This window comes from Dermacentor albipictus, chromosome 2 (assembly GCF_038994185.2).
Source record: "Dermacentor albipictus isolate Rhodes 1998 colony chromosome 2, USDA_Dalb.pri_finalv2, whole genome shotgun sequence".
Classification (NCBI taxonomy): Eukaryota; Metazoa; Arthropoda; class Arachnida; order Ixodida; family Ixodidae; genus Dermacentor; species Dermacentor albipictus.
This window is the reverse complement of record NC_091822.1, coordinates 90,309,364-90,381,452: the sequence shown is the minus strand read 5'-3', so window position 1 is coordinate 90,381,452 and position 72,089 is coordinate 90,309,364. Positions and strand designations below refer to the sequence as shown.

General features: G+C 46.9%; 1 protein-coding gene across 1 annotated transcript; it reads left to right on the top strand.

Annotated features, from left to right (window-relative positions):
• The first annotated feature begins 17,906 nt into the window (after window positions 1–17,906).
• Window positions 17,907–40,835, top strand: LOC135900985 (monocarboxylate transporter 12-like). The gene is made up of 4 exons (XM_065430610.1): window positions 17,907–18,131; window positions 18,382–18,574; window positions 21,108–21,932; window positions 40,693–40,835. The coding sequence occupies exons 1-4, from the start codon at window positions 17,907–17,909 to the stop codon at window positions 40,833–40,835; spliced, it is 1,386 nt and encodes a 461-aa protein (XP_065286682.1).
• Window positions 40,836–72,089: the final 31,254 nt, after the last annotated feature.

The window sequence follows — 72,089 nt, the reverse complement described above, 5'->3', positions numbered from 1 at the left end:
TCGCTTGGGGGGCTGTACACGTTTAGGATGTTGAGTGGGCATTCGGTTAGGCTGTTTGGAAGGACCTGCATGAAAGTGTGTGGGACTTCGGAGTAGTCAAGATCGAGTTGATTGGCTGTGAGGTTGCGGTGTACAAGGATGGCGGTGCTCTCGTGGAGATCCGGGACACCGATTGGTTGTAAGCGGTATAGCTGGTGAGTTTGGTGTCGGTGTATGTTTCCTGGAGCGCTATAATGTGGGGTGTAAATGGCTGGGCCTGCACGGTATACTCCAAGGCTCTCCGCTTTGCCTTGAAGCCCCTGCAGTTCCACTGCCATACTGTAATGGGCGCGCTAGCCATCGCGTTTCCTGTAGGGTTCGGGATGCTGCGGACACGCTACGTCGGTTTTGATAATACCGCCAGCAGACGCGCGCGCGGCTGTACTCTCGGTAGAGGGAGGCGCATCAGGCGACTGAGTGGGCTTTGGTGTAGTGAGGGCGTCAGTTGGCGCAGGGCCCGTGAGGCGGTCGAGGCGTGTGGTTAGGGTGTGAATATTGGCTGCCCTTTTGGTGCAGCCTTCAATGAGCTGGTCGATAATGGAGGTCAGCCGTTTTAGGACATCCTCTATTTTAGATAAGCGGGCGTCAAAGGTTTGGAATTTTGCATTAATGTCAGAGGTAGAGGAGGGGGGAGGTGCCTTGCGCTTACTGCACTTCGGCTGGTGGGTATCCATGTTGGGGTCATTGTTGGGGTCGGACGTGGGAGCGCGAGCCACCTGCTGCGGCCGCGGTTGTGGGTGCGCCTGTGCAGACTCAAGGCTATGAATTTTAGCATTTGCCTGTGCTAGCTGTAGCTGTAGTTGTTTAACCATGTCTGCCAGTTCCCTTACCTGGGGGTTGGGCAGTTGGGTTGTGGCTGGTGGAGGGGTCTTCCACGCGACCTGTTTGGTGGACTTGGTATCCGGCCCATCCTGGGAGGTTGCCCGGGAGTCCCGAGAGCGCGATGGGGAGCGGCTAGGGCTGTTGTGACTGGAGCCGCTGCTTCGCAGTGGTGGGACAGCATCATCTCCTGGGGGTCGTTGTTGGCGGCCGCGGCTCCGAGAGCGAGACTGACGGCCACGTGACAAGGTGCTGGGGTCAGTTTCAGTGTCCGTGGAGGATTTGGAAGATTTAGGTCGGTTGAAAGGCATGAAACGGTATTTACAGATTATACTGCAATTGCGATGTGGGCCTTTGCATACGACGCACGTGGCTTGACAAGTGGGTGGTTGGCCGACTGGTTGAGGTTCGTGGACCTCACCGCCGCGGCGGTAAGTGGGTTGGCGCGGTTGTGGGCACACATCTGTTCTGTGACCTAGCTTGCGACTTCTGTGCCCGTGGGCAAGAGAGAGCAGTCGGGCTACCGACCCGAGCTCTACACCGAGCTGCCAGGCCAGAACGCCGCCGCCGTCTGCTCGTGCCGCCAAGCCGCCTGCTTTACCTCTCCAAGCCAGAGCTGGCGCGCTCCGGTCACTCGGTCAGTCAACTTACACCACGACCTTTGGTGAGACCGGCGCAACTCCTTGCGCCAACTTGTCGCCGCGTCTCCGCATCCAGACTATTAGGCGTTCCTGCCGTCGAGGCAAGGCCGGACTTGCACGCTAGTTAGCTTCAAACTAGCCCCAAATGTGTCTTACCGCCATGATGTCTATTTGAGTGTTTATTTTATTCTTTCTATTTCTTTCTATCATTTATTTTAAGCCTTTTTAGTTCCATAAAAATTTGTGTGCGTGTTCGAAACCAACGGCTTTGTCCTCAATTGGATTCTCGGAGGCTCCGCCTAAGAGAACCGTTAAAACCTTTGAGTACACGAACCATTGTCCCCATATTTGGGCATCACAAGGTAGCATAAGAGGGTTTATTTGCCACGTGCCTGCTCTGCTACGATCCCGTGCTCCGTGACGCTATCAGACATAAAAAGCGTTTTACACATCTGCTCACATTGGCTCTGACTGGCGCTTGCTGACACCCCAAGGGCTACCCAAGTTGGTGGACGTATTGATAGCCGTCAGCGTAGCATAATTGGTAGTGTAACGCACGCGTAAGGCAGAGGTGTTCCGCTTCCACCAATGATAATCTTTCCATGAACTTTATTTCCCGTTTACTCATAATGTTAACGCGACAGCGTTAAGGAGCTCGTGTCGCAGAAAAGCCGGTGTCGTCCGTGGCGTTGGCCGTGAGCAAAAATGGTGAAAGGCAATTCATAAATGAAAACTTGCAAGATGAACTGGGTGGGTATCGAACCAGGGTCTGCGGAGTGTCAGACGGAGGCGCCACCACTCAGCCATGAGTTTGATGGTTGAAAGCGGGACAAAAGCGCTTCTAGTGAATGTGGTGTTGCCTTAGAAACGTGCCGTAGAAAGTTATACTGCGGTGTATATCGGTAATTATGAGCATGTAAATTACAGAAGTCGCAGATAAACGAGTAGCGAAGTACGTTTCCGCTACATTTCCTCTGCGCTTGGCGCACACGCAGAGCCATCTTGCGGCAAACACAAAAGACCCCCTCCTCGCAATGTACGGAGCTTCCCCGACAGGTGGCGCGCCACTCGCCCCCTTCTCCCCTTCGTTTCGTTTGAGCGGATTGGGACCTTGCGGTGACCGGTGCGAGGATGCCCCAATACCCATGCGTTTAACACATTTTCGCGCTCTCTCCCCTTCCAACTTCCAGCATGCGTCACTCGAACCCTCCTGTTTAGGCGACGCGGCTCCTCTTTCCGCTCGCAGCGCGATTCCGAGATGCAGCGTCCGATGCAGGACGCCTCTGAAGTGATCGCTGCGCCGAAGCGCGTCTGGTGGGAAAGCGTCCTGTGCAATGTGTGCCGTGCTGCTGGTGAGGAGTCGTGCGTCTGCGTGGTGCTTCCAAGCGAAATAGAGGACGATCCCATGGAGGCGTCAGCCGCATGACCGCGTCCACCTCCATGGCGCGTCGCGGCCCGGCTGTCCGTGCTGGTCACGACGTTTGGCCCGCGTAGATCACTGCTCCCTCCGAGACACCGAGTTCTTTGCTTCGTTCCGCTTGCTCAGGCGCATGTTTCATTGCCGCGCCGAACGCTGCGTTGCTCGGCGCTCACCGCGTGATTGGTGGGTGCAAGTCCGATGTGGGGCGCCTCGTAATTAGTGCTGTAGACTTAGAAGTATATCTTTGTGTGACTCAAGAGCATGCCGAGAGAATGAGTAGGTGGTGCGAACGGGGTGCGATGACGCTATAGCGTTCCATTCTTGAAGGCGAAGCTTAATCGTCCGTAAATTTGTTTCATACATCTCCATTTAAACTACAGTTAATTTCCCCAATGACGTGCTCGTCTACAATGTCTGTTGTCTATATATATATATATATATATATGCTACCTGACACGTGGCAGGATTTCAACATTTGGTATACACGTTTTCCCCCTTGGCGTTCCTAATGCCAACGCACACAAATATTACAGGAGCCGCTCGCTAATAACTCGCGGTGCGGTTTGCGCAATCACTATACTTTTAACAAGCCAGCGCGTCAATGGGTGCCGCAAACCGAAGCGCTACTAACCACGCCAACACGGAAAGCGGCGATGCGGCGAGAATGGGCTGGTGCAGCGGGGCCTGCAATCCTCGAACGCCCACTTCGCTGCAATAATTGTGCGCGGTGGCCTAATGCCACATGTTTTGTGGGCATCTGGGAACAAAGCCGCCGAATGACAAGGGACGCGGCGCATGAATTATAAAGTGTCCATGCAATGATAGACCGACGCTGCTACAGCTGCAGGTAACCCACGCGTAACCGTTGCTTTGCAAACACACTGCGGCAATTTCAGCCGAGTCCTGAAGCACACAACGCTAAGCAACGTATATTTTAGGTGTTCCTGGTAGTTAGGTAAATCTATTAACCACGGAGCAAGAATTATTCAGGAGGCGAAACACTGCTCTCACTCGGGCGTCGTTGTATTGCCACGGCGTAGGGCGCTGCGCCGACGCACCCTCTGTCGAGATTCGGCTGGCAGAGAAGGCAAAATGCGCGCGACGCGCTGTTTGAAGAGGCGATATATGAGACGATATCGCCATTTCTGTGCATCGGGTCCATAGAAGGATGTGTAAACGCAGTTTTTGCAGCACCACAACAGATAGCGCGCCTGTCGTGTTGCCATCATTTCCTCCTCGCCCAATCGTGATATTATTGGGCTGCCGCCGGCGCTGTCGCGGCCCTAGCAGATTCCTCTTCTAAAATACTTCTTTCTCCGTGCTGTTGGCATAGATGACATAATACGACATAAATACAACAAGCCAATCGTTGTAATGGTTGCAAACTTGCAGCTAGATTTAAGCAGGGGCTCTACCGCGGTTGCCAACTCTATTCGGAGTGCAGTTAGCATTCGTGCGCTTAACGCAGCACACCCTGGCTTGTGGCGCCAACATGATGAAAGCTTTTACAACGTGAAATTTCCTCGTTTTCAGCTTACTGTGCATACCGTAACGCTTTTCCTTTTCCTTCAGGGGCCACGCCAGTATACAACAGGCGCAATCTTCGAACCAACAGCTTCGCAGTATTATTTATTTCCTTACACTGGTCAAATTTGCGGAAAAGGATAGCTTAAGGAGGTCCTGGAGCACTCCTCGGGGTTAGTGAAAATAAAACGCAGTCCGCGTAAATCATACGCTGTTTTTAACATCTCAGCTAAATTTTGCAGAATTAAGCACTTTTTTTTAAATGTTCAACTAGCCTCGAAACATGCGGAACCTAAGGTCACACCACAAGCACGATTATCAGCGCGCGCTTACTCCTGGCCGCTACTGGCTAGATGGGTTGGCAGACGTCGCTTCGTACTGTGTTATTGACAGCGCTTCAAAATGCGCATGCCGGATGTGGCTACTATCCGCCAGTCAAGCTGGTGCCGGACAGAGGCGGCCCGCCCCACGTAGCATTGCCGGACAAGAGCATATCAGAGTGAGCACGCCCTCTGGCCCCGTCATCTCGTGCACGAGGAAGACGTTGCACATACGGACTATAGTTGCCTGCACGGGGGGTATTCTGTAAGTGTCCACTTAGTGGACTTGTGTCCATTTCGTCTGCTGCTGAGGTGCTGATTGACTCAAGGCAGTTGTCTCCTTCTGACGCTTAATCCAGTCCAGCCAATCAGAACTTCAGCAGCTGCCCAAATCGACATGTCCACTAGGTGGACGTTCACAGAATACCACCCCAGCTGGGGCTTGCTATGTGGCGTAGATATCGCTGTCGCCGTGCGATGCCCCGACGAGTCCGCTCACTGAGCACACTGCGGCTCGCTGGGGATACTCACGCTTCGCCTGTTCTGGTCACCGAAATCCTCAATAGTGGCGTGAGATTGAAAAAAATCAAATTTGAACTGCACGCCTGCGTCGACGAAGTTCAGCTCTTCTCGCCACATATATGAGGTGATGGTAAACCGCAAACCAACCTCCACAACTTGCGTCGCTCCAAATGCCACAAGAAGCCCATTTTATCATCTGCATTGCCCCACTGAGTGCAAACAGCGTTTGAGTGCCATTAGTAGCTAATTCTTCAGTAGGCATCACATGACAGGTACTTTCTCTGCTATATGATCACTCAAGATTACAGCAGGCTCAGTTGCACATGGTGCAACTTGAGTACCAAGTTTGTTCCGGAAGCTGCTAAGAGTTTCCCATCTTGTGTATCGCGCTTTCTTGCCTGGCGCCTTCTCTGAGCAATGTTATCTCGCAAGACCGCATCAACCAGTGCTCTGAGTGTAATACCCTCGTCACACAAGCAAACTGAAGAGCACTTTGAGCAAGTGTGCTTGAGCGAACTGAGTGCCATTATGACGGCGCGCTGCTGCACGAGAAAGAGAGGTGTTCTTTAGAATTGGTGGCGCAGGCGATTGGGAGTAAGAAAGCAGAACATATGCTTTTAAACAGCTCGATAGCGAGACTAATCTTTGCTGTTTTCGTTTCAGTGTGACATATTTTAATACCTTGTAACGTTAGCGATATAACAAATTACTCCGGCCTCTGCTTTCAATGTTACTTTACCGATTTTTACTCATTGGCTAACGAGACTACAGACATGGACGAATTTCTCTTGCGTCGTGGAAATCGTAGGGACCTACACACATATTCATGTTCATTGCACACCAAGAATGTGCGTTGTGCCAAGTGGTGCTCTTTCGTAGCGACGGAGCACCTCGCGTAACAACTTTTGCGCCGTTTGCAGGTCCTGCGGCTCAAGCGAATTCTCTCGCTGTGTTACCTGGATCAACGTAGACCACGACCCATGTATATTTTCATTAGTTTCAAAAAATTATCAACTTATTGTGGTTAAGCCTACTAGTTGCTTACGCTTCCTGGCCTAAATTCTGAATCATTTGATGAGCCATTTGAAGCGCAAACTGATCTTCGAAAGTATTAACATCTCGGGCCACCGCACAAAACGCGTAATAGCTGCACAATATTGATGCAAAGTGCTGTCAGGTCTCATCTGACATCGGTGTTGCAGACCGAAACAGTATCACAATATCACCCGGCCTCAGCCCCAACTCGGGCGGAATGCTTTGATTATTTCGTTGTAGCTGTTCAATTTGCCAGTCCATAGCTTATAAAATATGGGCTGAATCAAGCCCGCGATAAGGGACAGTGCTGTGTGCTTTTTTATGTTCTCGGCTGCGGCATACAATCGCAAGACACCCTCAAAGCCCCGCAGCCGCACCGGAAGTTTAAGGTGTATTAGGGGTTAAGTGACTAACGAGCACTTCGGATAAAATGGATTTTGACATGCTTGCGGGGTTCGAGCCGACAGTTCTGCGCTTGATCCTCTGTGCTTTTTCGCTTTTCGAGTTGTAACGTTCGCTCGTGCTCAATTTGCAACTGAATTTTGAAACGTCCGAATTCCATACCGGTCAATTGCGTGTCATGTTGAAATTCGATTTGTTGCGGTAGTTCGCAGCTGCTTAAAAGCACCTCCTCGCTCACCCCGTAGTTTCCTCCTTGCTACTTACCCTTTCCGAAGTACCTACTAGTCCCACAATAGCTGCATCTAGTGGTCCCTGTGAACCGCGCGGAGAAAGTGGCCACCTCGTTTCCACTCCCTAGAGGCGACGAAACCAGTTGCTCTCCCCCGGTCATCACAACCATGCAGTTTTGGACAGTCCTCATCCAATGCATCAGAGGATGAGGCACTGCAGCAACTATTTCATCTGTAGGCGGCACTGCCTGAGGTGCGCTCACAAGTGCATGAATGGGCGCTCTTCGTTCGTTGGTCTGTCACTGCAAATCCGCTGGACTCGATCGGTTGGTCCCTTAGCGATAATTGTCTTCAGGTGAGCGGCCCTGAACTTTCCACGCCTTCACGTGACCAAGCACACTGGTGAAGCCGTCACAGTCCTTTCATGGAGCCTCCATGAGTTCTGATCAGGCACTGTCGGTCTCGGCTGTTGACGTCAAGCGAGGATCACCGAGAGCAGATGTCTTGCGGGGCTGCGCCACTCGTGTTATATTAGTTGGTTGTCGTCGCCTGCTGTTTTTGAGACGCTGCACTGTCCTCGTACTCCGGTGTCAGAAACTGCATGGTATTCGATTAAATAACAAAACAGAATTTATTAGTTAACAAGGACGCCATTTGGTACACTGCGAGGAAATGAAAAAAAAAGAAGCGAATGCGCAAATTACCGTGGCTTCGAAGAGGCACCGGCGCAGTTCGTCGCCCCACCTGACCACAGGAGAGACCGTTCTTTTTCTCTCAAGTCTCAGACAGCTGTGCCTGCTCAGCCGAGCAGTGTTAGAACCGCTGTGCTGACACCCGTTATTGCAGTCGCACCGCTGGCACGAGTTGTTGCAAATGGGTCGCAAGCCCCAAGGGTAGCGCTGGCCTGGGCAAAACTGGAAGCATCCGAAGGTCCTGGCAAAGTATGAGTCGACTCCTAACAGAACAACTTGTTTATTCTAGCATCGCAAAAGAGCGGCCGGTCAGGTCGACCGAAGTGGAGAGACGGGAGAGCACGCTTCTCGGCGGAAGCGTGCTCTCCGTCGTGGAGAGACGTGGAAGCACGCTTCCCGGGGGCAGCTGTTCTTATACTCTCGGAGTTGAGGGCAAGAGGGAACGTCATGGGACGAGGTCACGTGACAGCGAGGCACGGACAAGCTGAGAGACATGTTGAGACGAGTGTAGTGACGCATCAGCCGGGCCGGCGCCGGTCAGACCTCCTCGCTTCACACTTGGGGAGCTCCTCTCCCAGGCTGCCGCGCTTTGACAAGCGTGGACACTCACACACACACGCACACACAAGAGACACGTTGCACTGAACATACCGGGACGTGCTTGGCGGGGATGCGTTGCAGCCGCTCCGAACGGGCCAAAATGTGCGCCGCTTTGAACGAAGCCCCGGGGTCCGTTGCATCCGCGCCGGCTATACCGCGCGTCGTAGGCGAAACGTAACAGACCGCCCCGCCGGGGGAAGGAGATCCCGATGGTCAGGGGACTGCATCCACTGTCCGGAGGGATGTCGCTCGATGATCCACATAACCGAAGTCGGTGGTCCCTCGGCGTTTCTTGAGCGCAGAGCACCGAGAAGGCCTCGTTCTCACGTTCAGGTTCACACAGGACACAGCAAAATGACTTCGGGAGAGTTGCCATTTTTGTTCTCGTTCCCAGCAAGCGTTAGAACAGCGCCGAAACTCAGCCGCTCAGTCAGCAAGCGCGGCACAACCCTCACTAAACCATGCCAGGCTCTTTCCCCTTTTATACTACTGCCCAGTTCCTTACAGTAGTCTAGCAGCACTCAGAACGCGAACACAAATTGGAAGATTGCACTAGAAAGCACATCATGACATTGAAACACTAAACAAAAGCAATATGTTAAAAATCCTGCCTCAGGAAGAAAAGCATCAGTAACAAACAATTTTGAGGCCGATTCCCACGTTAGGGGCTTCGACTTAAGCCCTCGGCGTTACCGTTGAGACTCCCCTTTTTGTAACGCACCTCAAAGGAATATTGTTGCAAAGTGAGGCTCCAGCGCAGGAGGCGGCCATTTGTGAAAGAGGTGGTCTGCAGCCATTGGAGAGGGCAGTGATCCGTCTCAATGCATGCGAAGCGGAGATCGCAGCGAGAGACGGTACACTAGCTCAGCTGGCGAAAACCCCGTAGCCGCATGCGGCGCGGTCCTCAATGCAAACATCACCCGCGGCAGAAACAGCTCCCAGTCAGTTTGTTGTTCAAACCATAATGCTCTCAACACGCGCTTCATGACGGAGTGGAGCTTCTCAAGGGAATTCTACTGTGGGTGGTACACTGAGCTGTGCAACAGCTTTACCCCGCACCTTTCGAGAAAGGCTGTCGTCAAAGCGCTAGTAAACAGTGTGCCCTGATCTGATTGGATTTCCGCAGGAAAACCAACTCGCGCAAATATGGACAGTAGTGAATTGACTATCTCAACTGAGCTGAGTTCTTTAAGCAGCACTGCTTCAGGGAAATTTTATCGCTGGGCAGATCACAGTCAAAATGTGTCTGTACCCCGTCGCTGTTACCGGCAGAGGTCCCACTGTATCAATAACGAGCCGTCTAAAAGGCTCCGTAATGATAGGTACAACTTCAACTGCGCCCTCGATTTTTCCCCTGGTTTGCCCACCCGCTGATAGGTGTCACATGTCCTCACAAAGTGGTCTGCGTCCCGAAAACACCCTGGCCAATAGTACTCTTGCAAGAGACGGTCCTTAGTTTTCTTAACTCCTAGGTGTCCGGACCACGAACCCCTATGCGACAAGCGCAACAGATCCCGACGATAGCATTGAGACACGATCAGCCGATCGAACTCCACTCCCCTGCGGTCTAGATACTTCCGGTACAGGACCCCACCTCTTTCCACAAAGCGAGCATTTTTCTTGGCGATACCTTCCTTGACAATGCAGCGTATGTTTTCTAGGCTGCCATCAATCTTTTGCTCGGCTAAAAAAGCCGACCGGCTGACTTTTAGCAACCTATTAAGTACGTGTGACGTAGGCGCGATGAGCAAATCTTCAGATAGCTCTTCTAACTTTCCCGTGTCGGGCATTTCCTCACCAGTATCTGGTGCCTTCAACGCTACAGGCTCAATTTTATTCAGTTCGGGCGTGCTCTGAATATCAGCTTGCTGCGCCTCTGACCCTTTCTCATTGTTCGACAACATCGGCCCCGCAACTACCGCCTTTGCAGCGAGCTCCCGAACCTTCGATCTGGTTAAGGCCTGAACGCTAGCCTCACCAAACAAAAGCCCCTTCTCGCGCAGGAGGTGATCGGACCTGTTCGAAAATAGGTACGGGTACTGGGCAGGCAGCATAGATGACACTGCAGCCTCCGTCTCAAGTGCTCCGAAAGGTCTTTCAATAAGCACTTTTGCTACGGGCAGACACACGCTGTGAGCTTCCACGGCTTGCTTGATCCATGCGCACTCGCCCGTGAACATATCGGGTTCTACGTAAGAGGGGTGAACTACATCCATCGTAGCTGCGGAATCGCGAAGCACTCGGCACTCTTTCCCGTTCACGAGGAGGTCTCGCATGTAAGGCTCGAGAAGCTTCATGTTCTCGTCAGCGCTGCATAATGACAAAAACACGACTTTTGTTTTTGTTTCTGGACACTGCGCCGAAAAGTGACCCGGCTTCTGACACGTATAACACACGCGCACTTGCCTCGTCTCGAACCGCTTTCTGCGTTCGGCTTCGGCTGCCGCCGTCTCCTTACGTTCGGTCGGACTGCTTTCACTCGCATCCGCACTACGTGTGTCCCCCTTTGCTCTCATGGGCGGGAACTTCGGCCTCTCAAACTTGGAGCCAAATTCCTACTTTTGACCGTCCTTAGCTCCACGAGCCCGACGCGTCACAAACTCTTCGGCTAGCTCAGCGGCTCTAGCCACCGTACTAACGTCTGGCCTATCCAAGACCCAGTACTGCACGTTCTCAGGTAACCGACTATAAAACTGTTGCAGCCCGAAACATTGCAGAACTTTCTCGTGGTCACCAAACGCTTTCTCTTCTTTGAGCCACTCCTGCATGTTTGACATAAGCCTGTAGGCCAACTCTGTATATGACTCACTTTTACCTTTCTCATTTTCACGAAACTTCCGACGGAACGCCTCCGCTGACAGCCTGTACTTTTTTAGCAGACTCGATTTCACTTTGTCGAAATCCTCTGCCTCCTCTCGCTCCAAGCGAGCGACTACGTCGGCCGCCTCGCCGGGTAACAACGTGAGCAAGCGCTGTGGCCACGTTTCCCGAGAGAACCCTTGCTTCTCGCACGTTCGCTCAAAGTTAACCAGGAACAAACCAATGTCCTCTCCAAGCTTAAACGGCCGCATTAAGTCAGCCATTTTGAACAATACTCGTGCTCCTGCACCGGGTGCCTGACTTCCATCACGAGCGCGTTCCATCTCTACCTCGAGACGCGTCATTCCAAAGCGTGTTGACGGTCACGCTCTTCTTTTTTCTCTTGTTGCTTTCGCTCTTTTTCTTTCTCTTGTTGGTCTCGTTCTATCTGTTCTTTACGTTCACGCTCATCTTTATCTTTTCGTTCTTTAAGTTCGCGCTCCTGTCTTTTTGCCCTCTCCTCAATGGCCTCAATGCATTCCGACAGCTCGTCATCCTCAGCTTCTAACTCAAGAATAGCCCTCAGCAGTTCTGGTTTTCTGAGTTTTGTCTGAGACCCAACTTTCTTGCAAGCTCCAGCAATTTCGGTTTGCGCAACGACTTCAAATCCATGGCTGCTCTGAATGCTGCTTTCTCTACTGCCTACTATTTTCTTGCCGCAAACTAACCCGGCAGCAACGACAACCACAATTACCAGCTCTGTTTCTGACACTAATAAAAGCCTGGCTAAACTCAGAAGAAGAAAGTCCTGCACTCACCAAACCTCGCAGCCAAGAATTCAGCGCAGTCGTTCCGCTGCAGGCAACCAGTCATCACACAGGGCTCGTTGCACTGCTCCCGGATGGTCGTTGTGCTGCTCAGCATAGAGTCAACCGCATATCTTCGCTGCTGGCCTCCGTTGTCGCGATCTCAACGCTGGCAACCAGCTGTTGGAACCGCAGTGCTGACACCCGTTATTGCAGTCGCACCGCTGGCACGAGTTGTTGCAAATGGGTCGCAAGCCCCAAGAGTAGCGTTGGCATGGCGGCCTGGGGCACAACTGGAAGCATCCGAAGGTCCTGGCAAAGCATGAGTCGACTGCTAACAGAACAACTTGTTTATTCTAGCATCGCAAAAGAGCGGCCTGTCAGGTCGACCGAAGTGGAGAGACGGGAGAGCACGCTTCTCGACGGAAGCGTGCTCTCCGTCGTGGAGAGACGTGGAAGCACGCTTCCCGGGGGCAGCTGTTCTTATACTCTCGGAGTTGAGGGCAAGAGGGAATGTCATGGGACGAGGTCACGTGACAGCGAGGCACGGACAAGCTGAGAGACATGTTGAGACGAGTGTAGTGACGCATCAGCCGGGCCGGCGCCGGTCAGACCTCCTCGCTTCACACTTCGGGAGCTCCTCTCCCAGGCTGCCGCGCTTTGACAAGCGTGGGCACACACACATACACGCACACACAAAGACACGTGGCCCTGAACATGCCGGGACGCGCTTGGCGGGGATGCGTTGCGGCCGCTCCGAACGGGCCAAAATGTCCGCCGCTTTGAACGAAGCCGCGGCGTCCGTTGCATCCGCGCCGGCTATAACGCGCGTCGTAGGCGAAACGTAACAGCACATTCGCACGCATCGCAATGGGACCAGACTTGTACGCGCTAGAGAAAGAAGTAACCGATTTAATTTGCAGTTTCTTCGTAGAAAAATGATTCTGATGACAGTTAACCATTGGTGCACCACAAAAATAATTAGGTGGCTGCTCAAAAATGTGAATTCTATGTGAATTTAATTCAAAGTTTTGTTACAATTGCTTAGATGCACCAAACAAAGCGAGCTGGCCTCCCACTTTCAGTCATCTTCCCCCGCTTTTCTTGTATGGACATCAGCAGCAGCATTGAAAGTTTTCTCGATGTGTCCGCTGGGGTGTTGTCGCGGTAGGGCGGTGCTTTAAGGTACGGAAATCTTGCGCACAGGGTTTTCACTGCTAAGCACTTCGGCCCTCTCTGAAGCGAAGTGCTTAATTTTTGCTGGGGCTCGGACTTCGAGTAGACGCCTCCGGTTGGGCCACTGAAATGCTGAGAAAGAAATAGTCCAAAGGGGGTCGTATGAAATTAATGTTCTAAGAGGCCGTAGTTTTGACACATACCTGCAGCAGTTCAATTTGTCGCCCAACATCTCCTAGTGCCGTTAAGGCGAGGAAACAAATACCGAGATCACGTGTTTGCTCGCCACATGCGCATCAGCAAGGCTCCTGCCTAGCACCAGTTTTCTGCTGTAGTTGCTGCCAAAATTGCGATATTGTAAGCTGCATCACCTGCTGCAGCTACTCTAGTCAATGAAGTAGCAGGTTACCGGTAACTCGTTACCTAAATAAGTAATTGTTTTACAGTGAGCGTTACACAGTATACAATGTAATGGTTAAATTATTACCCTCCCAAGACTTTAATTTACTACAAGTACTTATATAAATGTAATTCGTTACGTACAGGTCTGATTGGCACCAATCAGTCCTGACCTCATAACATGCACCGCACTTCGCCTTGCCTCGGACCTAAACATGCACCCCTCGTCTAGACTTACGTTCGCGGAGGTTGCGCCGAAGGAACAGTGCGAGACTGCGCTTTTCTTCTACAGATGCCTCTTCACCGTCACACGATTCATCACTGCTCCCCCAAAGCACATTTCGCAGGCGCTCCCGGTAAACATTTCAAATGCGAGCACGCGAATGCCCTCAAAAGACAACATTCTTAGAAGTACGAAAAGGCACGAGAGAACACCTAAATTAAAGTAGTCATGAAATTAAAAGGGGGCGCGCATTTCAAATGAAGAGAAAGAACGCATAGATGGCCTCAGTCAAGACGAAACCTCACGAAGACCTTACAGTAGCGTGCTCCTATTACGCTAAGGTATACTTTAAGACATTTGTTAAATTTATGCGGTACACTCTGTAGATTTGGTGGTACATTTCGCTATACACAATCAGCCCCGAATGAAACAATCTTTTCGCGTCTTAAATGGCTATACGAACTAACGCAAACTTGTGCTCACATCATATGTTATGAAGAAGAAAAATTGTGCCCCATGTTTTTGGTTTTTTTTGCAGGCGTCCTGTCTGGTCCTCTCAGCCAAGTTTTCACCACAGTTCCCGTACTGGTAGGGGGATCTGTGCTAGCGGCGGCCGGAATGATAGCATCTTCATTTGCCCCGGATATTACATGGCTCACGGTCACCATGGGAGCTGTGCACGGTACTTTAATACTCGAATCCGTTCTGCTGAAGTATTTATTGCATCCCTCTATGTCAAGGAGAAAGGGGCTAAGTAAATTTTGTGACCTAAGGTCTCTCTGTAAGAAAACAAAGCGATCAGAGGTTTTCGAAAGCTTCAATCATGAACAGAGGACCGAGTTAAACAGAGAAGTCCTTGCTGACTACACCAATATGATTTGGCTTTGGTTGCGCCAGAGGCAAGCTGTGCGCAACCAGGTAGATTTCAAATAATTGTGACAAGCACACAGTGTCAACATTATTTTACATCTACCTGGTCCTTTCTAAATTTCAATTACCACGACAGGTACTTTCTCCTACACGTTTCTTGGCTTCGGTTGCGCCAAAAAAAAATTGAATACTCACATTGCACTGCTCGTTATTGCGTTTACAAAAAGCCACGTGGAAACATCGGGAACATTGGGGCTAAATGCTCGATGCTCTTCGTAACGTGAGTCAATATTTTGGCTTTCTCTGCTGCATGGCTCTACCTGCAGGTAATCTTGTAGACAAACCATTGTAAGAGAGCGGGAAACATTGAAGGGCAAAGAGTGTAGGTCCACTCACGAAGCGAACACGCATCTGCTGATAACATCGATAAAGATGATGAAACACTTTTGCTTTGTCGAGCAAAAGGGGCCATTGGATGTATTAGGAAGAAATATATTTATGGGAAAGTACCATACAGATTTTATTACATAGACGGGCTCTAATTTATAGCCAGGTAGTAAATGGGTATACCATTCGAAGATGTAACGTGCTCAACGTCGTGCATGCAGCTCTCGTTGTTGTTTCAGTGCGGCAACGTATTAATACACATGAGATGACAAAGAAGCTACAAAGACGCTAGAAGCACTTTCCGCCGCCGCGGATCTGGTGAATGCATACAGGGGCCGTATAACGTAAAACTATTCCAATATGTTTCTATTCCAATCTTCTGACGTCAAATTTGCGTAACCACCAATGCAAGCACCAGGCGGTCACCCGCAGGGTTGTCTGAACAGACCAATCAAACGCTCTGTTCGTTCATAGGAGGTCACTTTTGTTTGCTTGAAAAACGAATAACATTGCCTACACTGAGCGGCTTGTCGTATCTAATTGGCTGACAAGAGGTGAGGAGAACGCTCAAGTGGAGAGGGATTCGATGGGGCCGAGCCACTGCACTGAAAGTCGATAACCGGATGATGAGGGTAGTGCCGGCGTCTACGATTGGTCGGCTTTCCCTTACTTAGCTTGCGGTGGCTGGTCGAAAATCGTGGCGGCATGCAACGGAAGCTCAAGAATGACGCTAAAACGGACCCTCAGCAAAGAAGAGTTGGCAGAATGAGGGGGTAAACGTGCCGAAAGTGCTCGAAAACGTTACACGGCCACGCAAGAAGTTTTATTATACGCAAATACACCCATGCTCTCCGGCAGGTGCAAGTAGCCAGCGTCAGAGTGATCGGCGGCAGCCATCTTCTATTCCTTTCGAAACGGGGCAGCCTGCGGCTATTCCGAAGAAAATTCAGTTTTGTTCGGCATATTAATGCATCTTTATCGCATACACGTCACTTTGACGTGGTGAGTTTTCGCGGTTTTGTGACGTCGCCTGACAGGCAGGTGAGGTGGGTGCAGCACGAAAACTTTTTACCAATTACCGAAGGCTAATGGCGAAAAGGGGTCGAATCAGAAATAACTGTTTTTCTTTTTTCTGTCAAATCATGCATAATCAGTGTGTACGCAACATATCAGATGGGGAGGTATCGCTGTTTTCGCGACGTCGCGTGACAGACAGGTGAAGTGGGAGTGGTCGAAAAAAGTTTTTGACCAATGGTGGAGGGCTGATAGCAGAATTGGAATAGAAAAGTTTGGAATAGTTTTACGTTATAGCGCCCCAGGTTGCAGTTAACCTTCTAAACATTATCAAATCGAAATGCTCGCTCAAGAGTGCAGTTATTCATATATAGTCACGCTCACTTGAGAGGCGCTAGTGCAGGTGAAATGTGTGATACGAAGTCGTTGGTGGTAGGAATGGGCTTTTGTAGCACTGTACGTCAATGCGATCGTGATTTATTATAGCTCAGTGTTTGCGGAAGTGGGTGTGAGCACCGCTGATCGTTGATGAGTGGAATGGACATTAGTTTGAGCACCAGTGAGGGCTAAACCATAAAATCACGATTGGTGGCGCCCACGCTTATGTAGGCAGCGGTGTAAAGCGAAGCTGTCTGTAATGTTTTTGCAAACGTTAAAGTAAACATTACGAAAACTTGAGGCTAATGGCAGATACATTTGCAGAAAACAATGTTAAGGAACGTTATTTTCACGGATAGGAATTGTAAATGATGTGATAGCGATGCAATCTTAACCAAGTCTTACGTGGCCAGCCAAGTGTGACGCAATGACCGGCAAACATTCAGATGCAGGCACGGCCTCTCTGTAAGGACGGCAGAAATGCACATGGAATACACACACCCTCTACAAAAAGCGCTAATGTTGCCAATTTCTTATGTGCCTTTGAGTGAGGCTTACAGAGTGAGCGAAGAGAGATTGGCGAAGACAACTGAACAAATATAATTTCATGAAGCGACGTTGCAAGGCGGCGAAAAAATGCGTCAATAAGACTGCAATGTGAAACTCATAGCAATTTTAGGGCACAAAACATCCGCGCATGCGACAGTTCAGTTGATGCTTTCGGCGTATGACAGAACCAGGGAACAAACATTCTACAGCGAAGCTGTTAGCGTCTCGGTGGTCGGTGGTCTGAGGCATCTTGGCGCTGGACATCGCCAAGGCCTTCGACACGGTCAAGCACAAGCACGTCCTTGACACTGTGACGAGATTGAACCTCGGCGAATGCTTTCACGCGTACGTGAGCTCTTTCCTAAGGGATCACAAGGCCACGATCAAATTGGGCCAGATGAAGTCGGACGGATACGCGCTTGCAGCCTGCGGCACGCCGCAGGGTGCGGTGTTATCTCCACTGCTCTTCAACATCTCCATGAGAGACCTGTCAGTCCGACTCGACCGAATCGGGGCCGTCAATCTCAATCACGCTATCTACGCGGACGACATCACCGTCTGCTGCGGCGGTGGGTCGGACGCAGCGGTGGAGTGGGCCCTGCAAGAGGCCTTGCAAGTCACGGAAGAATTCCTTGAGGGCACGGGACTGGTACTCTCGCCGACTAAGTCGGCACTCTTGTTGTATCGACCCGACAGAAAAGGCCGCAGGTTCGACACGACGCTGGACCAAGTACCGATCGAACTCAGAACGAAGACGGGTCAGCGCATCCAGAGGGTGGATTCCCTCAGAGTGCTCGGACTGGTCCTCAATGCATAGGGCAGCAACGCGCAAACGATCGCGCGCCTGAGTGCGAAGACGGAGAACATCCTCAGACTTGTTTCGCGAGTGACGAGCAGGAGGGGGGGGGGGGAATTAGCGAAGCCAACCTCATAAGGATCTACCACGCCTTCCTTATGAGCCATATTACCTACGTGGCTTCTGCGCTAAACTGGTCACGTTCGGAGGAGAACAAGATCAATGCACTCAAAGGAAGAGTATTAAACGAGTCATCGGCATCCCCATGACGACCAGGACGAAGAAGTTGATGCAACTCGGGGTCCACAACACCCTGAGCGAAGTCGTCGAAGCACAGAAAACGGCACAGATCGTTCACCTCTCTACCACCAAGGCCGGCCGCCGAATACTCGAGATGGCGGGTCTGGCAGCCATGGCCGAAGAGTCGTGCGCCGTCTCGCTTTGCCAGAGTGAAAGGGAAACCTTTCGAGTCTCCCCCTTCCCGAGGAATGTGCATCCACAACACAACGAGGCCCGGCGCGCAGCCAGAGCCCGAGCACTCATCAAGACTGCCCTGCAAACCCCCAGAGCTCGCGTCCTTTGTCGACGCGGCGCGGTATCCCGGAACAAACTCGTACGTGGCCACGGTGGTTGACCCCCAGGGCAAGATCCTGAATGCGGCGTCTATACAACACTCGACGGCGTCCGTCGCAGAGCAAGTCGCAGTGGCGCTGGCTCTGTGCGAACCTGACCGCACGCAGATCTTCACGGACGCCAGGTCGGCGGCGATGACCTTTCTCGCCGGCTCGGTCTCGGTCGAGGCTGCGGCGGTGCTGAGAACCCGCAAGACTGGCACGGCCCGTCATGTCATCACTTGGTTCGCGGCTCACATGGGCCGGAACTTTTCACCCGGCTCGATCAACCCTAATGAGCTGGCCCACGACCAGGCGCGAGGTCTCATCAATCGCGCCAGTCCGAGGGGCCCGGCTTCTCAGGGGATCGACCGAACCACGGACCCGCTGCTTACTTTCCACGAGATCACTACTCATTACCAGCTGGGACGCAGACAGTATCTGGTTCCTCACCCGAAGCTGGGCAGACCCCAGGCCTCGGTGCTGAGAATGCTGCAGAAGGTCTCCTTTCCGTCTCGCTCGAGGCTGAGCCACTACACTCCGGGTGTGGATCCCCGCTGTCCAGACTGCGGCGAGGAACGGTCGACCTTGAACCACATGCTGTGGCAATGTTCTGCGTTGCGCCACTCGCCTTTAAACCGGCAAGAAGACTGGGATGAAGACGTCAAGAGCAACGACCTTCAAGTCCAGCTTTGGGCTGTCAAAAGGGCCTGCGACAGGGCCGAAGATCACGGTCTTCCGACCCCGGCTCATATGCGGCCCTCGACTACGACAACGTAGTCCCTTAGGACCAACTAAAGTTTCTTGTCTGTCTGTCCGGGAGCCAAAATATAATCATAACCAATGGCACATACCCCTCCCTCCTAACCAAGAAAAAGGTGCCATGGCTCGTGCCCTTTTAATGTTGCAGGCACTAAGGGGAGGGTAGGTGAAGTGCGTATATTCCTCGCATACACCGTACATCATGCATACAACGTACAGAACTGCGTACGTTTCAATAAATAAATGGTTGAAACAAGCATCGCTCCTCATCATAAATGACCTCATAGCTCCGTAAGCAAGCAAAGATGCAATGGCTCATACCCCCGTACGGCAGAGGCTGCAAGCGCTGAACAAAGTGAATCAGACATTACATACATTTGTTCAAAACACTCACACAACATACAGAATAACCTGTGTATTCATAAAGAACAATCCGAAATCAAGCATCTGAACCATCAATAAAGCATTGCGTAGCCCCTTCATAAGTTGTTGTCATGGTATGGCAACAGTTTCGCGGGACAACCACTTTTGCAAGGCCAGGATGACGAGTCACGTTTGTTCATTGTCGAACAAAAGGCCTATGTTAGTTTGAGTGGTGAAGCAGCTGAAAGCCTGTGCTTCACATATCGTGTGCGAAATATGCACAATGAACTGTATCCGTCAGCGCACGCACTTAAGGGACTCTTCGAAAAACTTGGCCAGCTAAAAGACTCTAACACACAAACACACAAACTTAACACACCAAATTGCGCATGGAGCTACGGACACGATAGAATTTGAGTTTCACGGTCTTTACAAACTCTATAGCGAGTACAGCTATCACTGCTCAACTATCAGGCTGGCCCAAACTCTGCCCATAAAATCGGCTTAATCATCTACCACATCGAACGTTACGTGTATCTAACAGAAACTTCCAGGTAGTTGGAATGTCGCGCCGACGCTAGGAGCAATGGCCATTAAACTAGGCGAATTCAACTCCCGTCTCTGAACCGAGCAAGGCCTGCTCATCTGCTCCCATTATTAAAGAGGACGCGTTCAGGACGGCACTCAAAGATGCGCTCCAGAATGGTTCCTATTGGAACGCTTGCGTGATGCCAGATATATCGCCACATATAGTTTGCAGCTTACCTACTCCGCTCAAATCGCTGACTAACTTCTGCTGAGCTTTGGATGGCCAGAAAAGAAGCGCGGGATATTATTTCATGTCTCAGCTGTGGCACAGCAATACCCGAAAGAACTTTTCCCAAACGCGCAACCGCTGACTCAACCGAATACGCCAACATACTTGCTTGAGAAAAGTTGCAGATGCATTCAAAATCATTTGACAGCCAGCGAGGACCCAGCTGCGTGTGGTAGATACAGAGACGTGCGCTACGTCTTTCTTTTTTCCTTCGTTCTACGGAAGGCGTGACTGTAATCCGACTTGATAATGAAGCAAATCTATCTCATCTTAGTAAGACAAGAAAGGAAATGTCTTACAGCGTAATGAAGAGCTTGGTACTGGCCAACATTGGTATCTATAGCAGAGAATAAAATCGCATGGATTATTATTAATAAACAATAAGCATGTCAGGAAACCACAGTTGAAAAGGACGATTACCATTAATAAACATTAAACGTGTCAGGAAACCACAGTTGACAAGCGAATACTTCAAACACTTCTTTTATTCGTCGACCATGCACAAATAAACTAGTTTTCCTGCTCAACTTGCGAATACTCAATATATCAATTTATTCTCAACCCATGTTCCCAACGCTGCGCAAAAAGAACAAAAACATGTGAATTGTTTTATTGTATTAGTGATATTTGTGTTGTGTGCAAACGCTCGTTATTGTGTTGCACGATATCGCCATTTTGCATTCTGTTACTGTACTCAATTGGTGATTAATTATTTTTGTTGTTGTAATATGTCCCAAAGTGCAACTCTGTAGGTGTAATAATTAAATCATTTACTACTTATGTTCACCACTTCAATGTCTAATGTTGCACTGATTGCCTGTCCAGATAAAAAGAACAAATACGCCCTTTCAACGCACATTAAAATTCGCTTTCCTTTGGCTTCGTGACGTCGTATTGTATGCGCTACGTGCAGGTGTGGGCGTTGGCATCGTGATATGCATGCTGCAAGTCCTCATCAGCATGTACTTCGAGCGGTACCGGGGCGCGGCCAACGGCATCATGTACACCGGCTCCACCGCCTCTGCTCTGATCTTCCCTCGTTTGCTGCTTTATTTTAGCGACACCTTCGGCTTCCGAGGACGCCTAATGCTTTTTGGTGCTATCTTAATGAACATGATAGCCGTGAGTCTCGCCTTTCGGGAACCGCCGTGGATCCGGATTGACAGAATCAAGAGGAGAAAGGTCATGGAGGCCCCACGGCGGCCGTCAACCGTCCCAGCGAACTCAAAGAACGGGTCATCAAAGGCTTCCATCATCAAGGCCGTGCTGCTAAACCTTCGCGGAGTGCTTAAGTGCATCATAACGTACGTGCTTGTCGTCACGTGGATAGTGTTCTGCTACAACTACGACATTTTCTTCTCCACGATTGTGGACTTCGCTATGGACAAGGGGGTGTCCCTCAAGGACGCCGTGTCTTTCATCACGTACACCTCTGTCACGGATGTTGTGGGGAGGGTTTTCGTCCCAATTTTGGCCGACCGCGGGATGCTGCAGCGGTCGACGTTAATGACTGCAAATTATTTTCTCCTGGGCGTGTGCATTGTGTCATTGCCATTCTGCGAGTCCTATTGGGCTCTGCTCACGGGGTGCCTGGGCGTCGCCCTATTCCTCGGCTGTGCCATTACCATGCAGAGTGTTCTGATGGCGCAGTATTTGGGAATCGAAAAACTTGCCCTGGGCTTTAGCGTCGTCGGCGCTATTTGCGGACCAGCACTCTTAGGAAAGGCCCCGTTGATAGGTGAGTGATATATTTAATGATTTTGTGCTTACGTGTATAGTGCAGAACTGCTGAAATCTAAGTAAAAACCTGAAAATAAAGAAATCTAAGGAGTTGTATGTTCATACTGCAGGCAATACCCCGCCGCGCACCGAAAGAATTACTGATTCAGGGGAAAACTTTCATAAAAACGTTGTATCAAGTGCTGTGACGACAAAATGAGAAGCGTAAGAAGGATGGGATAATAGAGTGCTCTTTCCTGTCCCACCTTTTTCCGTTTGTCTTGCTCGCGCTAGTAACTATGGCACAGCGACGCCATCAAGAGCAACTATTCCAAATTTCTGCGTTAACTGTTCTATCAAGTTGCAACAACCTTCTTAAATGGCGCATCCGGGAGTAGCTTGGAGAGTACCAGCCGATTGCGGTCGCTAGCTGTGGCGTAAAACGATCATTGGTTTGCTGCATCAGAAATGTGAACGTGCACAAATAATTGGTTGTTGCACTGTCCCTAAATAATTCCCGGTTTTTAAGGTACTAAACGTTTATATAGACGCGTTCAGTGACTATGTGAATCTAATTGTCTTGCACCATTCCGAACAGCATGGTAGAATAGGATACATTTTTTCTGCCTTGAATTATCCCTCGGAAATATTTTGTGTGTTATAACTAATATATGCCTAGAGGGAACAGATGTGTCGATGGTTGATAAGTTGGCGCAGCGTTCTCTACATCGTGCGGAGATAGCTTTTTGCATCTCATTTTTCTCTACTCTCCCAGATTTGAATGATATTCAGCGTTTGTATGTTTCTTCTTGTTGCACAAGCGTCTGTTATCTATGCGCCTGTAAGCTGCTGCCATAAATATACACTCGAATGCAAATTCGATAAGATCAGTCTTTATTGACAGCTGCTTAAGTGACCAGTGAAATCTTGTTGGAATGCGACAGACGTATATGCCAAGAACCTACCGGAAAACTAAACGGGTAGGCTAAGTGTCTTTAACGTTTAAAAATTTTCGTTGCACCAATGCATTAAAACACAGATAAAATCTCTCGAAAACTTCTACTGATAAAGGAGCTCAAGCTAACAATATTAGGAAAACAGAGACAGGGAAACGGACAGTGTGCTAATAGCCACATCGTGTGTTCGAATGGCTACATTGCATCTGAAAATATTAGGAAGCTCAACCAGTTTCTGAGCGAAAGAAAAATATCAGGGATTTATTGAATGCTGTTCTGTATGCGGTTGTATTTACAGTATGCGATTTAATACGAGAGTCCCAAGAGGATGGAGGGCTGAAATGTATAACAGTGGTAGAACCAAGAATGGCGCTTAAGGTAACCTTTTAAGAAGGTGACTTTTCTTCCTCATGGTGGCAATACATTTCCTTATCAGCGTTTTCATATAGCTTATATATATATATATATATATATATATATATATATATATATATATATATATATATATATATATATATATATATATATATATATATATATATATATATTGTATCTGTACACTTCGGCGCAGTTCTGTGCCAGCCCCGCTTACGCTGAAGCCGCTGCTGACTCATATGCGCGAGCGGCGCCAGCGCTAAGCCGCCCGTTCATTCGCTTCTATTCGATGCCACGTGCGGTACACCTAGTTCACGTATTTATTTATTTATTTATTTACTTCACGTACTTTCAAGGCCCGAAGGCGTTACAGAAAGGAGTGGAGTCAAAACAAGAAGTAATGCAGTAAAAAATACAAACATGAATTAACAATAAATTAACAAAAAAATTTGAAAAAAAAAAATTAACAAAAGGCATTCTTAACGGCGGTTTTGAAGTTAGTAGGGTCGGTGATGAGTGCGATTGAGGCGGGAAGGCGATTCCAGTCCGTGCTTGTCCTGGGGATGAATGAGTCACTGTACCGGTTAGTACGGCACAATGGCACCCCGATTTTAAGGCTGTGGTCAGTGCGGGCAGAAATATAAGACGGAGGGGCAAGAAGGGTCTCTTTTAAAAGGGGGTTCAAGTGAAAAACTTTGTGAAAAAGGGAGAGGCGGGAAGATTTGCGGCGTGACGAAAGTTCAGGTAAGTTAAGAGTTCGTTTCATTGAAGAAATACTTGCATAGCGAGAATAATTAGATAATATAAAGCGTGCACTGCGGTTTTGAATACTTTCAAGAGTAGAAACTAATGAAGACTGAGTCGGATCCCAAATGGCTGAAGCATACTCCAATTTGGAGCGAACTAAAGTTTTATAAAGAGTTAGCTTCAGGGAAGAAGGGGCAGAGCTAAAATTACGGCGTAAGTAACCAACCATGCTATTAGCGTTTTTAGTAACATAGTCAATATGCGAGTGCCAAGAAAGGTTATTTGATATGTGAGGGCCGAGATACTTGTAAGAGCTAACTGACGTCACAGGTGCGCCATTAATAAAGTAGGTGTGCGTGACAGTGTTACGAGATATACGCATGGCCTTGTATTTATTTGAATTTAGTTGCATGCACCAATTAGAACACCACTCAATTACGCGGTTAAGGTCGTCCTGCAGCTCTTGGGAATCTGAAGGATTAGTAATTTTACGGTAAAGAACACAGTCATCCGCGGAAAGCTTTATGGAAGAGGAAAGAACGCAGTTCGGAAGATCGTTAATATAGATTAGAAAGAGAAGTGGACCCAGGACTGACCCTTGAGGCACACCTGCTGGTACGTTAGAAAACCGAGAATTACAGTTATTAGTGTTTACAAACTGCGTCCTGTTAGAAAGAAAGTTTTTTATCCACTCGAGTACATTTGCGTCCAAGTTAAGTTGAGACAGCTTAAGCAGAAGTAAATCGTGGGTCACACAGTCAAAGGCCTTGGCAAAATCAAGAAATACGCAGTCAATGTCGGTACCTAGATCAGAAAATGCAAAGAGATCATTAGTAAATGTTAAGAGTTGTGTTTCACAGGAAAAGAACTTACGGAAACCATGTTGACAGGGGTTGAAAAAGGAGTTTGATTCTAAAAACTCAGCCAAATGTGAATATATAATATGCTCAAGAATTTTACATGAAATGCTTGTTAGTGAGATAGGCCTGTAATTGCTGGGTAAGTGTGTGTTACCTGATTTATGAACTGGAATCGCCTTTCCCACGCACCAGTCGTGTGGAAGAACAGACTGCTGTAATGACTGAGTGAAAATGTGCGACAAAATAACAGCAGAAAATACATTAGTACACTTCAAAATTTTTGAGTTCAGGCAGTCTGGGCCGGCAGAGGAGGACGTTTTTTCATTGTTTATTAGACAGCTAACACCAACCCAGTCAATAGAGATTGGATCCATGGGCGAAAAACCAGAATTGGATACAAGCGGTAATCCACGTGGCATTGTGGTAACATGTGAAGAGAACACATCATTAAATAAATTACAGCATTCTTCAGGAGCAACAGGTTGATCATTTGGGTGTGTTAATTGGATTATTTTGCTTGGAGTACCGTTAACTATGGTCCAGAATTTACGAGGATTAGTGTGCAAGATGGACCGAAGGGTAACAGAATAAAAATGCTGTTTCGCACTAGCGGCGGCTCTGTTGTAGTCACTTTCAGTGAGGTAGTAAGCGGACCAAGCAACGTCACTGCAGGAAGCTTTTGCGCGATGAAACAACCGCTTTTTTTTGTTACGTAGTCGCTTCAAAAAGGGGTTGAACCAAGGGTACCATGGCTTGCAAGCGACTGTTCTTTGCGGTATGAAACGTTCGATTAATGACAACAATTTATTTTTGAAATTGCGCCAGTTTTCTTCAACACAGCGCTGATCGCATTTAGCGATGTAAGAAGCTGCGAAATTTTCCATTTCAGCGGTAATGGAAGCCAAGTCGGCTTTGCTGTAATCGCGGATCACCTTCGTAGTTATCTTAACAGGAGGCCGTGTGTTGATATGAAAAGTGAGTGCAAGGTGATCACTTACGCCTTTTATGTAAAGAATTGGGGAAGCTGTGTCAGAGTTCGTAGTGAGAATCAGATCTAGTATGTTAGATGAAGAGGCAGACACGCGCGTTGGTTTCTGTACAAGCTGGGTGAAGTGGAAATCCAAACAAGTGTTTATAAACTGGGCACTCTGAGAAGACTGGGACGTTGCCGTGTCGTTACGCCAAATGATATCGGGAAAGTTGAAGTCACCAAGAAGAAAAAGGGGCGCGTTAGGGTATCTGACGACTAATTTGTTCAATGCGTCGTGAAGGTCATCGCAAAATGATGTTGAAGCAGTAGGAGGGCGATAGCATGTGCAAAAAATAACATCTCTGTTGTCGAGTACAACGCGCACGAAAACAAGTTCAAGTGGTGTTTCTACCCACCTGACAGACGCTCTCACACCCATGGCGCACTCCGGATAACCGCCCCATATGCTGCGCCTGCGTTATCGCTGGGCAGGTTGCGCGCCACTATCGCGGCCGTGTAGGGTATATTCGTGACGTCGCGCCCCGCTTTGAATACGCATCTCATCTACCATAACGCGATGCTGACGGTGACGATTCGGACTCTTATTCACGTCGCGCCACCTTCATCTGACGTCAGAAGCCTTCACCTAGCCGCCACTCCATGTCGCCCATGCTTCGGCGGTCCAATTCTCCGCCGAGGGAAAACTAACAGCCGCAGTTCCTGAGGCAAGAATTGCGCTGTCGTCGAAACCTTCTACGCCTCATACTTTGCCCCTAATGAACTCGCGGTGTTTATAGATGGTATCGTGACGAAAGCTCTTGTCGACACATGGAGCTGCCGCTTTTGTGATAAGTGAACTGCTGTGCCGCAAACTTAAAAAAGTGACACTACCGGTTCGCGACCTGTCATTACGGACGGCGAGCTCGTAGCACGTTAAGCCTTTGGCCGCGTGTACCGCTCAGTGTTTTGAGTGAAGACGTGCCGTAGGTCGTCGAATTTGTCGTCCTCTCACGTGCGTCGCATGATGTTATCCTAGGCTCGTGCACAACTGGCCTTGTATCCGTTCACTACAATAATCGCGGGCCCCACGTGCCCGTCACCTAAAGTGGCCGTAGCTTGCGACGTCGTCATTTCTCCGTTCTCGGCCACCTTAGTGTCCACACGTCGTCGCTCTATCACTGATTCAAGTGCATTTTTACGCTGTTTGAAGATTGTGCCCATTGCAGGAACCTCGTACTTCCGTTGGCTGTCGTCGAATTTGCTCATGGTTGCGGTGCAGTTTACGTGTGCAATCCCTTTCCCGGCCTTTCAACTTTATTACACGGCAAATGTCTCGGCCATCTGGACACATTTAATGCCATTCTCCAGTCCCAGGCATCTTCTGATGTGGCACTACTGCCTCTTTGTGCAGTCACTTCTTCCACCGCGCCCATCGAAAGTGACCAAAACATCTTGTTGCGCCGCATAGATAACGCCCTCACTCAAGCCCAGGGCAGCCAAGTCGTTGAGCTGCTAGAACGTTTTCGCGCGTCTTTCTTATTTATTTGTTTATTTATTTACAAATACTGCTGGCAGCACTGCTGCCCAAGCAGGAGAGGGTTACAAAAGGTGAGCTCGCAAAGAACGCTCAAAGTTAATAACATTGATACAGTCAACAACACAATCAGGCAGGGGATTTTATTGTTCGATTGTGTAGGGACAAAATTAATTTTTGAATTGGTTAGTTCTGGCATAACCTGGCCTTATCACTTTTGTGTTGTTCAATCTTGATGAACTTTGGGCTCAGAAAGTATGATTCACGTGGCAATCCTGCTTTGCTGTGATAAAGTAAGTACAAGAACTTTAACCTGGCGATCTGCCTGCGTAACTGGAGCGGCTATAACTTATGTTGCCTTGGTATATCAGTAACAGATGAATGTTTTCGATAATCAGATGATATGAACCTGGCATCATGACGTTGGATACAGTCCACTTCTTCAACGTTTTTTTTTTTTTTATGGTATGGATGCCACACCACTGACGTCTACTCTAGGACACTTTGACCTCGATTGGTGAGCAAAAACGATGGTTCAATTAGGATTTGCGTCGATTACAGCCGACTTAACAAGATTACGCCCAATGATGTCTATCCGCTAGCGCGTATTGACAACGCATTGGATTGCCTTCAAGGCGCCAAATATTTCTCGTCGCTGGATCTGCGATCCGGCTACTGTTGTTAGATACGGGACCTTTTCCTGAGCCTCCTTCGAGTTCACCAGACCACATCGAATCGCGCCACACCTAAGTAAGGAAAGCAGAAGCAGATCTGCCCCGTTCCCAAGGCGCGGCCCGTGCAAACGAGTGGACGTCCCCTCCTTCGTGCGCCACGGGTGGAGCTATTCACTGCTTGACTCCTCCCGAAACTGTAGCGGGAGCCTGGCACGGTTCCAGGTAACGCAGGGCCGAGCAAAGCTGCTTTGTAGCCCTGAAACGTCGCCCCCATCCGCCTTTGTGACGGCGCTTGCAAGTCAGAATGGCAATACCACAGAGAGAAGTAAGCGCTCGGACATGGGGCCCAAGGAGAGACTCTGAGCGCCGGGTGTGACACAATCGCACGGGTGCCTACCATTGGCTGAAAATGACGGCACCTGGGCGGGCTCGCCGATTGGCCGAAAATGGCGTCACCTGAGCGGGCTCGCCCATTGGCCGAACGTGACGTGTATTCGAGACACCGAAGGGCTTAAAAGCCAGAGACCGGGAGCAGCAAAAGAGCATTCCTTCATTCATCTCGTTCGAGCTTCTTGCCACGGGCCGCAGCGTCCGAGTTGCTGCCGGCTCGTAATGACTTTGTGACTGTTAATTTCTTTGTACTCTCACTTTAAATAGTGTAAATAAACCTCCAGTTTTCATCTCAAAGTCCTCCTCAACCTCGGCCAACTCCCGCACGCAACGGCAAGGTCAAAATATCTGGGGGACAGCAATTGGGATTGTACTCCAGATCCAACACTGGCAAGTTCCCATGGCTAAATACGACCGCCCAAAAGCGGCTTTTGTCGCCCTTGACGGCTAATATGAATTTATAGATATACCTTCCGGCCTTTGCAACGCGCCTGCAACTTTCGAGAGGTTGGTGGACTCTATTTCCAGAGGATTGAAATGGCAGACCTCACCGTGCTAAGTAAACGATATAGCAGTAATTTCTGCAGAATTTTCATCTCACACGCTTAGAACAAGTTATCGATTGTCTCACTGCCCGAGGCTTATAGCTAAACTTGAAAAAAGGTCATTTTGGCCCCCGAAAACCTGCATTCTTAGGCCACGTAGTCTTGAAAGAAGGCATCTTACCGGACCCTATGAAGCTTCGTGGAGTTGCTGACTACCCCATGCGCTGCACTCTAAAGGAGCTCCGTAGCTTAAAGGGAAGCTGAAGCGGTTTTCAATTTCCATGAATTGCTGGGATTGGGAAGAACAGACCTAATAATTTACGGTTCCGAAATTTTTTTCTTCGTTTTGTTAATATAAGGGGCGGAAATCGCTTTCTAAATCACCCCCGCGGACACGCCCCCATCGCTTCCTGGAGCGCCGGGTGAGGAGGTTACCAGAGGAGAGAACCGGCGAGAGTGACGTCACTGGCGGGGACCGAGCTGCCGGACCGGCGTGCTGGCATGCGCTGGCATGCCTCTTTCCGTCCTGCGCTTTACTGAACGACGCTACGAGAGATTTGCCGCCGCCGCCGCTCACGTTTGTTTTGCGATTTTCGTAAACTGTTCTTTCCTTCTGTGCTGCGTGAGTGCCTACAGCCAAGGGCGCCCAACATGCCCTCGTTCTGTGCAGCAATCGGCTGCGCGAACACACGCGGGCGAGACGATGTGGTGTTTCACAGGTTCCCGAAGCGCAAGAAGCTTGCAGCGCAGTGCGATGAGGAGAGATAAGTTCGTGCCGACGAAATCAACTGTGCTGTGCTCGGACCATTTCCGCGATAGCCGGATAGCCTTACGACAAATGCGGAAACGCGTTGTTGCTAGCGTTGCTATACTCCGTTTCATACATCAGGTGCAACGCTGTGGAGGCTTGAGATACTTCTTGCAGTGGCTGCGTTCGCACTTAGAAAAAGTTCGGTGTTTCTTGACCCGATTTTTGAGAAAACTTTTCATATATAAGCTCAGTTCTGAATGAAAAAAAAGAATTTACCCATAGACACAATCCGTGTACTTATACGGCTGCTAACACGTTCTTTTCTATCAATTTTCTTTTCGGCATTCTTTAATTGCAGCCCGTCGCGGCAGCTTCACGTGCATGCTCGCGCGAGCAAATGCCGCTGGCACGCTGCGAACCATAGACGGAAACGCGCGCAGTAATAAATTTTGGTAACCGGACTTCGTGCGTAGCTTCCACAGCGTTGCACCTGAGGTATAAATTGGAGTATAGGCTTGCCTAGTGACATTCGGCGTACGGTTGCAGTTATCATGTTTACCACACGGCGGTGCTAAAACTGCCTAATATCTTTATGTCAACACTAGCATGGAGCGTGCATACCGATTCTTGATCGAGCCACAATCGCAAAGTCGTCGAACCATATTCTGAATATTGCACACATAATCCCCCTGACCATCTCGATCTGGATGTGTATGATAAGCAACTTCCATGACTGTACCTCGCAGCACTGCATGTGCGCGCTTTGAAACGCGGCACTTATGTTCGCGATCGTGTATCAACGCTCAGAAAACCACGGGACTTCAGACAAGCAGCGGCAAGGTGCTTGACATCGCGGAATTGTACCCGTGTTTACAATCTAATGAGAAGTTAGTGCTTCGGCATTCTTCCAGCAGCAAGTTCCCAGTGACACTTTAGCGCATTTTTTCTCCCGTCATTGGAACGTGCAGCTACATGAAAAAAAAAAGCATACGTAACAGCTAAGATTTCCAGCGCGCGAGAAGGTGTACACATCGCTCTCGCTTTTGGCACACTCAACATCGTCGTTGCCGCCGTTGCCGCCATCGTTTTCCGTATCGGCTGTCGGTTCGAACATGTACGGCGAAAATACAAGCTGTCGGAGACAGCGAGAACGTTCCATAATGCTTACAACTCAGCTATGCAGCCAGAACAGAACAGCGTGCTACGTTCTCAAACGGCGGCGACGACCGGCGACTGCCGCCACTGACGTCACGGCGGCTCCGACCAATCACGGGCAACAGCGGCGTTCGCGCGATACCCTGAGGCGCTGGTGCGCGTTTTCATGAAAAAACAGCCGCTTGCGCTTGTTTCCGCCCTTTTTGAACGAGATATTCGTGTTCAGGGGACTCAAAACTGTAGAATGCCGCAGAGAACTCATTTTTTTCGAAAAGTGTTTCAGCTTCCCTTTAATCGGCTTTGACTCGTATTGTCGGCGTTTGATCTGCAATTTCGCATCAATTATCGCGCCCTTGACACAGATTTTTGCCGGCAGCAGTGACCTCTCGACTTGGAATTTCGAGTGTGATGAGTCATTTACAACGCTTCGCCGACTCCTCACCTCCCCTCATTTCTCGGTCACTTTGATCCCGCCTCCCCTACTAAAGTACAAACGGTTGCTAGTGGTATCGGACTTGGTGCCATACTCGCTAAGCGCAATCATGGCTTTGACGAGTATTTTGTGGCATATGCCAGCCGTACACTAACTACGGCAGTCAAATTGCTCCTTAACGGAAAAGAATAGTTGGCTGTTGTTTGGGCAATCGGTAAATTTCGTACTTACCTTTACGGTCGTCAGTTTGACGTTGTCACCGACCACCATGCCTTGTGTTGGTTATTACCGTTGAAACATCCCACCGGAAGCCTCACCCGCTGCGCTTTACGCCATCAAGAATATGATATTCGTGTCATTTATCCCCTGGCACGAAAAGACTCCAACGCTGACGCCCTCTCCCGTTCGCCGCTGCTTTCTGAATCAGTCTGCTCAACAACGGCGACCTGCGATCCGTCATCCCTCACCAACACCGACATGCCAGCGGAAGAGCGCAAAGATCTCTGGATCACTTCGCTGCTTGACCATATATCTCGATCTTCGCCTGACTCGCTCTCATGCACCCTTTGTCGTCAAGCTCCACACTTTGCCGTTCCCGAAGCCTTGTTGTACTTTCCCGATTACTTAACCGATGGCCGTAGGTGACTCCTCCTTATTCCTTTTGCAAAATAGTGCATTTATCTTTTTACACTCAACGAAGTGCGCCTTAAATAGTTCAGTTTCCTCCAGCGTATTTCTTTTTCCTTTTTTTCTGTGTTTTTTTTTTACATTTTCCGTTTCCCCTTTGCAAGTGTTCCAATGGCAGATTTTATTGTGTCCTGCTTTGCGGGAACATCGACCCACCGGTGTTGTCAGCCTCTACTTGCATATTTAATCCGTTTCCGCTTGTACCAGGCCTGCTTATTAACCAGCAGCAGTAATGAACACATCAAACTGACTCCCGCCTATATTCCGTGTCTCCTCACTCCACCATTTCACGAGCAACTTCCACTCGCGCGGCGCATGGGTTCATTCTCATCTTATTTTCCCCTTCATTATAAAATCAAAAAGAGGGTCTGACAGGTGGGTTAGCAGACGCAGTATGAAAGTTATGAATAGGGATAAGGTGCACCAGAAAAGCTGTCCGTCCTGAGGCACCTTATTTCTGTTTATAAGCGGTATACCCACAAAGTGCCAAGTACGTTTTCATTACTCCATTTAGTTACTGACGTGGTAATAGTTTATGAGAAAGAAATGAAGGTTAAAAATTCAACCTTTCTTAATTTAGCCCCTGGCGTCATTGCGTCAGTGTTTCACCACAGATCATAAAACATTTTTTTCTCGTATTGGGGCAGCTATGGCTCTTGGAACGCCTCTGAAACCTGTTAAGTTCAGTCTTCGTTTCCTCTGGAGGAAAAATGTATTCCAGCTTTGCCGATAACAAGTTAGCTAGGCGCGTGTAGACACTGTCTACATTCTTGACGACTCCACGAAATAGCTCGAGACCTTGAAGATGGCGGCACCATCGGTATTTTTGTTTAGCGTTTTTTTTTTCTGTTAGAAAAGCCTGCTCTCCCTGTAAGAATACCTTTTTTTTTTCATTGCAAACCCGGAACATATCGATTCAGCTGAGCCTATATTACCATTAGTGTCACATTAACTAGGTAGCTCCGAATGTTTGGTCTTCTTCAGTAAGGTTTTTCTCCTCTCTTCCTCCGCTGGATTCTTCTTTATTGGCGTTTCAGTTCGTTTTCGGCTCTTCCTAAGCCACTGCCCTGTTCTCCGATTCGGTATTCCGGTACTAAAGATGCTGGTTATCAATAATTTGAACTGAATTTATTTACGGACAGACATTAGCGGTTACACTGCGTATATAGTAAACAGGGAAAAGGGGTTCATATTAACGAATGCTGCTGAGCAAAGGCCTCGGAGCAGTCCGTCATTCCGATCGGGCACTTGATGAGATCGGTCCGTTGTCTCTCAAGTCTCAGACCGCACTGCCCGCTCAGCCGTGCCTATTCTCACCCCCAGCCGCGGCACCAAGTGTCCGGACTGCGTAACTCGCACCAGCGGTAGCCGCTCGAACAACCCGAGCCGTCCGCGCCGCCTCAGCTTGACCCATCATCATCATCATCATCATCATCATCATCATCATCATCATCATCATCATCATGCGCCTGGTTACGGCCATTGCAGGGCAGAAGCCTCTCCCATACTTTTCCAACTTCCCCGGTCATGTACTAATTGTGGCCATGTTGTCCCTGCAAACTTCCTAATCTCATCCGCCCACCTAACTTTCTGCCGTCCCCAGCTACTCTTCCCTTCTCTTGGAATCCAGTCCGTAACGCTTAATGCTCACCGGTTATCTACCCTCCTCATTGCATATCCTGCCCATGCCCATTTCTCTTTCTTGATTTCAACTGAGATGTCAATACCTCACGTTCGTTCCCTCACCCAATTCTTATCTTTTCTTATCTCTTAACGTTACACTTATCATTCTTCCTTCCATAGCTCATTGCGTAGTCCTCAACTTAAGTAGAACCCTTTTCGTAAGCCTCCAGGTTTCTGCCCCGTACGTGAGTACTGCTAAGACACAGCTGTTATACATTTTTCTCTTAGGCGATAATGACAACCTACTGTTCATGATCTGAGAATGCCCGCCAAATGCACCTCAGCCCATTGTTATTCTTCTGATTATTTCAGTGTCATGATTTGGATATGCGGTCACTACCTGTCCTGAGTAGATGTATTCTCTTACCACTTCCAGTGCCTCTCTACCTATGGCAAACTGCTGTTGTCTTCCGAGAATGTTAAACATTATTTAGTTTTCCGCAGATTGATTTTTAGACCCACCCTTCTGCTTTGCCTCTCCAGGTCACTGAGCATGCATTGCAATTGGCCCCCTGACTTACTAATCAACGCAATATCATCAGCGAATCGCAAGTTACTAAAGTATTCTCCATTAACTTTTATCCCAAATTCTTCCCAATCTAGGTCTTTGAATATATCTTGTACACGCTGTGAATAGCATTCGAGAGATCGTATCTCCCTGCCTGACGCCTTTCTTTATTGGGATTTTTTTGCTTTCTTTGTGGAGGACTACGGTGGCTGTGGAGCCCCTATAGATATCGTTCAGTATTTTTTCAGACGGCTCGTCTACACCCTGATTCCGTAATTCCTCCGTGACTGCTGAAGTTTAAACTGAATGAAACGCTTTCTCGTAATCAATGAAAGCGATATATAAGGGCTGGTTATATTCCGTACATTTCTCTATAACCTGATTGAAGGTGTGAATATGGTCAATTTTTGAGTCCCCATTACGGAATACTGCCTGGTCCTTTGGTTGACAGAAGTCTAAGGTGTTCCTGATTTTGTTTGCGATTACCTCAGTAAATACTTTGTGGGCAATGGACAGTAAGCTGATCGGTGTAGAATTTTCAAGTCATTGGCATTCCCTTTCTTATGGATTAGGATTATGTTAGTGTTCTTACAAGATTCCGGTACGCTCGAAGTCATGAGGCGTTACGTATACAGGGTGTCCATTTCTTCTGGAACAATCTGCCCATCAGGCGCTCTCTGGGAGCGGCCGGGTGCGAGCCAACAGCACAACATTGCAATACAACAAATACACAAACACAGAGTGGACCCCAGAGAAGTCAAACAAGTACGCACTTCAAACAAACATAAAGAATGCGCCACATGAGTTTAACGAAGGCGAACATTCACAACGACCTTACATCTTCCAAAGACCAGCTAAAGGGTTGCCAGATATGCGGAACGTACCAAAAATTTATTACGACTTCAAAAATTCTGCTATTGTTATTGCAATAAAAATATTGTTATTATTATTTTTTTGTGGTAGGAGAAAGCGAAAACGGTTTTATGCCGTATACGCGGCGATAAGAAACAGGAAAGAACGACGTGATCCGAAAGAGACAGTACAGACAAATGCTAATTCAACTAGACTGTTAAAATATTCCTCGAACAGTTGTTTTTGTTAACTTTCTCGCAATGCACTGCTTATTAGTAGGGAAAAAAATGAGTAACAGGGTATTATTGTTTGATTTTCGTGCCTTAAATTCAGCGCCGGTACCTCAGACTCACGTCACCGAGTTCAAACTGGTTTTACAGCAAAGTTGTTTATGCGGACCTTGCTCCGTCATTGTCAGAGTTCGCTTAATGTATCATCATCGCCAATGGCTCGAGCGTCGTCGTGTTCTTCCACTGCGCTAGCGTGCGAAGCGCCTCGTGCGACTGGTCCCGCGTTCGTCGACGTAATTGTCGTCTTCTTCCACACCTGTCTCCGTTTGCCGCTCGTCATTCCAGCCTGGAATTTCACTTCTCTTCTGTCGTCGGAAGGGGGTGGCCGCGTTTACGGAAGTATGAGCCATTGCTTAAGAGGGTATGAGCCATTCATTGTCTTACGTGATGGACACATTTATTTTGAAGCAATTTAATTTTCAAGAATCGCTAGCGACAATGCCGTGTGGATGCTGCCAACCACTCGGCCGAGCAAGCTCGAGACATCGAACGGAATCGACAACGCCGGACTGCGGGAATACGTCACTGACGTCGTTCTCGCTGTCGCAGCCACCCGTGAGCGCAACCTCATTAAGAAACACAAAGACGTCAAACGTCAAAACGATTGCAGCGCCCGCATCCCCAGCGGTTGGCCTTGCGCCCAATGTAGGGAGCTTTGGATTAGTGGTTCCACACATTCCATCCCAGCTACAACTATGAGAAAACCACGAGTAATGCTTACTCCTGAGGAAGAAGCTGCTTACCGCGAGTGTCAGGGAGAGTTGGTTCGTGAACGGACTCGTTGTCGTAGGAGGCAACCCCGAGCTGCGCGCCACAGTAACCTCAGGCGAAAAGAAAACAGAAAACATCGGGAGAACCGCAAAAATAAAAAGCACTCCTAAAGCATGCTCACCACGCGATGCATGCAAAAGCGAAAATCAGGTTTAAGAACGGAGCAATAAAAAATTTACAATATGGACTGCTTGCGAACTTTTACTTACGTGATTAACACTCGGTTAACTAACACAGCTTCGCTGTTCTACCATCTTCACAGAATGCCAGGGGCAGGGATTTTTCTCGTTTGGGACACATTGTCGTCTATTTTCTCCAATAAGCAGCTGTGTAGGCCTTAGCAGGCGCCCTCACGATGCATGACGTCATGGCAGTCCTGCAGGAAAATTCCAAGACAGCCTCACCACCGCTCTTTCTATTTGCTGCCTTTTAAGGCTTCTCACGCCTCTTTTCGCGACAAGAGTGAACATTTTCGGTATAGTGCAAGCGCAGTATACTATTACAGGTGAAATTAATTTATTCATTGGCGCATCCTTAAGTAGTGAGTAGTTGAGCAAAATAGTGTAATGGTCAGGCATTGTGCATGCATCCTTGTGGAATTTCGACGCGATGTGCTGTGACCGTTGTTTCAAACTGTGCTATTTGTACTACGCAGGAATTTCAATGTATAATTTCATCAAATGAAATGAAAACACGAGTTTGGCATGTCCGCATAGACCATCACTCGCAGCTTTGTGAAGGACCTATAATGGAAAGGGGCAGGCGATGTAGACGGGTGGTCTCCAATTATTTTATCATATGTAGATGCATTGTAGCGAGTATAAAACTTCCTTCCACATCCTAAAAGTTTTCAGTTGTCGCCTTACGACATGAAAATCATTAAAGACATTGATCGTGTCTGTGCTTTTCTCTATGAAGTGTTTGCGCGAAGACTTCCAGTAATTTTTAAAAGTCGTCTCTCGCAGATTCGGCAATTATCTTTTTTTAAGGAGATAATAATCTTTCAGCTGGATTTTCTCAACAGGGGGACATTACCTGGGTGAGCAATCGAAATGCATAATTGAATAATTACCCGAATTCACTAATTTTGCTTGTAACTATTTTCTTTAAAGCAGATGTAATTCAGAAATTTTAGCAAGGCATATCAACTTGAAAAGAATTCTGTGGATGACATTAGTTTTGAGATATCCATCACCCTATTTCCTGTAAAAGATGCATGGTCGTTCCTATTACTATAAGACGTGGTTTCGCACTAAAGCACAAAAGTAACTGGTACGCCAATGTATTTCTTTGTCAAGTCTGGGATTTAATATTTCAAAATTACTGGCATCCTCAGAATTCATTCCAACTGAATCTACTTTGCGAAGCTACCGTCTACAATTTATAAATTGCAATATGCACTGTAATATAATTATGTAAAAGCCTAATTTGTGAATGCTTGTTAAAATTCAAATGTGCAGTTCCATTTCTCGCCCAAATAATCTCGGCCTGTTTGGGTGATCCGGCTCAAAGAATGCAATCGCGCTATCTGCCACAGATGATCTTTCTTTAATATTTCTCAATATCCCAAAAGCATTGGCATTCGTCAATACCTATAACTGAAAAAAAAATTTTCTTGAGCGATAGGGCTCTACTTAGCTACATTTCCGGCCAGCAAACGCCTGCAGATTTAAGTCTTTTGCTTTCATTCAAAGTGTAAAAAGTAATATATCGGCTGCTTGCTGTAGGTGTCAAAAGCGCGGTATGATTATGAGGCACGCCGCAGTGGAACACTTCAGATTAATTTTGAGTGCCTGGTGCTGTTGAACGCGCGCTCAAGGCATGGCACACGACCATTTTAGCAATTCACCCCCATCTAAAGACGGAAGTCACGGCCAGGCATCGAGCCCACGTTTTTTTTTATTATTCATGTAAAAGAAACGGAATAGTGGTTGTCACAATTTGCCAGCGCCCGCTACGTATCCTGTTTCACTTGATTGAAAATATAGAATACAAGGAAAGACAACAAGTACAAATGCCTGCATCAAGGAATAAATAAATAGAACAATGTCGAGCACACAAAAATTATAAGTAACTCGGAAATGTTTCATTCATCTGAACTCCAGGAATATCCGTTCAAGGGATGTCGTTCAGGAATCTTCTGCTAATATTCGCAATCTGTAGGCAGCTAAGAAAGCGCGTGACTTCATATCTTTATTGGACGCTTTCATGTACCTGGCCGACTTGATAGTGTATGTATTCGCAGTTATTGCGATGTTTCTGCAGCTGAAGTGAAGGTTTTCTTTTTTTGGCCTACAGTACCGGGTTTGACATGGCTTCTTGCGTGCTGTGTGCTGCGGCGCTATACACTATGGTTATATACAAATACCAACAAAGTGGCTTTTATAATTCTTGCGTGCTGACCAAGTATGCGCAGCTCTGTGCTGAAAAACAACAACATAACACCGTACATAAAAGCTGCACATATACCGTCGGGTTGCGGACTTCTCTCTGCCCACCTATCCGTCAACGGAATGATAAACTATATGCAACGAATTATTGATTTGCTTTCCTGTATTTGACTTAGCCACTAAAAATGTAGCGCTAGGTGTGTGCCCGCCGTTGGCCAATCCTTCGTAATGTGCGTGCCGCACGCTGTTTCCTACATAAAACCTGAACATACATTTTCCACTCACAGATACCTCTACAACGCTGTACACAGATACGTCATTGTATTTTGAAATATATTTTGAACAAATTGCGTAGTTCACTTTGTTATGACCTACTACAGTATTCATTTTTACTCGCCGAGTATCCGCCACTGGGTTTGCGCCTCACGTGGCCGCGGGGATCACGTGGCTAGTCTGTTGTTACGCTCGATACCGTCGTTGTGTGAACGATTAGTCCTTGCAGCTATCGCATGGGACTGGAGCGGATTTTCTCAGCTAATCCACTCGATGCAAAGAAAAGGCCTCTTGCCTATCACGCTAGTTCGCTAACACGTCCTAGTCACGTATACCGGGTGTTTCAGGGAACACTTTCAAAACTTCTTTTTAAAACTGCCTGTCGAACAGAGCACAGTTCTAGTCCATGAGCTGGTCTGTCCAAAGAGACGGATAATAATTGCACAATGAATTGAAATGCATAATCCACTAATCAAAAAAAGTAAAATTTTAACTAATTACCTTACGGCACATATTGCAGTTTACAAGTTCTAGCCGGGTAGTTTGAAAGGCGCATTCACTTGGAACGAATTCGCAGGATGACACTAGTATTGCTATATTAATTCCCGAACTTTGTGAAGAAATGCATTGGCGTTCCAGTTACTTTCGTGCTTCAATGCATGAAACGACGCTTTTATATATGCGACGGTTCACGGCCCATATCACGTAAGAGGTGTCGTCCACACCATACTTTTCAAATCAATATGCTTTGCAGTCAGCAGTCTTCCTATCAACCGGAAAAAAACCCTACATTTATTTTGCAAAACGGAACAGTTCCTCTTTCCAAGTGACCCAATGTGTACTCAAAATGTTACTGAACATACATGTATTATCGAGCAAAAAATTGAAAACAAAAGTTAAAAGATAACCAAAACAGTCCTTGCATAGACTAAAATAAGTATCTCCAATAAAGAAAGCTTTGCTTCACATTGATTACAACATGTTGCTTGGATCCGCATATTTTTTTAATGTTTCCTCCCCTGTAACACACAAAAAGAAATATCGCGATTGCGCAGAAAGAAGCTCGTCGGGATCCCGGGTGTACTTTGCTGCAGCGGCATGGATTCGAATCTCCTGTGGTGGCGGTTGCTCGCGAAGTTTTCATTGTATTCTACGTACGACAATGCAGAAGCTCCAAATGAATACGTTGCCTGGCGACGACAACGTGACGTTGATGATGAAGTTTGGTCTCAGTTCAGCCGAATAGATGGAGGCAAGGACGAATCAGTGCAGCCCTGTTCCGAGCATTTCACTGCAGTCGCTCTAAAAACATTCAAATGAATAAGATATGAACGGGCACTAGTGGGACAAGCATTTAGTTGTTTCTTTCAACAATAGCCTCAAGGGTTTATACTAGAAAAAAAAAATACATATGATGGGAAGACATGTGTATCATATCACAGTATCGCATGACATCAACTAACAGAAGCCATCTATGCGTGCTTGGCCTACGGGTGCCTTTCCTTGCCCTTTGTTTCCATTACCCACCTCTCCCTCGTTCTGGCATGAAACACCGATCGCAATAAACATAGTGGTTTAATGTAGACTTGACACGCGTGTTGTTGGTTTCTACGACCGTAACCCAGGCGATACAACATGTATTCAACAGCATTGTCTTGCATGACAGTACAGCCCAGGAAAATGACTATTGGCATAGATATTCGGCGCAAGACGCTCGGCTTCCTTTCACGGCAATACGTCGCCAGTAACTGCTGTTTGCATGTGCCCTGCTATAAGCCACACATGCGCTTAAATTTTCCTTCGACGGTGCTATCATGCGTCTCATTTATGTTCACGGATGTTTGAAACCTTAAGAGGCCCTGATGTAGCCTTTTATTCCCAAGCAGCTTGCTCTTTAGGTGAGGCCATTAAAAGTAACTTCAACGTTTTTTGCAGGGTTCTTCAGAGATGACCTAGGCTCGTACAACAAGTTGTTCTGGGTCCTTGGCAGCTTGAACTTCTTCGTCGCCATTCAATGGGCGTTGGTGTCCTTGGTCGACACGAAGAGAACACACAAGTGGCAGCCGGATACTGTGTAAATGCGTTATGGACCGATAACGCAATACGCAAAGCATTGTATGTTGAAACAATTCAACAAACAACCACAATTTCTGGCAAACATTGGCAGGCACATATCAAATTGAAGGGGTACACGCCACAAATATATGTGCCTGTGAATGTTTGCCATAAATTGTGGTTCTATCAACCCTATTGCATTCGAAAGCGAGAACATAAGTATATTCCACTCATAGGGATGTAGACTGAAATATAATATAGATTTTATATGAATTGTTTCAAATCATATCAAATTGAAGGGGTACACGCCACAAATATATGATTTTGCTCGATTGCGTCGAAGCATGTTGGCACTAAAATTTTTACTTAGTTCGCATAATGAAAACTTGCAACTTATAATGATAACTTGATGCGTATGCTGGTGACGGCGTTCCATACATGTTTAACTTCGAAGAACATGAGAAGTATCCTTAGATAAGCTAGACCAGGACTGCTCAGAATTTGAGGTACTAAAGAGGAGAATGAGTAAAAAAAACAGAACAATCAAGCATGACAAGCAAGTCAAGGCAAAAGTAGATCAATGCAGTCTAGTGCTAGTTGGCAATTGTAAAGCTCACGAGCTATACTCAAGAATTTCATGAAGCCAACATGATATATGATTATTGAATATACGCTTTCGTTCTTCTTTACCTCATTGTCACCTTTCATCATTCGTTTAAATGGAAACACCATTTGCCTCACTCCATTCACTGTGTGTTTGGACGGTATTTTCTTTCTTTCGACAAGCTTCAGACATCTAAAATAAAAAGAAACTTTAACCAACTCTGCATCTCAGACAATGATATGCCGCAATCATCTAGCATTTAAATCGTATTGCTTTGATACCTATCGGTTACTTCGTCTCTCTGCTCACAGGTAATCTAGTAATATAATCGCGGATACTACTATGAGCTGCACCTTCAGTGGATAAACTTTGGTAATATTTTCCAGTTACCCACTTGTCGATACTTACGTCTTTCGAAAGCCTCCACGCTATCAATGGGTCGTCAACCCATGTTCTTGCCACCCGTGTGGTTCACCACCAAGAGACCGAACCGGTGCGCCGCGTCTTCCATATGCGTCTGGTGTTGACAGCCGAGCACCATGCTAAGGGCAACTGTACATATTTTGGTGCATTATGTCGGCGGCTGCCACTGACTTCGATTGCTGCCTGTGGATTCTTATTCACGTTTTACATGTGAGTGTGACATTCTGGGTGCCCCGCTTTTATAATAATGTTTTCTCTGTTTTATACCTGCCACCTAGCGGAACCTAGCCAAATTTTGTTCTCTTTTCTTGATGACTGCTCGGGATCGTTTAATGCCAATGATCGCTAACCCTTCTTGCAGATGATTTTAATATACACCTAAGCAAAGTGTTAGCGCAGGAGCAGGAATTGCGCCGGCTTCCAGAAAAAAATGTGTTTTAATTTTGTAGCTCTTTTTACCCGTATTTGACAATACCCGATGTATTTATTAGAAATAAAGAGGGCACTTATCTAGTTCTCAGCGTTATATAGCCCAGCGAATAGTGTCCACCTGCCATAGTCGTCGCTGTTCTGTGACTGGCAAACCAAAGCATTAGAAGAATCAAATATGCAAGCAATTTTTAAATGTTGTTTTGTTGATAGATTGGTCAGACGTTATGTGTCCAAGTACACTCACCCCTATGAAAATGACCAATGACCATTATCTTTCCAGTGTGTTTTCTTCTTGCGCCATATTTGCCCTTTATGTTTCCTTTTCCTTCATGGGAAATTGAAGAAATATGCTTCATGTCGACCGCATCTTTACTCATCCTGTCGTACGACTCGAGGAAGGAAACGTAATGTTTCCTCTAGGATGTGCCCTTTGTGATTACGGCAGAATGTTACCTTTGTGCGCTTCCTATGTTACCTGGCTGCGCACTCCCTCGAATGCACATCCAGGTAAAGTAGAGTACACAGTCAATATCTAACTCATGCTACAGATAGATCAACTACCTGAAAAATGCATTATTCACTCGCGTATCCAGGTAAAAAAAAACAACGGGGGCGAGGGGCTGCCTTTCGAGACCTCGGTTTTATGATACCTTTCCTGTAGTATTCTCCCAAAATTATACACTTAAGTTCACTCCTTCACAAATGCAGAACCTACGGCCTCTGCTCAAAGTGGATTTCTTTTCAAAACTGCGTGTGACTGCTCTGTTGATATTAGCAGTGGTAAAAGTGCGGCCGCATGCACTCCGTAAATATATGCTTAGGTGCAGAATAGAATAACTCACAATTCTCATGGTCGTTCACTGTCGCATTTGTTGGTTAGCGCGTGCATGAAAGCGGTACGTTTATTTCACTTCGACCGAAGCTCCAGCTGCCCTAGCAAACGAACCAGCACCACGTTTTGTCGTCTTTATTCCATATGCTGCAAGGAATTATGGTCCCATCGATTTATGATGACGACACAACTTCTCTAAAATACGACGCTTGGTGCATAAGAAGTGTGTACATGGGCGGTGATCAGGAGTTTCTGCTCGGTGGCTCTTGTAGCTGCCCGTATAGGCGGTCTGCCATTGGATTTAAACGGAGCTGAAAGGGTTGCACGCTGATTGGCTCCTGTCCGCCAGCAAAAGTTCGCCGATAGGTCGCCTGAAATCACTGTGTGTGCTTTATAAAAAAGACGGCACATCCAGGCATTTTGATCTCAATAAATGGTGTTTAAATACCGGCCTTGCATCCGGCTACAACTTCCTCTATGTAACAGAATTAAATCTCGGAGGCCGTGCTCTTGCAAACTACGTTCTCCAGACGCGAACGCAGTTCTGTGACTGGCAACATTCGGAGGCTACATTCGCGGCTTGTTAACAGCAGTGCTGCGCTGCCGCAACGTGATGTGAACACACAATTATAAATCGAGGTATAAGAAGGCAGAAGAAGAAACTTGCTGCAGTAAAGCTAGCGAAACGATGGTGCATGGTTTATCAGAGTGTGCCCAGTGGTAAAAATAGGCCCCGCTGGCCTCCTTGAAGCCCTGTTCCGCGAGAACAGGGGGAAAGTAAACATGCTGCCAGTAGAAATTAGCAAGAGACGATTGTAAGATTGGTGGAAGTAGGGAAACGACAACCAACGGAGGCGTGCAAAAACAAAGTTCGCAATAGACGTTCCGAAAGTTTGGTTATAGAAATTCATCGCGGGTTATTTTTTTCGCTTTACTTTTTTATTTTTAACATAGGTAGGACATTCGGCAATATAATAACAACAGCTTGGTGACGCGACCCACAGCCTCGTTCCAAAGCCACCGCTCATAGCATACACCCATCCGTGTATGCCCGGTAACATTACTGAACGTTTTATTGAGCTCGGCTGCTGGGCCACATTGTGCAGGCATGAGTGCTCGTTGCAGTAAGAGGGTAATTTATCTATAGTTTGGATGTGCCTTGGTCAAATATGGTTCCTATCGTCTGCATTTACCATCAACAAATCTCTGGACTCACGTACCGCTATTATTTCTCCGCATGCTTCATGCGATACGTCAATGTCTAGTATATACTACAGCGCCAATCAGAGCTGCCTTTGTTCTCGCCTGTCCGCGTTCTCTTGTGAAAAACATGCTGCTGTGGCTGCGAACCACGATGTATGGACCAAATTTGTTGAACGTTGTGCTATCGTGTTCATCGGCAATTCGACAGTGCCGCAAAGAGCGTTTGTGCCGCGGTGCCCCCGAGACGAAGGAGCGCATGATGACTTCACATATTGAAACGCAAGCTTGTGTCGCACTTGCGCATTCTTGTACTTCGTAGTTCAGCTAGTGAGCTCTGTGCAACGAGAACAGAGCAGTTTCGGAGCTCTGGTTTTTCATGTGGCTGTGCACATATAACTAACTCTTTCACGAGAGTTTCGGTGAAATTCCTTCGTATCGCTTGCTTGTTTTCTTCAGTGAAGTATGCGTTACCACCCCTGATTGGTGGGGCTGAACGGGAAAACATTTATGTAAATGCTGATAGTTACTGCTTGTTCAGTAGTTTCCGGGCAACAAACTATTCCGTTTATATGCATTTCCGTACGTTACTTGTGTAGTGTACGTTGATGTGCCTTGGGCAGCGCGTGTGAACACGCCACGGCTGTGTTTGATAATAAAGCAGATATTCACTTGTGGGAAAATTTTTTTTATCGACACAATTTAGTTTGAAGTTCACCTTCGCGAAAACGTGGCTGCATTTGTGTTCTTGGATGTACTCGCATAGTTGTATTCCATATTGTATGCCAAATATATAATCCCACATTACCACAGCCTAGTTTCTTTTTTTATCGAGACATATAAATCAGGCACTAGTTTTATTATTATTTGCATCTGCGGAACATGATGTAATCTCTTGCGATTATAGTTTAATACAGTGGTTTGCAGTACTGCGCAATGAAATAAGGTTTGTGATTTTGAAGCGATGCTTTCCACTCAATGTTTGCCGCTCTTACCACCCACCGTTCCCATGCCGCTGTTACATTTAATAGGGCGGGCTGAGTGTCAGTCAGACTACTGAGGAGAAGGAATAGCAGTTTCCTACCTGACTGGACAGACAGGTAGGAACAGCAACATCTGTTTCAAACAACAGTTAGTCGAAGGCTTAAGTGTGGCCTTGATATTTTGTTTATAAACTACCTTTGACTTCTGTATGTTTCTTAGCTGCGTGCATGCAGAAAAACTGTTGTAAACTACTTGTAGTTTCAGAGGAACGTTTGCAAAGTATACTCAAAACTTCCTTTTATACGTGCAAGCACTTATGCAACCTGATATTTTCCATTCAAACATTAAATTCTGCATTTTTGAGAAAAACATTTCTAGAACAACAGCAACACTTAAGTGAGGAAAGTGCAAGTAGTACAGCAAGTGTTACATTAGACTAAAGTTGTAATTATAGAACAATCTAATGCGAATATCTGTGTCTTATTAGAGTGGCAGTCAGTATGTTGCATATTGTACACAACAATAAACTTATAATAAATCCAGATTCACAGATTCTCCACGCACCGACATACAGCGGTGCGTTACCTTAGCGTATTTGAGAGTCACGATTTGAATTATGTGCTGGAAAGTGGACAGACAATGTGTATTTGCCGGTGAACATGGCCAATTCCGCAGAGGCGGTTCCGCTTAGGAAAGTCGATGCAGTTGTACTACGCGGTAGAGAAATAACTTCAAGGAATTCGTGTAATTACCATGTTTTTTATCCTTGCTATTCGACCATGCAATCAGTATGCGAGCTCCTTCTTTTGTGCTGGTCATCCTAGCACGTCCTTGCTATCGCGCGCACGCGAAAATGGCTAAACTGATGCAAGCGTGACGAAGCGCTCATTCTGCGTGCATTCCATGCGGACATCTGGGATACTCATTTTATAACTGTCAGGGGTGACAAGTATAGTTGGCATTCTGCTTTACTTACGAAGTGATTTTCGCGAGCATGCCGCATAGCCTCAGTAAAACAGAATTATTCAAGTGAACAGTGATACATATTGTAGTGTTTCCTTTTGTTGTTTATTTGAATTGTGTAGCAGTTATTCCATTATTATGGGGAATTATTTCAATTACGTAGGAAATGATCGCGCTGCGTACTATGTGCACATTGCGGAGCTGATTTCCAGAAATTTCGAGGCATATAAAATGAAATGTTCTGTTGTATGTTCATGAGCAGTTGACGTCCTTTTTCTTCAAGATTGGTCGCTTGTCTTTCATCTACATATGCAATCAAGCTTATTAGGCTAATACTTGGGCTAATACATGGGGCACAAATTTGGAGACTGACAAAGAAGCTCGAAAACAAGCTAAGGACCGCGCAAAGAGCGATGTAACGACAAATGTTAGATGTAACATTAAGATACAGAAAAAAATTGGTGTGGATAAGAGAGCAAACGGGGATTGGGGACATTCTAATTGAAGTTAAGAGAAAAAAAATGGAGATGGACAGTTCATGTAATGAGTAGGTTAGATAACCGGTAGAGCATTCGGGTTACAGAATAGGTGCCAAGAGAAGGGAAGCTCAGTCAAGGACTGCCGAAGAATAGGTAGGGTGGTGAAATTAAGAAATTCGCATGCACTAGTATGAACTGGGGTGCTATGCAGGATGCCCCGAGTTTCTCGTTCACCCGAGTTTTGCCCGAGTTTGCTCGACGGCAGTCAGTGAACGGAGATAGCGCGCAACGGGCCGAAGGTGCAGGCAAAAAATATGTAGACAGAAAGTCGCGTATGACAACATGAGCGCACCCTGCGCGGCACGCTGCTTCCACGTTTCAAGCGCAGAAGGCTGCACAACGAAACGCGCCAGCGCCGCGTATTGTTATCAACGGATTATCGCAACTTAGCGATACCGTGACTGCCCCGCTGTCTGTCAGCACACTTGCCGTGAGCCGTTTGCCACGCCTTTCCCGGGCGCGTCAAGGGCGTGCCTCATCTTTCGGGCGCTATCTATCTATCCTCCATCGAATGCGAACGGGGTACATGCGGCGCATTCTTGCACCTACACTTTCACTCAAACGAATACGTTAAAATCCGACAAATAAAATAACGCACATTTTTATTTCTTTAGGTATCTGTTTTTCGTTTTCAATGCTAGAAATTTGTGATGATAAACGGAGATCGAGCAAATTATTAAATTTTGCACATCTTGCCGTGAGTGGCGACAGGGAGGCGAAAGCTTAGAAGCGGTACATTGAAACGGGTCGCACGCACGAGGGCGTTCATACGGTGATAAGTCGCCTAGGGGCGCTGCAGTGCTATTCTCAATAAAGTCGGTCATGATCCATGGAGGGTCATGGCCACTCTTTCTCTATTAGGGGAATAGAAACGCAGCGCCGCGGTACGGCTGTTCATCGCAGGCGCTTCACTAGGCTATTAAGGCCCCCGCTTTACCAACTAAAAAAATTGGAGGACGCTTAAGCTTCGCCTTCAAGAGTGGAACGCGATAGCGTTCCCGTCGACCCGCCAATGGGTGTAAGACAATGGGCTACAGGGCAGCCATCACTTACGAGGCGCCCCGCATCAGACGCGGTGAGCGTCGAGCCATATGGTCGAGCAACGCGGCGTTCGGCGCAGCAACGAAACGTGCGCCTGAGCAAGCGGAGCGAACCAAAGAACTCGGTACTATCCCGGAGGGGGAAATGATGCACGCCAGCCAAACGCCGTGATCGGCACGGGCAGAGAGATAGAGAGATAGTTATCTAAAGAAAGGAAGGACGCTTGATTCTGCGGAGGGAGCGAGGCGAAGCGTTGTCAGGGGAGAGAGTCCGAACCGCGACAGCTCCAATGCGCGCGTGGCGCGCCATCTGTCGGGGCAGCGCCGTACATGGAGAGGAGGGGCTCTTCTGTGTTTGCCGCAAGATGGCTCTCCGTGTGCGGAAAGCGCAGAAGAAATGCAGCGAAACGCACTTCGCTACTCGTGTAATTGCGACTTCTGTAAGTTACATGTTCATAATTACCTATATACACCACAGTATAACTTTCCACGGCTCGTTTCGAAGGCAACACCGCATTCACTAGAGGCGCGTTTGTACCTTTTAGAAGCATCGAAATCGTGGCTGAGTGGTAGCGTCTCCGTCTCACACTCCGGAGACCCTGGTTCGATTCCCACCTAGACCATCTTGGAAGTTGCTTTTTATTTATGGAGTGCCTGCCGTGATTTATCGCTCACGGTCAACGCCGCAAAACGCTGACACCGACGCCGACACCGACGCCGACGACACCGGCTTTTCTGCGACACGAGCTCCTTAACGCTGTCGCGTTAAAACGACACAACAGCTGTCGCTGTAAAATGGCGGTATGTTATTTTAGAGTGCGTAGTGTCGCAGTTCAGGGAAAATGTACCAGTTTATCTTTGTGCGCGAAGCCTTTGCGATAAATTGCGAAACGTGCGTGCTTCCCCAGCGACAGAATTCATCGCTTGTCATCGCTTGCCCAGTGAAGGCGCCTCTGAGCGCACGTACGCAGTATATGAGTGTGTTGTGCAGTCGAAGGTGCTTGCGGATTACCTCTGCTGGAGCCAGCAGCGATCGCAGATGGATATCGTAACGACACCGCAGCACTCGCATTTTGGCAGGTGAGGACTCTTGTGTGCAGTTATGAAATCAGATTTCGAACGGAGAGATGTGTTGGAACTGTTGAGTGCGCAGTGCTTGTGATGAAGAAATGTCATTGCACTGGGCCTAGAAGAGCGAGCGATTCTCGGACGCTGATCGTGTTTACGACGTTGTGGCTCCGTTTCATCACCGATGACAGAGCAGCTATCTGAAACGACTGCTGCAATAAGCCCTCCTCAGCATCGTCGTCCCCCTCGACGCCTTGCAAGCACCTACAGTGACGTGCCGATAATTATTTACTGTGCGCTACGCGCCGCAATGCAGGCAATGAAACCGTGTTGTGCGGCCATCTCAGCCCGAGAAGATGTGTGCCAGCGACAGTCAACGCTTTGTTTTCGATAGTGGTGCTCAGTACATCACCGATGACAGTGCGTTGTGCGTGTTTTATGTCGGCGGTCAAGATTGTTGATGCCTCTCAGCTCGACACCGCGTCGCTGTTGCCGGCAGATAAGTTGGGCGTGGCCCAACTGTAGTGGGTGCGCGCGCAATAGTTACATGCCTCGCGCGGGGCGTGACCTCTGGTTTTGATTGACAGGCGAACTCGTGCTAAACTCGTACATCGCGAAACCCCCTCCGAGTTCAACTCGGGAACATGGCGGCGGCAGCAGCAGCGGCAGCGGCATTGCATCCAGCGGCAGCAAGCGTCAGTATGACCGTCCGGACCCGTTCACCTGCATGACCGGCGGGGAGTTTCAGCGTCATTTTCGCCTGTCGAAGACATCAGTGTGCTGGCTGTGTGACGAGCGAGGCGAAGACTCTCGTCTGCGGTGACAGCGTGGCGGGCTTCATTCGCTCACCGTCTTAGAGCAAGTCATCTGTGCCCTCCGTTTCTACGGGACTGGGAGTTTTCAGGGAAGCGTCGGCGCCGAGCGTTACATCGGACGCCATCAAACTACTGTTAGCCACTGTGTCAGAGATGTGTCTGACGCGCTTATCGATGCGGCAGTGCGTAAGCGGTGGCTAGCTTTCCAGAATACTGCGGCGGAGCGGGCATATATAAAAGAATGCTTCCCACTTCGTGGGAACATTACGAACGTAGTCGGGTGTGTCGAAGGAACGTACGTAGGAATTAAGGCGCCTTCAATGTCAGCGTTACTGTGATTAACAGACTTTTTCGCTGGTTGATCACTTTTTGTCGATTGTTCTATTTATCTGTCAGGGTGCCTTCCAAATGGCTCACTTTCTTGGGAAAGGGGTTAAGTATAAATAGATAAATGGATATCACTAATTGTGTGAAGTAACCTATGAATCCTAATCTCATAAAGAACTTGGGGTTCTTCATTGGTGAAGTTACTAAGTATGCACAATGCTGAATTTTGGTCATGCGTAATCTATCGGCCGCACTATGAAACAGCGAGGCATTGCACAATTTGTTGCAGCGCGAGATGTGGATGTTGCGCCAAGCCGGTTGTGCCTATGCATTTGTGGCGAAATGAAAATGCATTGAGAATCTTAGTGTGTTGGCTTGCATGAAGAAAATACTTCAGATTGTTTGCTCTGTTCACTGTCGATGCATGTGCCAGAGGTTCAGTGCATCTTCTTTTTTTTTTGGGGGGGGCGGCGTTATTTTGGATGGATAAATTGTATATTTTCATCTCATAATGGGGCTCTAATTCTTAAGCATTAGAACAATGCACATCCGATACTCTGCAGAACTCTCTGTACGTGAAGATGTCATGAACCACCAAGGCATTATTACATATCGGGAGAAATGTGGTGCAGATGCCAATGAAAAGTGGGTCTTTAACCTACCATGATAAAAATAAAACTTGCAGAGCAAATAGACCATTTGTACAGCTTTAGAGCAATAACTACACAAAACGTGATATGCCCAAACGAGTAAACACTTGCCGCATTGCCAAAGTAGGCTGAGCGACATGCAGCATATGTTGGCATTGAACATGTCTCGTAACTGTTATTTTTATTGTAAGCCCTCGCTGTCACACCTTTCCCTCCAGCACTCCCTTTACTGAAACGTGGCACTGTCTTTCCATTGGTGTCATGATGATAATGGTAACGGCGGCAGCAAGGCTCGTTAATGCTTGCCTCTTTGATTCCTGTGAGTTTAGTGGTAAAGAATATGGCACGTTCATACATACAGCTGTGCTGCAAAATTTAACATTTGTGATTTTTTGGAGAACTAATTTGTGTTGGGAAATTTCAAAGATGTGCACCATTGTGGCCTAATAACTAGAGCATTGGTGAGGTTGAAGACGGTGTATTGGTATAGAAGCTTGAAGTTTAATTGCACAACAATTCGACGGGGCACAAAGAGAAATACACACAGCAGAATGCTTTGCTGTGTGTGTTACACTCCTTTGTATGCCGTTGAATTGTTGTGCGATCCAACTTAAAATAGAGCATTGGGCTTCTTTGGTGCAGGACCGAGGAAGTGTGAGCTATTCGACAACATGCCAGTGCCTTGCCACACACTTATGGAAGTCGGAAGGTTTGCAAACAAAGCTTTGCTTTCAAATCCAACTGCTCATGTAATACAAGCGCTGATTGAAAGAACCATCACACAAAAATAATGGTGAAATCAATGGCCTGTGAAAAGTGTAATTTGTATATAGATACTGTTGACATAATAGGTGCCATACCGGTGCCATAATAGGTGCCATACCGGCCTCAAAATCGTACTGGACAGAGCAGTTTGTTTCCTATGTGAAGCTCGACCTCCCATTACATGCTGTGCAAATAACCAAGCTCAGTTTGTTTTGACGTGCTACACAACATTCAGTGTAATCTGTTTTTGATTCTAAAGAAGTGCCAAACACCACCTCTTTTTCAAGGACGTCATGGGAATATTTGGCGAGACCTTTTTCAGCCCCTCATAATGGAAGTGTGGCCAGCCAGCTTTGCTTGGATGCCTTTATAGATTTCTGCTCCTGATCATTGTGTGCTATCAAATTGCAGAAGCCTATGCAACTGGTGCAAGGCATTACGTGTTTCTATAGTCGGATACAACTTTAGGAGGCTGCGGAATCTGCACTTTAAGGCAGGTGAACACAAGCCTGCACCAATGGGCACGCACTCGAGACTGATATCGTGCCGCCAGACAGACTAATATTGCTCGTTGGAGAGGGACTATTTCTTTAGACGTGTAGGCAATCGGCTGCTGCGCTTTGGTCATCTGGGTGGGGCCTCTCCTGTCTTCTGAAGTTTTATCCGACTGTAAAGGATGCTGCTTTTCATACAACACAAAAGGACAAAGTGTACAATTATTTGGCCTATGAAATGGATACATCAGAAGTGTGCTATGCAAGGGCTTAAGATGTGTGAAATATGGTACATGCAATTATAAGACAATGTTAAAGAATATGTGGTATCGAACATGCATGTAATTTGTAAATGCATGGCACATTTGAATTGGGGAGTGTTGCAGTCATATGCACAGTCTATAGGTGATAGCATTATTAAGCTCCTGCTGTTTCCTTTCTTCATTGTGAATTACACACACCGTTCATCTTGTGGCTAATGAACACGCACTGTATTCTTGCACATAGAAAGAACAAACAGCATGATGACGTGTATGCTGCATTAGTGTATTTTTTATTTACATGGTCCAAGAGCGGCACAGGTTGTCTTACGTTTTTGCCTATTTTGAAGGGACACAAAGTGCATGTTATAAGTCTCCTAATATGCACAGCACAATGTTTACTGCAATAATTTTATTCATATTCCTGAATAATAAACAAAATATTAAACTGAAAGCTCCTTTATAAGGTGCCTTCTGTGGGCTCGACAGGAGAGCAGTGAGGGCACCGATACTACTGTTGCGGAGCAGCCCTCTGGACCTTTGCCACACTCTCAAGAGCACGTGCCTGGCGCTCGCCTACTGCCACCAGGCGGTTGAGTGGCTCCAGCAGCAGAATGTTTTGCTGCAAAAAAGTGTATTGGAATGAATCAGCCACGTACAAACCATTATTTACAAAGAAAAATGCTCGTTGCACTATTAGTACCAAGTGCCCTTAAATGTGGAAGCCTCTAGTGTAGTATGCATAGTAAAACAATGCGTTGGGACAACATTGCTTTATTTTTCAAAACTGGGGTTTTCTTTTTCAGAGCCAATTGTCATGTTGATTAGTGTGCCAGCAGCTGAGGTGGCCCTGCACCTTCACGAGTCTCTACTGTCAGCACCACAAACCTATTTTTGTTCGCTGCAAAACAAATGCCTCACCCTACAATCCCGTCTTATACGAGCTGATTGCATCCTATGCCTACAAACATCATATTCTTGTCCCATTACGCAATTTTCTACCATCCTTGGCTGTAGTTCTCTCTCCTTGACATTCATTCTGTAATGCTTATGTAATCACCTGATATGAATTGGCAACAAGTGATCGAATACGTGCATTGCCTGCCTGCCGATTCCTTTCTTTTTTAATCTCAACTAGCATATCAGTTGCCACGGTTTACTACGCCACTGTCTTCCTGCCTTAATGCTATCTGCAACAATTTTTGTTACTTCGCTTTCTACACAGTCCTTGACATCTCAAGTTTCTTTGTTAACCTCCAGGTTTATGTCCCATATTGCATAACCGGTGGAATGCAATGATTCTAGACTTTTTTCAAGGATATCGGTAACGTGGCGATCACGATTCGGTAATGCCTTCCATGTGCTGTTCAACCCATGAAATTTTTGTATAAGTTTCCTGCTTTATATCAGTACTTGCTATTGATATTTCACTTGGATAAAGATACTCTTCCATAAATTTTCTAGCTTAATGTCACTCATGAATTTCTGTTGCCTTACCAAGTTAGTGGAGGTTACCTTCATCTATTCCATATTTTCGCGAGCCCACTTGCACGTAAAAGCACGAACACTCATTGGTTCTCACTGGCTTCTTTAAACTGCTGGACATTCAGTTCGTTACTACGAAAGTGACTTAATCCGTGCACTCTTATTATGCTAAATATGAAACAGTAGAAATATACTTATCTGCAGTTTGTCGAAGTCTCCTTCACTGTGTTGGTAGCGAGATCCATCGTCGGTACCACCTCGTCGCTTCGTAGCTATATAGGATGTCTACCTTTTGCCCACACAATGTAATGTTCGTGACGCTCGCAGTCACGCAGAGTGGAGGAACTCGGCGCACTCGCAGAAGCAGCACCGGACAAGTTGTTTCTTCAGCACTTCGCCGTGAACAGTAGGTGCGCGTTGCGATCTGTAAAATCGCCGAAGCTATTGGCAGTCTTACCGGGTGCACGGGAAGATTGCCCACGGAGGAACAGAACTATCCAAGAAATAGTGGCCTTCGTCGAGCCTGATCACTACGTCGCGCACTGCAAGCTCGTTGTACGGGTTTGTTCACACTGGGCCTCCCTGATGCTTAGCCGCCATGCTTGCCCGGTGAATGGATGTGATGACGCCACTACAGCGCTCCCTCGTGGTATAATGCGAAGGGTACTAAATTACAAATTAGTCTAAGACGCATTCAGTGCACATCTCGTAAGCTTCAAAATGCTTCTAAACCACGTTAAAGTAACTAATAATATTGTACTAAATGCATTTGTTTTACAACTTGCTTCTGCATGTAATGCACTCGGTGGAACGACAAACAAGTGAAAGAAGGCACGACCATGCACCGACGGTATGATCACGTGAGCCCCAGTTTGTCGACCGCCCAGAAGGCAACGCCCAAGAAATGATAGCCAGCCAGAGTGAATCTAGATAAACCAATGAAACTGGAGGCTTGTCGAAAGATAAACTGTGTCTCGGTACCATTCGTGCTTTCATTTTGGGGTGTCGCCAGAGCTCGTGAAGATCCCGAGTTTCGCCAAACTCGGCGCATCCTGCATAGCGCCCCTGGTTGGCGCAGGGCAGGGGTAATTGGGGATTGCCTTCGTCCTACAGTGGAGATAAAGAAGGCTGATGATGATCATGATGCTATGGGGAAAACACGTGATGTATAGTAATATATGCGAATAAATTTTCGGAAATATGCATCAGCGCTGAGTTTTTTGTGGCTAAGACTGGCAAATACGTCGGATGCTTTTACTTTCAAATGGGATAACACTAATAAAAGCACATTTGGTTCCAAATTTGGAGACACATTTTTGTCATATGTATAGTCTTGCACTTATAACAAACTCGTGAGATAGCATCGTACCATGCTGGCAGAAAAGAATTTTTGCCTAGCAAGCATGATGAAAGCCGTTTTGGAAAATATGAAAAGTTATTGTACATGCTTTTACGTGCATATCTCTGTGGAACATGTACTGCTTGTAGAAACATTAAAAATAAACACTGAACCAGTCTAGGTTGAAGAGGTATTTTTGAAGAACTGTAGTTTCGTTGATATCGCGGTTACTTGTTGATTATTAGAAGCAATATTGATCGTCATTGTTCCAACTTTGCAAATGGGGGCAAAATCTCAAGGCGTATGCGTCATGTGTATGTCAAGGATTGCAATGTATTCCTTTTTCGCATTTCGATTGCTGTGGTTCAATAAAAGTTCTTGAAACTTTGTAAGTTCAGTGTTTGTCTCTTTTAGAATTCGATGTAGTTTTTTTTTCTGGTACAAGTTTGATAGTCCTGAGCAGACGGCGTCAGACCCCAGGACGTGACGGCGTTGCTAGTGCAGAAACTTGAAGGTGCGCCGCCAATTTGGAATTCCGGCTCTTGGTTTTGCGTCTTCTCTTGTGTAGCGAGCGTAGTCTATGGGTAAGAGTAAGAGTCTATGGGAAAGATCTGGAAGGCTAGTCCACTAACACAGCTATAGTTATTGTTCTCTTTAGTGTCGTTTTAACGTGCCCCTTGCAACGTTCGCACATTTTGTAATATCTGTCAGATGCAGATTGAATTCCACAAAACATTTTTAATGTAAAATTCTGACGACCCCTCTCAATCCGTAGCATTTTGAGTCTCGTAATCCCTGGAGTATCTAAGTATAATATCTTGGACTTGGAATAAGCGCCCAGACAAGGCGTCGCAGATTATTGTAGACCACAATTGATCTGAACTCTGATGTCCCAATGAAATACCAATCTCCAAGGCGCTTGGGATGAACTAAATGGGATTACTCTTGAGCTCGTGAGCAATTATGAGGCATTCGAAAAGGTGGACGAGAAATGCGCAGAAAGAATGAATAAACCTAGGCCAAAATACCCATTCCTACGCACATGTCGGAATCTGAATAGGTAAACTTTCAGGAAGCGTGTGAAGAAATATCGTGCAACTGATTATATGCTGCACAGCGTTTTCACCACGTCTGACCTTGTTTACTAGCAGAGATGTAATTGCTCAAACTCCAACGCTTGACACATGTGAGCGCACATTATACTGTATGCGGGATTAGCTGCCTTTGCTCTGGCGCCATATCTTGGGTACTAGACAGATTCTGGAAATAGAGCAATAGTAAACTACACTTCACTCGCCGAAATAGTGACCAAGCAGACGCACCAAACTGCAAACCCTAGAAAAATGGCATAAAAACATTTGTTTTGATAAAGGAAGCGCACTCTCTATGACGTATACGTATTGAAATGAGGATATTTTGTAACGATTTGTTGAATCAGCGAGTAATTCCGTAAAGAACAAGGCCAACAATCACGATATTTGTACGAGAAGTAACGATGATAGTGCTGTCCTGGGAGTCAAATATTCGGCGTGACAGCGGTAGCCAGCCAACGTCATAAAGGTCCCCGAGGCTTCGCATTAACATTTTACCCGAACACTTTGCATGTGCTAGTGATTTTTCACACAAGTAGCGATGTTGCTGAAGAAAAATTTCCACCTAAATAGCCTGACTCCATCGTATCCCTGATTTACCGGATTGCTTTTGCGCTAGCATCGCTGTTTGCTGCTCGCTCAGAAAAAGCATCCAAGTGATTACACTCAGAAGGATTAGGAGTGAGGAGCAACGGTGGCTGCCTGTGCAACCAGTGGTTTGCTAGATGCCTTTGTCGTGTTCAGAAACGCTGGAGGTTACTTGTAAGAAATGGCTAAGGAACTCAGTCGACAAAATATAAGTGTAGGCTTGAATATTATGTAGAATACAAAAGTAATATCCAAACTAGCAGCAGAACGACGGTTCTCAATTTTAGGTAATAGAACTGGTGAAAGGGTACGTAAATATAGGCTAATTAGCTACAGGGGACCTCGACGACGGCGATGAAATCTACGGTAAGATACAGGTGAGTTCTATAGCCTACGGCAGGCGTTTTCAAGTGAGGTCCCGCACCTTACCACTCACCTTGAAATACAAAGTGCATAAAAAACACATAGCACTGCTACTTAGATGATTGGGAAGAAACTGAAAACTGCGCAACTGGAACAACGAATGCTATGGCCCTTTAGTTAGAGAATTTCTGTTTAGAGAAGTGGAACGCCTTAGAAATCAGTGGAGAACCAGCTGGTGCGAAGCGAACACGAAATTTACAGGTATAACATGGGCTCAGCTTGCGATAGACATAGTAGTCGGCGGTCGCTAGGAGATGATTTCCTGCGTTAGTGCAAATAAATAGGCTTACTTTTCGCCATGTTAACGTGCACAAACGACTTCTAAAGCGCATCTTCATCCGTGCTTGCCAAAGATAGAAAACTATTAGCGGTCTACTTGAGCGACAAATTCAAGGCTCACAAAAAACTCTTGCAGTTCCTTGTTACCGATAATTGCATACCCTGTGGTGGTCATGTCTGCCTGTTCCATTCCCTGCTTTGTCGGTTGCATACAACTTGCTTCAACGCCATTAATACTTATTGTACCACATACGATTTTCTAGTTTGTACGCACTCCTGTAAAAAAAACGAAGGCGACCGTAATCATTCGAAACATAGATGGCTCAATTTTCAATTGTCAGTTTAACTCTTTTCAAATATCAGTTTTAGAAAGTCTCTTAGACATGTGCACGCATAAGCAACATTAAAAACGATCAAAAATCTGCAAAAGAACGGAAGTACACAAATTCGTATGCCTAAGCTATCGTTATCGCTTATTATTCTTTCCGCTGGGGTTCGGGGCCTGCTACTGTAGTTGAGCAAGTACGAGGAAATGGTAAGTTCACCTACAAAACTGTGTGCCATCCAAAAGCTCCGACTCAACAAAAAGCACTATACGAGATAAAAATTTAAAAACCTGCCAATAATGGCCTTTCGTACTGGACGTAATGGGAAATCAGTCAGTGTAGTTTAAGCGTCATTTGAGCGATCGCCTAAAATAATCGTGCATGCTGGCCCAAAAAAGACGCATGGGTCGAAATCAAGATGGTAGCGGAGAGTTGAAGCTGTAGGAGGCGGGGAACCGCGAGTTGCAGATTGTGCGTAAGATGGTTGACTGTAAGTTGGGCTTCCACCATTCGGTACGCGGAAGCTGTGCCCTGGCTTTGAAGTAAATCCATCGCCGCTGGAGCGTACCCAGGCGGAGGCGTTCTGCGAACGGTCCACATGCCCCAACGTGCGTGGAAGTGTTTTGATGGGCAGGCTGTATCTTGCGAGGTAGTGAAACAAGAGACCCACTGCACTGTAAAGGACTTGTGGCAACAGCCTCGAGACACTGTAACTCTGGATAGCGTCACCCTGGAGCCCCGTCGTTTGAGAAACAGTGCACATCGCATTGTCATTGGGCGAACGATGGGGCGAGGGTGATGTTGGGAACGCTTCTTCAGTAAGTGCAGGGCCGTTGGAAGGGGATTCGGTGGAAATTCGTCAAACATTAAAAGACCGAAATTGTAGCATCATTGGAATTTTAGTCTTTGGATGTCTTTATAAATAGTTTCCATTCTATTGCTTGCATAGTAAATAGAAATAAACTATTAACACCTTACAACCAGCGTCGCAGCCTTGCCTGATATATGTGACTTGGCTACATCCACAACTGCTTCAACTTTTCCACACTATCATCGAGCCGAATATCAACTTGATCCCCAGTAAGAACATAAGTACATGCTAACGACATAAGCAAGTTTGAAATAAACTGTATGTATAGGCAAATGTGTCGCCATCGGGCGTTCTTTGCCAAGTCTGCGTAGGCTCTAATGATATTACAAATAGGGTACTCCACGGCAAAACATATAAACAATCAGCCGTGAGAGGCATCATGACATTAAAGTGCAAGAATAAAGAAAAATCACATGAAAGGGTATAAATTTCATTGACATATGGCAAGGCAATCATGACAATACACAATACCTACATGAGGACTTCATTACTTTGCTGACAACAAATCCGTGGGGGGATTTGACAACTTTCTTGTTGTTTATACACAACTTTTTTCACGGCCGCTGCCATATTGCGTACGCAGTGGCGTTATGTTTGGGTAGTCGAAATGCTGGCCAGGGCGAGCGCTCAGTTTTGTATGTCAGGTATGCGCTCGGCAGCAGTTCCTGGACATTTTTTTCGCTTTGTTTAGTATTACGCGGCGTCTTCTATGAGGGAAACTGTTCTGGGAGACGTACTAAAGTTATTGTAGTCGGCATGGCAGGAGGTTATGCTGGCGTTGAGATAGGCATTGCTCCCAGCGTGACGTGTGCGCACGTGTTTGAATCTACAATGATCTTAAGAGATCATTTACGTATTTCGGAAAATGCGTTTCTCTAATGTGAACTTATTCCAGCATTCTCCCTGCAGTTGTAAGCTGCGGCTTAGGGGCAATGCGTCGTTAAGAATCATACGCGACAATGATAACAGCGTCGTTACCGCTCTGCTACACTAAAAGTTCTGCTGTTTGCTTAGACAAGCGTTCATACTGGTATCAGTAGATACACTGCTTGACAACTTATCTTGTTGGACGAGGTTTCCGCCACATGAATAAAATAACTTTGGTTAGTAGTAACAGCATACCGTGCAGTGAGAATTACACTGCTATAGCTGTCGAATGACCACCTGCGGACTGCGAAAGCGTCTGAAGCAATGGTAGATTCTGTGTTATATATCTGTTTTTTCGGTATGTAGCGCATGGTCTAAGCACGCAGCAGAAACATCCGAGGTCTTATTACCGTCCTAGGTTATGTGGTTTTGGCTTTCTTTTCTGGAAAAAAGACGAGAACCCATATTTTTTTCGGTTTACTTCGCCCTGTTCTCTACGACGCACTCACCCATATTATGAATATTTTGTTCGCGCAAATAGCAATCGTATTTTTTTAAGCGATCCTCTTCGGATATTGAAATTAAGTGCGGAACTTTACAGGGCGAAACAACAATGCCGAAGCACACAGGTTACATATGTATGAAGCTTGTTCACCTACCGCAGTGATCGCTTTGTTGAACTATGCCATTTGCCCTATACTGGCGAAAGGTTGTTACTATACAGGTTATTATTTTCTAAAGACTGGCGCTTCTATGTATCAGGGTTGCGTTGGGTTGGCTGTCCACAAGCGTGCACTCTTATGTTTGAGTTCCCACGCCAAGCGATCCGATAGATCTTCCGATTCACGCTGGCAGTTTCACAAACGCTGGTTTTCCTTGAGCGAAAGCTGATACAGACAAATTATTTCGCAACATACACACGCCGCGGCTGATGAAGCAGGTCGCATACATGCATCCTCAAGAGAAATGTCTACATACTATATTTACAACCATACACTCTACAAACAAAGAGAGTTCCCGGCACTCTCTTCGAGGGAGAATCTGCTGTCCCATATTTCACTCGCTTTTGAGAGTAGATACCCTCTTTTATACAGAGCAAAGTAACTCCTCCTGACAGAGTTGGATTACTCCACAGCAAGGGAGTGCTAGTACTCTTCCGCAGAGTGCTATTACTCTCTCCACAAGGCTAATAGTACTCCCGCAGATCGAGTGCGTCTACTCCTCCAAACCGAGTACTTTTACTCCTCCAAGTCGAGTGCTTCTACTGCCCCGAAGTGTATGTATTCCTTCAGAACAGAGTGCTAGTACTCTTCGCAATAGTTTGGAAGCACAATGTAGTGCCACGGTCCCGTTAGAAGGGATTCACAATACTTACATGTGAGGAATATTTGATTCCTTCATAAGCAGCTCCTGCACTTGTGCTTGGTGAATTGGATGTAATATGTAGTCGCCGAATTACTCAAATGAAACATTTTCTCTCTCAAAAGGCCAAAATCTTTATTCATCAGCCACAAGACAAACTGAATAATAATTTGAGAAACATTCTGACAAACGCATACAAATCATATTACAATGATGACCATGAACTTTACAAAACATCTTTAATAAAGCATGAGTGTATTTTCTAAAGTTTCATCATTATTACAGTACAGAAATATTATTTATTATCTATTGCCTCCATCTTCTCAAAAATAAAGCATACAATATATGAAGTATAAAAAATTACGTACAGTAGTATATAAAGTATACAATAATAAAGATAGAACAAACCTGTGCAAACTCACAAAGTACGGACACTACGATCGAAGAGAAATATGCACCACTTTACTGGTCAGCAAACGCATTTCTGGAACAAAGCGCGTGCACTTATATGGCAGAGGTTACCAGAGAGCTGCTAAGCATGGGGCTGGTAACGTAGATAAATTGTGCGAGAAACGTTTTTCGTGTGCCATATTCTAAGTCAGCAGCTATTTCATAACGTCCTTTACAGCGCATGGATGTCCCTGACTAAGAGTGCAGTGCATTTAAATATGTGTTGTATATTCTCGTGTGAGCCCGGATGTTTAGCTAGCTTTGCTTATATTTCACACAAAGTTCATGTATGGGCTGCACCCCACTGTTTCTGAGCGTGTCTTGTGGTTCTGCAGCAAAATCCCGCCCAGTCTCAAAGTGGTGCAGAGGCGTATCATATTTCCTATTCGGTTGGCCTCCTCACGAATGTATTTTCCTGGTGCTGCTGGTATTGATCCTTTACACTTTCTTACAAAAAAAGTTAAATATACAATATTATCTAGTGTATCAAGTGAGTATAAAACTGCAAGGAGAATTGGCAATAAAATCTCTGGCATCAAATTTCTTGTCATTTATCGAAGCTCTTCATTCCAATTACGGTAAAAATGCTATCGTTCTGAAGAGCAGCTTGCATAATACATGATGAATTATTGTGACTAGTTGAAAATCCAATCTAACTAAAGTGTAGCATGGCTTCACATGTGAATAAAAAGTCACATGCGAGGAATATGAGTCATCAAAGGCGACATAAGTACAGGCAGGGAAGTGCACGAAAATGACAAACAAAGAAGCAAATCATAAATTGAGAAAGGTGCCATTATGTTACACATATTCCTTCCATGTACATGGATTTTGCATGCGGTTATGCATATATTGAACAATGAATCAACTACCTGAAACGAAAGCTTTTTTCTTACTGAAGTGGTTAAGATACGCTAAATAAAGAAAAATTATTGAGATTCACAGAATCTTCCTCTCAAAACAAGTACATATGTGTCTGGGTAGAATAATACATCGTCTCGCAGTGCTCTCTATCTTAGGTCCAGAAACTTACCATGTGCAAAAATGCTTTAATGTAATTTTGCCTTATAAAATTATGTCTGCAGAAGCCATCAAACTAAGAGGCTTTTGCTTGATTAACATTATGTGGTCACATCCGCCAATTCATCAACGACTGTTCCACTCAGATGCTCTCACTTCGTTGCATTGAACACATCTCCGCCACCACTAGCATGCTTGATTGGCAAGTAGATTATGTCACCCTAATGAAAATATCAAATACGTGCCAGAAGCTATATATGACTATTTCACGGAAGGAGAAACTACAATTTTACATTTTTAAAACATTTTGTAATTGTAAGCGACACTGGCTGCTAAGACGTAAGGTGCGTACCACGGTGTGCATAGTTAAAGGCCTTAATTGCTCCTTGCTTTTTCTTCGGGAGGCACGAGCGGTCCTAATGAACTGGTTTTGTGAGCATACAAGTAAACGATGGCTCCCTTTGTATCTACGACTGCCATGGAGAAGGCGGGCGCTGCCGCCATCGGCCGGCCGTGTCGATGTTGCCATTGTTGCTGCTGCAGTTTTTGTCGTAGTAGCAGTAGTGGTGGTGGTGCTGGTAACTGCGGTTCGTCTCGCACATTCCCTTGTAGCGGTGGTGGTGGCTGACGTTCCTCGTCTCCATCAGAGTCACCGACTGGCCGCGGGTACCTGGCTGCATTGACGAAGAGGGCGCCTTCTTGTCTTCCATGCTTCTCGAGGATTGCTACCGCCCTTGTAGTCGGCATATGCGGCGACGTACGCTATGTGGCTCCGCGCGTACGCCTGTATCAGCCTCGCAACGTTGTGTACCTTCATTCATTTCCTCTTGTTCGCGACCCGCCGCACGAGGTGTGTGGCGGCGGCCACTTCCTTCTGCAGTCGGGCAACCAGCTCGCGGTTGGCACCGTTCTCTTCCAGCCACAGGCCGAGCACTCGCAACTTGGACACCGTCGGTATTCGGGTCCCCTCCCTCGTCGTGACGCGGACGCCCAAACGACGAGCGTCTAGCACGGCCTGCGGAGGGGGCCCTTTCTTGCGCGGCCTGTGGAGCAGGATCTCCGACTTGTCGGGTGAGCAGACGAGTCCCGTGTCTTCGAGGTGCCGCTCCACCTCCAGGACGGCCCGCTGCAGTCGGTATTCCATTTCGCCGACGCTCGTGTTCTCCGTGGTCCACACCGTCACGTCATCTGCGTATATCGTATGATTGATGCCCTCTATCGCGTCGAGACGCTCCGGCAGGCCGATCATGACAAGGTTGAAAAGCATGGGGGAAACTACGGAGCCCTGCGGCGTTTCCGCACCACCCATTCAGACCATTCGTGGTGGGGCCCCATCGATCTTGACTGTCGCCTCGCGCCCATTCAGGAAGCTGCTGACATATCGGTGGAACCTTGCCCCGAGATCGAGTCGGCTCATCTTGCCCAGTATGGCCATGTGCTTCACAGTGTCGAAGGCGTTCTTGAGGTCTAGCCCGAGTAGGGTGCGCACGTGTGTGCTCGGAGCATTCACGACCTGTTCCTTGATCTGTAGCATGGCGTCCTGCGTTGAAAGTCCCTTCCGGAAACTGATGATGTGGGTGCCGAAGGCGTCCTGCTTCTCAAACACCATCGTCACCCTGTTAAGGCAGGCATGCTCCATCACTTTCCCGACGCAGGACGTGAGGGAGATTGGCCTCATGTTTCGGACCTCCAGCGGTTTGCCCGGCTTTGGTATCAGTATAACGTCCGCGGTCTTCCACTCTTGCGGAATTTGGCCCTCCTTCCAGCACGCGTTGATGTACTCGCAGAGCTTCTCGATGGCGTCGTCGTTCAGGTTCCTCAGGATTTTGTCGGTGATCCTGTCAGGACCGGGCGCCGAGTCGGTCTTCAGTAGCTGGAGGACCGTTCTAATTTCCTGCACGGAAAAGTCCGCGTTCAGCTCCTCGTTGGGAGCCCCGCAGTACTCTGGGTGACACTTCCCTTCCGGGCGTGCGAGGTACGTCTGCACGATCTCTTCCGCGAAGGCCTCTGGGTCGTCCTTGTACTTGTGTCGCAGCTTCGCCATCTCTCTACCTAACCCTATATAATTTCATCAGGTGCTTGACCTGTGTGTAATAGGTAAGGAAATTCATCGTTGTATGTAGTGCATATATGTAGTGCATTCATCCCTTTATGTTCATATTTATATAGTGACACACTCGTATTGCACTGCCTTATATGGCTTGTTACTCTTTGTTTGTTACTCAGGTCATTAGAATCTATTTCAAGTGTACATTTGCTTGTGTTCCTAATGTATTAAAATATGTTTGTTCTGTTACACTTATTTTGTATTTTATGTTTGCACATTGTACTTTATTTAGTGCAAATGCTGTCTGATGTGTACGCCCGAGGCGAAGGCCTTCTCAGGAAACATACGTGTTTCCTTTTGCCACGCCTCATGGGCATACCTACGACATTGTATGAAAAGATTGATACAATGTTGTGTCAATCTTTACAAAGATTGATAAAACAAAGATTGATTGATTGTTTGATTGATTGACTGATTGATATATTGACTGAGTGATCTTTGCTTTGAAAGTCGATGATCTGTGTTTTGAGCAGGAGCATGCCATGCTGCGTACAAAGGCCATGAAACCCACCGCACTATACGGAAATAGTTCGTTCCGCTCAATATGTCTAAATATCCTGTTATGCACTGCATGTTCCGCTACTTTGCTAATGCAAGAAGTATTGGAGATAGGACGGAGGTTCTCCAAGCTAGGTGATCTACCTGGCTTGTGGATTAGGACCACTGTTGCCTTCTTCCAACTCTCTGGAGTAATGTAGTAACAGAACACAATGTTTTGCAACAATATATCTGTCTTTTCCTGAAATGACCTTGGTTTCTAAACTATAGATTTCCAAATACCATATGAATCTTTAGAAGTATGTCTTATCGAGATACATTGGCAATCTAATGTCTCTACCATGTATGCAAAAAATCTCAAAAGGCAAACTGCTCCTCACTAAAAGGTGCTGAAAGAGTGTAACGGGTTGTTTCGTAAGCGAAGTCATCATAATCATCATGCTATTTTATGTCTGCTGCAGGACGAAGGCCTCTGCCTGCGATCTCCATTTAGCGCTATCCGGCGCCAACTCATTCCAACTTCCGCCTGCGTATTTCCTAATTCCATCACTCCACCAAGTTTTCTGCCGTCCTCGGCTCGAATAAGTATACATTAGCAATGCTGGTATGCCACCAACTCTAAAACAGTATTTGGTGTGCACACTTTCGCGTGCTCTCAAAGCTAGCAAACAGTATATTTGCCTCACACAGTTATGGAGTCACCATGCGTGATGATTCTCCATCGACAGTACATGACGTGCATTTTCAGTCTTCTGGCGCATGTTTGTGGGCCCTCTGAACTGCACTAGCATTTTTTCAGCTTACTTCAACCTCAAGATCTCTATATGAAAAAAACAAACAAAAAAACGGAAGGAATAGATGTCACAGAGTGCTTCTGAAAACATAACGAAAAGAATTCGCTAGGCTATTCATCAGCTGCTATACACATATCAGCTGCTACAACATCAGACAAATCAGCCGCTATAAAAATTGTGTTGCATCGCAAGAATTTTTGACGTAGTCGACATTCTTATGCGCCATTTCGCGTGTTGGCATTACGTGCGCAAATTATTCAGCGAATGATTTTAATGAAATCACTATGGAATTACAAAGGTGAAAGCGGCGGAGTGATGAAAGAAACACGGGTAATTATGATAGCTTTTAACGTACGATCATAAAGGTATTTCGCAGGCGCTATCTGAACGGTTCATCCGAAGGCAATGAACACACTCTTCCCGCTTTACCAATATCTAAAAAAATTCACCAAAACAAGGTTACTAACCCTTTGAGGGTCGAATTATTTTGAAGAAAACTTTCCCGGGTGGTCAAATTATTTTATTGCGGATATTGAATGTACACGATGTATAAAGTCGGGAATAAATAGTAAAAAAAAATAGGGAACAGTATTTTGGTGTCGGCATCACTCAGAACTGCAATATGTTCAATAGTATTTTATAGCGTGGTACTCCTTGAAACACGAATCTCCGCGCAGCCGCAGAGAGCGAGAATACCTCATGAGCGGCGGTGATAAACGAGCTAAGAGCCGTGCCAATCAAGATAGAAATAAACTTCCGCCGCCCCTGCGATAGCGGGCCGACAAAGATAAAAATCACGTTTCGCGCGCCTCCGTTGCGGCGGAACCGAAACCGCGAAAGCGCGTTGCCGCTGAGAGCGAGAATACCTCGCGAGCGGCAGTTATAAACAAGCTAAGAGCAGCGCCAATCAAGATAGAAATGAACTTCCACAGCATTTGCAAGAGAGTGCCGACAAAGAGAAAAATGACGCTTCGCGCGCCTCTGTTGCGATCACGCGGCGAAACCGAAACCGCAAAACGGGTGTGGCCGCAGTCTGCGCGACGCGCTGAAGCTTGAAGTCAGTTCTGTTTATCTCCCCAAGAAGGTAGCACAAATTTCAAACGCTTCTTGTAAGACCTAAGAGGTGGCAGCACCTCCCAGTAAGCGTACATCGTCATTATGGCGCGAAATTTCAAACGGAGGGTCGAAACCGTACCCGTACGGCGAAGACCTTGCGGGACAGAAAACGGCGGCCGTACATGTACGGCTAAAACCTTCAAAGGGCTAAGAGAGCGTCCTTCGTTTCCTCCCACTTGTGATCTCGTTTATTGCAGCTGACGAAACGTACCCGACTGAAGCAGCGCAGAGAGGCACAACCTCACACTGGGGCGAGAGCATCTCCCTTGCGAAAGAATCACTGGACTCGAACCCTACGCCGTACGAAGTGGTTATTGGCTCGCAAGAGTGAGTTTACTGCGTATTTAGAGTGTGCGTTCTCGGCATGAGGCAGCTCGCTCACGTGGAAAGACGCCCCGTCGAAATGAATCCACGAAATTATGCTGTTCTCGTCCAACAATGAGCGGAAACGAAATAACGCGGTAAGTGTGGATGGCTGTTTCTTCAAAACATTTCGGACAGAAAAGTCCCATGACGGGGCAAGCTTTGTAATTAATAGGGCGCTTCGTGCCGTGTGCTTCTTTGCACTTCATGCCATGGTGGAATTTCGTTTTTATTGCAATAGCACTTGTACGGCCACTAAAGGTGCTGTCATGCCAACACTACCGCCGTCGTGCTGTCCCACGTTGGGTCAACTGCGGAGGCACAGAAAGCGTTTAGCTGTACAGAAATAGTCGCAGTTTCACCGGAAACACGAAGCATCGATTGCGATAACAAATTAGTAGACAGTTATACCAAGTAGGGATAACAGTTATATCGACCGTATGAACATTGAAACATTCGCTGAATCAAATTGGCCTCTAGGACATCTGCGTGGCTACTTGTGACTATCTCTGTGACAAAAGAAGGCATGTATGTGAATTTCAGAAATTAACAGTTGCGTAGCTAACTAAATCGCTGTTTGTGCGCTCGAAATTTTTCTGAGACTACCAAAAAATGTTTGCTGTTTATATTTTCTACACATATATTTATATCTGTGTTCTCCCGGTAAATCTATTCCCTAATCATCAGGAAACGCTAAAGGTCACAACAATTTACTTTTTCTGTTAGGTTTTTCGCCCTCCCCTTCGCTTTAACCTTTAAGCGCCCGCTTCGTGGCGAATCCCTCATAGTGGCTAAGGCCACAAGGCAGGATCGAGCAAGCAAGCACATTGCTCTTGTGGGATATGAGGCGAATTTGCTGCAGGAACGCAAAGCATGGCGAGCAGCTGAAAGTGAAAATATATAAAATGCATCATATTAGTGTCACAAACCCGATACAACGCGGTGTGCGTTGCAAAGCCGAAAATTTCATACAAATACGAAAACAAAAGTTCCGACAGATCCCACGCCCTGTGGAAATCGATATGCTAAGCAGTGTGTGGGAAGGCCACCAAGTTTCTGAGAGGACAATGAGAGCCCCAAGACCGAGCATGCCATTGCCTATGCCAGCCGATCATTGAGCAAAGCCGAATAGAATTACACCGTCACTGAGCAAGAGTGCCTCGCTGTCGTCTTTGCAGTCCATAAGTTCCGTCCAAACCTCTACTGGCGCCGCTTCACTATTGTTACTGATCACCATTTACTATGCCGGTTGGTTGGTCTCCGCGACCCATCTGGCCGCCTTGCTCGATGTGCGCTACATTTGCAGGAATTTCACTTTGCAGTCTGTTACAAGAGTGGCCGACATCATGCGGATGCCGACAACCTTTCGAGGCTCCCTCTACCAACAATTACATGTGACGCCGACAATTTCGATGAATTTCTGGCCGCCATCGACGGCATTATTTTTCAGGACCTGGTCACTTTCCGGGAAGAGCAGCGTGACGACCGCAGCCCAGATGCCCTATTCGCCTCAGCTGCTCAACCAACAGGTAAAAATGGTTTTGTCATCCAAGATGGCCTTCTCTACAGGAAGAACTATGCGGCTGATGGCGCCCACCTCCTCTTAGTGGTCCCTAAGAATTTGCTAACCCACGTGCTCCGTGCTACGCACGATGACATGACTCGACCTGTGGGCACCTAGTTTTCACCAGAACATACCACCGCATTCAGGGCCGATTCTTCTGGACTAGTATGCGACGGGATATAGAAAAGTATGTGGCCAGTTGTAACAAGTGCCAGTACTTAAAGCACCCTAATAGTGCTCATGTCGGACTCCTTCACCCTGTGGCACCACCATCATCCCCTTTCGAAGTGGTTGGCGTTGACCTTTCGGCCCATACCCGTGCTCAACAAACGACAACCGTTGGATTATCGTCTGAGTACTATCTGATGCGTTATGCTGAAACCTCAGCGATGCTAACGACCAAGGCCCTTGATATTTAGAGCTTCCTCCAGTCCTCCGTTATACTGCGTCATGGACCACCTTGTGTTATTGTGAGCGATCATGGTCGCCAGTTCGTGGCCGGCATAGTCGAATAGCTGTTGCGTCTCTGTCCTTGCCAGTTTCGCCACGCGACCCCGTATCACGCGCAGACAAATGGTCTCGTCCAGAGCGCTAACCGAACTTTGACCAACAGGATTGTGATGTACGTGGATTCCAGGCACAAACATTGGAATGATAATTGGCCTTTTATCGTATATGCCTGCAACACTGCAAAGCATAAAACTACCGGCTACATTCCTTTCTATCTTATTTATGTCAGACCAGCCCGCAGCTTCCTTTACACCATTCTACCTTTTACTCCTCATGCGGACTCTTCTATTGCCCAGACACTCTGCCGCGGTGAGAAAGCACGCCGCATAGCTCAGCTCCGTACGTTGGCATCCCAGGACCGCTCAAAGATTAGCTGCGATACACTCCATCAGAATGTGTCGTATGACAAAGGGGACATAGTATGGCTTTGGACATCACTTCGCATGTGCGGCATGTGCCAGAAGTTTCTGGCTCGTCACGCCGGGCCTTTCATCATCACCAATCGCCTAAATGATGTGACATATTCGATTTCTCGTCTCGTTTCTAATGGCAACAGGTCTAAGAAGACGCAGCTTGTTCACGTCACCCACCTGAAACGCTGTTATCCCCGTGACTCCGAGGGGACGTAACAGTTACTCATCCAGCAGGCTTCGCCTGTGAAGGGTGTAGTGTTAGGCTAAAGCTACAGCAAAATTTAGAAAGAGGAGAGCGAAGTGCGCTTGTCTTTGCAGCGCATCGCTGTCTGCGAGGCCCCTTTTCATTAATTAATCTTGAAATAAACGCACCACATCGTAACAATTTTTACAATCACCAAATTGTTCTAGTCACTCAGATCAAGCATAAGTTTCCTAGGCGGTTCTATGTATCAAATCAGGTTCTCAATGGGCATTCTTATCTGCTATCTATATTAATATTTCAGTGGCTAGCTCTCAGCTTTTTCAAGGCAGACAATGTACCAAGTGTTTTTTACCTTTCTGCCGTTACTTGTCCACAGGTACGCAAACCCCGAAATTACATTCTTCCCCGCCATTGTTCCAGTTTACCACAGATGTTCCTACAATACATCTTCATCTACGCTTGGTTGAATTGTGAGAAATGAGCATGAGTTGAACATTGACCGAGACCATCTGGTTTCAGTTCCACTTAACTCCTACTTGCAAAGCTTATATATGTTTTGTAGTTTGAAAACTGTAACAAGATGAGAACACTGGTACGTGTCGCATCTCCGTCCAAGAGTGGTTTTGTAGGTGACATCAAATGGGGAACGGAGATAACAGCCACCATGCGCTGAGCGCCAACCGCTAGGTATAGTACAGTTCGAGGTACTTCGAGTTATACCGAAATGGAGTGAATAGTGAATTGGTTCATTAGGGCCCGGAAATAGTTTCCGCCCGAAGCAGACAGGCATCCCCAGTCTACGTTGTGCAGAAACTAAAACACTCAGTCTCGTTTCTGTAGGAGGGATCGATCGGAGGATGTCTAAGGACTTTTCTCACAGCATATGCATGACAGTTTGCCCTAATAAATATGTTGCTGTGTAGCTGCATAAATTGACGAGTTGTCTTGAAATCACCGTCATGCAACGTTTTGCCATCTCGTAAACTTTGTAATATATTCGCGAACGCGCTTCCGAAGACTTATGTGCTTCGACGGTAAATGAAATTCTTTGTGGTTAGGGTCTTAAGCACTCCAGCAATTAGTTGTCATAACGCTGTCAATACCATGACGCTGTTAAATTCTTGGTGCAGGTAAAGCTGCAAGTATAAAAGCACGGGCTAAAAATAACGAAACGTAATAACATCCCGACATTTAACACGTCTACACTCATTGTAAATATATTGTGAATGACATTAGGAGAGATGTTGGTAAACGTGCTTCATTAAATCCTGGGTTATTTACGTACCAAATTTGCGGCATAATTATGAGGCAAGCCGTAGTGATGGACTCTGGAATAATTTCGACTAACTGAAATTTTTGCCAATGCGTTTTTCGCCAGGACGTATGCGAGCGTTTTTTGCATTTTGCCTCCATTGAAATGCGGCCGCCATGTAAGATAATTGATCCCGAGCCCCCGCGCTCAGCATCGCTACCCCAAAGCCCCTACGCCACCGTGGCAGTTGGTGAAGATCCTTGGAGATCGCGCTGAACTACACGAGCACTGTTTTTCACATATGGAACACTGCCACTGTAGAAGTGCTTCTTCTCTAAGCTCATTCATGCTAACCTTACAGCTGTTCATGCTTTGCCTTGCAGGGGCTAAATTTTATGAGATGCCCTGTCACGTATATTCGACGAAACGCCGACGCCGAGCAAGAAAAAAGAGGTAAAGAAGCTAAGTGCACATACTATATCTGGGCGACAGCAATGCGATGCAATTTTCTGGATCGACCCATTCATGGACCTTGGATTGCGCTGCCGTCAGTATCGGTCCGTGTTGCAAATCACCCTAAAATCCTTGTGAGAACGAACGTAAGAAATTAACATCGGCTGACAAAAGGCATTACCTTCAATCACAAAGTGCCTCAGATTCACCCTGTTCTAGTTACACCACCTCCAAGATAGGTGCAGTTTACTCGAGAAGACAGCCAGACTACACGTTCAACTCCGGAAGTTTGACACTGCGTGAGATAGAGAAACTCCAGCAGAAAAAAAAGCTTCACTTTAAAAGTTCCTCTTACTGCAAGCACGTCCGCGACTGAACACTGGTACAATAGGTAAAGCTATGCTGTGTACTGCATTTAGTCGGCGGCTACCTGTTCTTCCTCGCAGTCAGTGCCACTCGCGTATGCTGATAAAGCCGCTGAAACTGAATGCATTCACGAATGTTG

Coding starts and splice junctions, on each gene's coding strand:
- LOC135900985 (XM_065430610.1), top strand. CDS start 17,907: ATGACGACCAGGACGAAGAAGTTGATGCAACTCGGGGTCCACAACACC. Junction 18,132..18,381: donor TCTCCCCCTTCCCGAGGAAT/GTGCATCCACAA, acceptor GACCGCACGCAG/ATCTTCACGGACGCCAGGTC. Junction 21,933..40,692: donor AGGAAAGGCCCCGTTGATAG/GTGAGTGATATA, acceptor CGTTTTTTGCAG/GGTTCTTCAGAGATGACCTA.